The sequence below is a fragment of the Coptis chinensis genome, chromosome 8 (genome assembly GCF_015680905.1).
Source record: "Coptis chinensis isolate HL-2020 chromosome 8, ASM1568090v1, whole genome shotgun sequence".
In the NCBI taxonomy this organism is placed as follows: domain Eukaryota; kingdom Viridiplantae; phylum Streptophyta; class Magnoliopsida; order Ranunculales; family Ranunculaceae; genus Coptis; species Coptis chinensis.
In genome coordinates, this window is record NC_141463.1 from 74342375 (window position 1) to 74414463 (window position 72089).

The 72089-nt window shown below is 39.7% G+C and overlaps 1 protein-coding gene, 1 non-coding gene and 1 pseudogene across 2 annotated transcripts; 1 reads left to right on the forward strand and 2 right to left on the reverse strand.

The window, feature by feature from the left end:
• Positions 1–19770: 19770 nt before the first annotated feature.
• Positions 19771–23472, reverse strand: LOC147482976 (putative UDP-arabinopyranose mutase 5 pseudogene; annotated as a pseudogene).
• A 21720-nt stretch (positions 23473–45192) lies between these two features.
• LOC147482977 (uncharacterized) lies at positions 45193–50075 on the reverse strand. The gene is given in 4 exon segments (XM_086579465.1): positions 45193–45314; positions 46452–46677; positions 46852–48548; positions 48551–50075. Coding segments are annotated over 4 exon segments (3570 nt in total).
• Positions 50076–62240: 12165 nt separating this feature from the next.
• On the forward strand, positions 62241–62344 carry LOC147482978 (small nucleolar RNA R71). Its single transcript, XR_015207077.1, has one exon. It is a non-coding gene; the product is annotated as a small nucleolar RNA R71 (small nucleolar RNA).
• Positions 62345–72089: the final 9745 nt, after the last annotated feature.

Below are 72089 nucleotides of genomic sequence, written 5' to 3' on the forward strand. Positions count from 1 at the left end.
GGTTCTTGCATTAAATCTACCATGATTAAGTCGCTTAGTGTATTAGGTTCAAAATCCAAATAAGTTTATCAGGGGGAAAATTTAGGAAAAGAAATTGGTAAAGAAATTTATCAAGTAACACTAAAAGGGTTGTAGACTTGTAGGAACCAAAGACACGCAAATGAAACACACAGCGTTAGATGTGAAAGGATGCTCACTAGTTTTCAAAGGGAAAACCTACCGATTTAGATACCTTGCATTAGATTGGCCGAATGTAATTAATGCGTATGATCTGTACCGGTAGGTTTATTGAGTAAGGATTTGTAGTTTCATTTTCAAGTGAGGATCTCACTAACCAGTTGTACTTTTTGTGTTGTATACACCCTCCAAGTGTATATTACTTATCCGGAAAAAAAAAAAACAAAGGAACCACAAATTTGCAAGTCCAAAATTATCATAATGAACAATCTGGTAAACGATTTTTTTTTAACATAGCTCTAGCAGGAGCACCTTCTCCCATCTAGAAGAGATATTTGTTTATTGTGTGCTCCTACTGGCCAAGCATCAAATCGAAAATACCAACAACCGGGTAGCTTCTTCTTGTTACCAATTAAATATATGCGGATCCAATCACCATCTTATAATCTTCAAATAAGAATCAATCATTCAGTCCCTTGTCATTTGATTAATTGAGTTTGCATTATAGAGAGAGAAGTATCCAACGTGGATCAGTTCGTGGGATATCTTTGAAACTTCAAGAAGAAGAGAGAGAAAGGAGGATGGATTTTTTTTTTTTTTGCACAAACTTTCCTTTCCATTAACCAAGAGCAAAAAGTTCGTACAGACATGACTGGACATCATAGAACCCAAGTTTCACTGCCGTAGGAACTTGGCTGTTACATACTATCGACCAGATTAGGCGACGGCCGATCTTGCCATAAGATGGGCATGTTTGATAAGCTCTCTAGGACAAAAGACAATTTTACGAAACTGAAACTAGTTTTGAGATGATGTATCTCTTGCAAAATTCCAACGAAGACCAAGAAACATCTGGCGATACTCCATTCAGCTCTTGGGCGATGCTCTTATTATCTAACAACGGGGCGACCACTTTGCTAACACTTAGGCGACGGGCTTGTTCCAATCCGGTTTTATCGCTTGCGGCTCGCCTCTTCTAGCGATCCTGCTGCGGCGGGCTTGCTTCTCATAGCAAATATCGAAATTCCATCTATTCATTGTATAGCCTACACCCGCTTGCAAAGAGATGGGGTCAAAACTGCCATCACAAGCAAGCATAAAAAGCTTCGAAACATGCCCCCGAATCAAATACTTCAAAACTATAGGAGGAGTGTTTGGAATAATACTCCTAAGTGCTTGCTTAAGCATCCGAAAGTATGAGAAATGGCCTTATAATGAGGATCAAAACCATAGAATTTCTATCTAACCAAATCATGTATCACGATAGATGCTAGAATAGATAAATTATGAATAATGCTATCTTTTGAGTGACCATTGGAGATAACTTTTCTAACCACATCGAGAGATGAGAAAAGTTGGGAGGCCAAATTTGGAAACGCATGGCAAGGGGAAGCGAACCAAATCTTATCAAGACTAGGGCACTAAAAATAGCATGCTCTAAACTCTCACACACCGACCGACAACGAGGGCGATGGAAACGTAACATACATGCTTTTCAAATAACAACTTCCTAGTAGGCAAAATACCATTAAGCGGCTTCCACATGAAGAGCTTAATACGATGAGGAGTTTTAGTGTTCCAAACATGACTCCACATAGTTTTAACAGATACCATAGACACGTAAGGCTACAATTCGAGATTGACTCGAAACCAACCCAGAATAGATTTGACAAGAATACCCCATTTTTCTAACGGGCCAAAAAATTTTTCTACGTTCTAAATCCAAAGGAAATAACTTGGTTTGTAAAATCTCATCCACAATAGCTTTAGTGAAAATCGTTATCTAACAAACTAGTATTCCAAGAATGAGAAACATTATCAATCACTTGAAAACATATCTACCAGAGGTCGGGGGTTGGGTTGAGTCCAAAAGGCTTCTTAAAATGAAGAGAAGGGATCCGTTATCATCCCAAATGCTAATATTATTACCATCATTATTCTCCAACAATGAAGGTGAGAGATATCATTTCTTACCTTGATAATGTTCTTCCACCACTTAGAAGCGAACTACTCTTTTTTCGCATGCAAGAAATGAACATGACGATAATATTTAGCCTTAATAAGCTTGACCCGAACAACTCGGGCTCTGTCAAAGAGCTTCCAACATAACTTAGCTATAAGAGCTTTATTTTGAAACCGGAATGCTTGAATCCGACACCACCCAAGCTTTTCTTCGACCAACAAAGCTGTTCCCAATTTAACAGATGTAGCTTATGACTACCATGTTCATTATGCCCCACCAGAAATTAGCATTTATCATGTCTAAAGAATGGCAAAAGCCTTAGAAAACAAAGTGGTTTGCATAGAATAAATAGGGAGAGCAGATACTACACTTTTAATGAGAGTACTACCCCGCCATAGACAAAAACTTGTTATTCCAGGTTGTTGATCACGAGAGAGCACATTTTTCATAATGCGAGAGGTACTAATATGATTAGGTTTCACCCGGGTTAAAGTCTATACCTAAATAAGAATTACTAGTATTAGCTAAAGGTATTTTGAAAATCTTAGAGATAATTTTTTATGCTTATGATGCAAGTTATGACTAAAAATCAATGAAGATTTACTAAAATTGACAGATTGACCGGACATAGCACAATATTGGGTTAAACTATTTAAAAATTGATGTGCTTCTGCAATATTAGCATGAAAATAAAACAATCATCAGTGAACATAAGGTGAGTAAATGAGTCTTCTTGATCGAGAAATATGAATACCATGAATATGCTTCGGTTTAAGAGAGGAAATCTTCCTAGATAAAAACTTCGAACATAAAATGAAGATGAAAGGGGATAAAGGATCCCCTTGTCTAAGACCTCTAGACGCAGTAAATTTACCAAAAGAGGAACCATTAAGGTTGATGGAGAAGGAAGTAGAGGTTAAACAAGTTGTAATCCAACTAATCCATTTTCGACAAAACCCATATTTCTCCAGCATCTTCAAAATGAAAGGCCACTCAAGTTGATCAAACGCTTTATGCATATCTAATTTTAGGGCCATACAACCATGAATACCTTTTTTCTTTTTTAGCTTGTGAAGAATCTCATGCAGGATGATAGTATTATCTGAAATTTGCCTCTGCTTAACAAAAAGACTGCATAGGAGAAATTAGCTTTCCTAGAAAGGGCTTAAGCCTGTTAGCTAGAATTTTAGAGATGATTCTATAAACAATATTACATAGACTAATAGGTCGATAGGAACCCGACTTTATTAGGATGAGGTATCTTAGGGATGAGAGTAATATTTGTGTGGTTAAAAGATTGTAACAAATTATTATTAGTGAAAAAATCATGTATAACATGTAGTAAATCATTTTTAAGCGATCCCAGTTATCTTGATAGAATAATGGAGTAAATCCATCGGGGCGGAGCCTTACACGGGTCCATAGCAAAGAGAGCATCATGTATCTCGGATAATGAGATAGATTAGCGTTAGCAAGTCATTATCTTGATCTGTAATCATACTTTCTATATAGGGGAATATGGTGGGGGATGGATGGAGTAGAGGAGGCAAAAAGCTTTTATAATATTCAACAATATGAACACCAATATCTTGCACATTATTCAACCAAATATCGTTTTCATTTTTTAACAAAAGGATTTTATTTTGATTTCTCCTACCATTGGCTATATTATGAAAACATTTTGTGTTATTATCACCCAAAGAGAGCTTTAAAAACCTGGATTTCTCTCGCCAGTAGGTTTCCTGTTTAAGGTTAATCGCACTGATCTTGTGTTTGATCTCATTTTCTAGAGCAATTGTATTATATGAAGGATTAGATAACTGAATTTGACTTAAAGTTTGTAAAAGATGTTGTATTTCGAAATGACTTTTGTTGAAGTGAAATTTATTCCATTTTAGCAGCCCACTCTTAACATAATTCAGGTTAGTAAGGAAAGTAGAGGCCTGAGTTATAGGAGACCAATTTTGTTGAACAATTTCTTTGTAGGAAGGATCCTGTGTCCAGGCACTTTGAAAATAAAAAGGTTTCCGTGTTTTAGCGCGCTTTGGATATGAGTCAAAAAGGATCATACTATGATCAGAGTGAATGATTGGAAAGGTGAAAAGAGTAGCATTTGGAAAAGATTGAAAAGCAAGTTCATTTAAAAAGGCTTTATCCAGCCGCTCTTTTATTAAACTGAGGAGGTTTTGATTGTTAGACCAAGTGTGAGTGACTCCAGAAAAACCAATGTCCTGGATGTTGGCATCATACACTAAGTTTGCAAACTCATCGGAAGATTTTGAATGGTGATAAGGTTTGCCAAATTTTTCCCATGGCTGTAAAAGTTCATTAAAGTCCCCTATCAAAAGCCAAGCATCCGTCATGAAACATTGTTGATGTCGAAGATGTTGCCAGAAAACAAATCTTTCTTTTGGTTTTGGTGGAGCATAGATGAAAGAGACAAAAAAAATTGAAGGATTTTGAGGAAAAGATATTTTGAGGAGGATGGATTTTGTTCCTGAAGAATCTGCTATTAAAGTTGAGACTATTGAAGTGGATAAGGAGACTATGGATATGCATGCTGCTCTTGGTATGGGTGATTTAGAAGGTGTTAGATCATCTTTAGGATAGCTACCAAAAAAACACTAAAATTTTGAACAAAAAAAACACCAACAACTTTAGGAGCAACATCAAAATTTCACTAAGCAACTACGCGGTTTTGCCAAAACCGCCATATAGCCCACGCGGTTTTGCCAAAACCGCGCCACTAAAGCCCAACTGACAGGCCCAAGCCCACGTGGTTTTCAGAAAACCGCGCGATGTTCAGAACACCGCGTGCTATTTCTATATAAACAGCTCCAAAGCCGTGCAGTTTAGTCACTTTCACCTCTTCTCATAATTATAAAACCCTCTCCTTAGTTAAAAAAAAAACAAAAACCTACCTAAACTCTTAAAATTTGATATAGATCCTTTTGAACCTTTCGACGGTGATGATTGGCAATACACGCATTTGGCGACATTGGCGATGAGGGAGAAGAACCCGAGGAAGTAGAATCTGATGGGAGAAGACGATTGGGGGAGAAGAACCCGAGGATGTCGCGCCGACTGATAGACATCCCTATGTACTGGAGTATCAGATGAACGACTTCGATTGTCAATTTGCACCTGGAGAAGCACTTGATATGGAAGTTGTGTCTTTTACACGTGATACAAAACACGTGTCGAGTGCAGTGGCTAATACTCAAGTAATTAATTAGTTTTGATTAAATATTTTGAATATTAACTAGTTGAGTTGGACAAATTAATTATTTATCTTATACGCATTATTTTTTTTCATAATATCAGCATGTGGAAGGTTATTAAGAGTTTGGATGAGTTTGTACATATTAGAGATAGTATTTTGTCTACACCCTTGGGTCTTTTGGTTCTGTGGATTATGAGAAGGCTGATTGGGTAGTGGTCATAGCTTTAGTAGAAAGATGGTGGAGTAGAACTCATATATTTCATTTTCCTTGTGTAGAGTTAGGATTTACACCACTAGACTTCACTATGATTTATGGGCTGAGTATCGGTATAGGCCAACAGATACCTTTTCATACAAATTATGAGAATATGGATAGTATGCTTATGAGTTTTCCTCATTTGGGTGCGGATGCTTATGATTCTTCTGGTATTAAGCTATCTCATATTAAGACTGCATATATGGACCCCCTCTTAGATCCTGATACACGAGCGGAGTTAGTTTTGACTGTTCTACCTGGTAGTGAGGGTGCTGATGTATATGTTAGGGCTTTTTTGATGTTTTTTATTGGGCATGTTCTGTTTCCCAATGGTCATTCTACGATCTCTGATCTGGTGAGATATTATGCTTATGTATCTGATTTGCATGCTATGAGAGATTATGACCTGGGTAGCTCAGGATATGCCACATTGATAGCGGCGTTAGATAAAACTTCCGCATTTATTTGGAAGTAGAAGTCCTCGATTACTTGAGATTCACAGGACTTTTAGAGATTTGGTTTTATGAGTACTTTCAAACTCTTTGTCCTACCATAGACATGATTGCTGATACTCGCCCTAGATCTGGTAGTTGGTCAGGGCCTCACTTGACTCATAACAGGGGGCAGATTAGAAATAATGTCTGTATGGCTCGTGCTCAGATTGATATTAAATCATTGTCATCTATTGAGTGGAGACCTTGGCATTTGACTACTGCCTTCACTACAACAAAAGGGGTCTGTTGCAACGCACTCTTTCGCCACGCCTAAAATTTGTTGCAACAAGTCATCTTTTACAACACCGTGTGGCGTTGCTAAAGGTCATCCGTCTTAATAGAATTTTGATTTTGGGAAATACCTAGAAGACGCCTTGAGCGTTGCAAAACTGTTCACTTAAATTCATACGAAAAATAAGAAAAATAATTAAATTGAAAATGTTTATTGTTGGCAACGAGTGTGGTGCTGCTATAGATTAAATATCTATTGCAACCCCTTTGCCGTCACTGGTAATTCTGGGATAGACTGTGTATGCCCTTGTTGCGACGTTTTTGGTGTTGCAAATGTGGGCTTTGGTTTGGGCGAAAATAATCCTTTTTTGCAAATATTTTTCGCTCCAAATAGCTCGGTTCGTGTTCCACATTTGAAGTCATAACAAAATTAGGAATACTAAAAAAAAAAAAACATGTTAAAACCCTAGATTGCCGTCTCTCTCCAACTAAATCTAAACTTCTTTCCTCTATCGATCTCTAAAACTCATCCTCTCCACATCTTCAAAGCTTATCTCTCCTCCACCCCTCAACCTCAAGGTGAGAAGAATTGAAAAGTCATTGACAAAATCAAAAGATTTGTTTTTTTGTTCCCTGCCCTAGTTGAAATTTTTTTTTTTTGTCTTGATTGATTGTTTTAACTTTAAAGTGGGGTTTTGGTGTTCTTTGCAGTGATTTGTGGAGCCGGTAGAAGAAAAGCTTTCGAATTGGGGTTTTTCTACAATCGGTAAGATATATTGCTTTGCTTTTGATTTTGGGTATTTTGTTTTTGTTTTGATTTGTGATATAAAGAACAAATCTTTATATTTCAATTTGAAGGAATTTTGGCGTGTATTCTATTTCAATATCAATCTTTCAATAGTTTGGCTCTCATTATAGTATGAGAATTTTTTACCCATGGCTCTCATTATAGTATGAGAATTTTTTAACTTTCGGATGGTAGTGAGCACGAGGTAATTATTATTCTGAGAATGCAAATATGTTTTTATATGTGTTTGGTGTGTTTATGTGTGTGAATAAGGATAAACAAAGCCTGTATATGTATTAATCTGAATTGTGGAGTGTAGGCTTTGAGTTGAAAAAACTGTTGTATTAGTTGAGAGATTATGATTTTCATGATAGTTGGTAAGCTGTGAAGTTGGTATAAAAGGCGGAGTTTAGTTGTTTGTGTTGTATTCCTAGTTGGTGATATCCTCTTGTGTTGCTTTACAATTAAATGGTGATTAACAGAATAAAAAGTAGGACAAATGAATATATATAAAGTTTAACTTTATAGAGGTTTCCTTAAATTGCTCTGGTGCATTGATATGTTCGTTGTTGTAAGACACCATTTCACAGTTTGAAGACTTATAGACTGAAATTCCTAACTGAATATGGCTGGTCCATATATAGGCTAAAGAATATGCCAGTAAGTTGCATGTTTATCTCATTGAGATGAAACAGTATAGACTGAAAAGCAATTCTAGTTGTGCTTATGGAGGGGGCACAATGTTGTGTCTGTTGCATGTTTATCACCTTGCACTTGCAGTGCGTTAAATTACCAAATACTCCAAATTTCTTAATGTTCTTAAGAGTTCTCCGCGCTCAAGAGTGCGCTTAGATCAGTGAATTAAACAAATGATCTGTAATAACTAATAGACTACGACAGTGATACATATTGTGAAGTACATAACACAATTATTTATTGCTAAAAAAATCTAGTAAGGATACTTTACACTTGTTAATACATCATGTACTCTCGACGGAAAATTTTCAGATACTTTATTGAATCAATATGATATTATAAATTTTGAATTGAATCGAAAGAACCGACCCACGGCCTGGTCTGAATTCTGTCTTGCCGCCACATGAGTCATAAGAAATATCTTAACCATTATATCCTCAAACTTGCAGGGAGTTTAGTTGTTTACCCTATTTAATATTCGTATTAACTTGTGTCTTGAACTGGTAGAAGTTTTGTCACTTTGTTGCTTCTTTGTTGTCGCGGATCACTTAAGCTGTCGGTTTGAGCTATGGGTAGCTTATCTTTGCAAGTATTTAGCTTGTCTACTCGAACATCTTCACACTTAGTCGACTCTAGAATCATAACGTCCATGGTTGTAGCCCCCTTTGAAGTATCTTTGGGGCTCGCGGTCTGAGGTTATCTTTTTGAGACCCGATCGATGGAGTTCTATTACGCCCTCCCCTAGCCTGCTTGTTATTGGCAGACTCCTTGGCTTAACTTCCGAATCAATCTCTTTGTCCCCGGCTTATTCCCAAATCAAAGCTACTTGCTACCTATCCCTACAACTACTAAACGCTATGGCCATAAAATCCCAGTAGACCGCTGCTCTCCTCCTTGCCCGCTGCCTCCTTCTTTATCGGTGAATCGCACCTAGAAAAGTAGCAATTATATTAGGATCACCCCAATGGGCATCTCTACTGCTACCCCCTAAAATGGAATTGGTAGGAATGCTTTCGTTCAAATGGAATCGGGCGTGACTCGCTCCAACTTCGGCAATAACCACCCAAAGGTAGGAATGCCGTGAACCCTGGAATTGGCCGAGATGCTGCCGGCGATTGAAGGAGTTTCATGCTTGCTGATAGCCTGACTTTCCGGACTTTCTCTCAGCGGGGGCTAGGAAAAGCCTAGGACTTCAACCGCTTTCAGTGACCTAATTTCTTTCTCAAAACCAGGCTTAGATTCCGCTTGCTTACAATCCATCCAGTGAGGCACTTACTTATGCCTTCGCTTGAAGTTCTTCCTCTTTCCCTTTTTCAATACCTAGTGCGGGGAAAATCGGTACGAAAGGTCACTCTCGGTTCTGAAAATCTTGCTAAATCATTGTGGATAAGAGCGGGCGGGTCTAACGGCCTTTTGAAGAGGCTTTAGTTCGGTTAAAAATATCCCCGACGGGTATATAGGTCAGTCGGGGACAAGGGCAAGGAAAGAACACGGGAAGTTTGAACTTCACTTTGCTCGTTTCTCTGAACAAACCCGAAAAGTACTCTAATTAGTGATTATACCTATTTTAGGTATCATGCCTTAGCTGTAAAGAGAAATGGGCATCATTTACGTGGTCTTTTTTCTTTGCTTTTCCGGCATTTTTTGGTTGTTGTTGTCGGCCTTTGGCGGCCTTGTTTCTGGATCCGATCCTCAAATCTCTGGTGAGTGCAACCAGCCTTTATTAAGTAGGTAAAAGGGGTAAAGGGGCATCTATTCAAATAGGTCTTTCTCACTCATGTTTTAAAGCTTTTGGAAGGCGAAATAATGAGAGCCGTTACCGCGAAAGATTAGCGAGAAATTGATCCACAAGGGAATATCGGACGGATTCGCGGAGAAATCGTGGATGCTTTGAGGCGGGGCATTGCCTAGAATCCTTTTCTCTCTGCGGGCTTAGGAAAGAGAATTCGTTAGCTCGATTCTTCCTTGTCCCTGGGCTGGATTGGATAAAACACCGAGTTCCGTCCGTTAGCACGTCGGATGGGCGACTACTTTGACTTACCTAATGGGGGTAAAAGCATATGGTTCCCCCGACTTTTGGTGGTACTATTTTGGGTGATATTTTTGCGACATAAAACATTCTTAAAGTCCGTCAACTATCTAAGCTAAAAGATCAACTCTACAGATCTCTCGTGTTCATTCACTAGTTGAAGTTCTTGTGCCACTTTCTATTTTGAAGTGATTATCTTTGGTAAACAAGTGGAATAGACTAAGGTAATTACCTCGGACCTATGGATTACTTGGGGATCGATTATCACTACTCTTGAACCTGATATGAGCGATTACCCGGCATATCATGCCCTTTGAACTGAGATATATATTTCATATATTCAATATCGAGGAACGTGTCAAATATCTGAGTAAAAGCCTTCATTAAATTAAATTGCAGAACCAATAAAGAAACAAAAATCCAATACATGCACACAACCACGAAACACATGTTAGATACAAAAGATGGAAAGTATATTGAACACTAGTGAATTAGAGCATACCTTTACACATCTTTAGATTCACTAAAGGTATATATCCTCGTCACCTCGGTTGCTTCCGATCTATATTTGTTATTCTAAATCATCTTGCTAGCATTTTTAGTATTTGTAATTACTGTTATTATGTATCATATTAACTTGATGGATTTTTTTTTTTTTTTTTTTGCTGATGGGAACATCAGCTACAAGCATTCTTTGCTTGTAGGATCATCTGTCCTCTCGGTTTTGTTCTTATAAGAACCTAAGGAGTGAAATTTGAACATAACGTCACTAAATCCCCATTTGCACTTGCACTTGCATCTCCACCATAACAGGCTCTTATTAGGCACTTGGTTTAGTTATATACAATGAGATTTCCTCTACTGTAGTGTATTTAATTTAACTATTTCTATTTTGATTGAAAAAATTGTAAATCTAATAAACTGCCATAACTATTGGAAAAAACTGGTTTCCGTAAACTGCCATAGTTATATACAATGAGCTTATGGGTGAATTATGTGCTTGCTGGTTTCCGTAACGTGTGTGCATGTTTGCTAAGATGACTTATGTATTAGAACCGAGTTACGGTGATGATTCTTTGGCCCTTTTTCTCTGATTTTGGTTACTTTTCAATCTTTCTATCATGTGTATGCATTTTAAGGACAGTAGAAGTCTGGTTGAATGCAATCTTGAATACAAGACCACTTTGTGAAGTTAAATTACACATTGTTTCTGGTAATTGTTCGTATATTCTTATATGCATGCCTAAGTTAATTTCTATCAATAGTGGTGTAGGAAGTTGGATTGTTAATGGACTGTCCTTAATTGGTTAGTTTAAATGTTTGGGTTTTCTTATTTTGTGATGTACAATTATTATCTCGTAGTAGGGAACACGGAAATGGATAAGAGTTGGATGCAATTGCCAAATAGGTTTTGCCCAGTGTATCAAAAAGGAATTAGGGATTAGCTTGAGAAGTAGTCATGAAGAGCTACTATATAAATAAGATATATACATTTTTTATCTTTTATGATTAAATTTGGATCACAGCAAGTCAAATATAAGTTATATTGTGGATCACGACAAGTCAAATTGTCCTTATCTGATAGTTTCAATTATTCATATCAGCTTAAGTATGATAATAGATTGAGTGATTTCGCGATATTTTTTTTCCTCATTTTAATCTAGTAGTGTTGTTTTGTTCTACCATGTGGCGTGTACAAGTATTTTTTTCCTTTGGTAAGATATGTTTCCTTTGCCATATTTATTAAAGGTGCAACATACTTGATTCATGTTTTCTTCTTTGATTACTAGAAATGGATAAGAGTTGGATGCAATCGCCGAATAGGTTTAGGCCTGACTATAAAAAAGGAATTATAGATTTTGTTGAGATTGCTCGTGGTCATACAGACAGAATGGGAAGGACTAGATGTCCATGCAAACAATGCAAAAATAGGAATTACAAGCACATCGACGAGGTAAAAGACGATCTAGACCTTTACGGCATGGACAAGAATTACACCCGTTGGGTTTTCATGGAGAAGACTATGAGGAACAAAGTGGCGATGATGATGATGATGTTGGTGAAGGGGTACAGTTTGATGGACTGGATGACATGTTTGAAGATTTGCGGGCTCCAATACATATTGATAATCTGGTGCCTAATGTGGAACATAGGGAATCGGGGAGGTAATATAGATCCATTTGATGAACTTTTGAGTGAAGCACGTCAACCTTTGTATCCGTATGTAAATCTTCAAAGTTAGATTGTGTCGTGAAGTTGCTTCATTTGAAGATAATTAATCATTGGAGTAACAAATCATTCACTATGATTCTCCGGTTGATTAAAGCAATATTACTGAAGGTGAGAGACACTCCCAAAGTCCCATTACGGCCGAAGGCATTAATCGTAACTTGGGACTTGGTTATATCTCAATCCATGCATGCAAGTATGATTGTGTGTTGTTTTGGAAAGAAAATGAAAATCTTCAAAATTGTCCGAATGTAATGAGCCGAGGTATCAAGTCTTGAAGGCAAGACTAAAAAATACCACGAGAAGGTGTTGCGTTACTTTCCACTTAAACCAAGGCTCAAGAGGCTATTCATGTCGAGGGTTAATCTTTGCAGATATGAGATGGCATAAAGAAAAACTTGAGCATGAGGAGAGCGTGCTTAGACACCCAGTGATTCTAAAGCTTGGGGGTGATTTTGACAAGGAACATGAGTGGTTTGCCAATGATCCTCGCAATGTTAAGCCTTGGTCTCCATGGCGATGGATTTAACCCGTTTGGTAATATGAGCACCAATATAGTATGTGGCGGTAATTGGTTATGCCATATAATTTACCACCGGGAAGTGTATGAAAGAACCATTCACCTTCATGTGCCCTCTTGATCCCGGGCCTACATCGCTTTGGGAATGATATCGATGTCTATTTGACCTTTGATTGATGAACTAAAAGAGTTATGGAATGATGGGGTGGAGGCGTATGATCAAATAGCAAAGGAAACATTTCGGTTTGCATCTTTGCGGTGTTATGGACTATAAATGATTTTCCAAAGACTAGGTAATTTATCCGTTGGAGCCGGGAAGGGGAATTGCTTGCCTAATTGTAACAAGGATCTGATTTCCATGTATTTAAAGAATGGCCAAAAGTTGTGTTATATGGCCAATCGTCGTTTTCTGCAGCCAAAGGCATCCTTGGAGAACTTCGTGGCAAACACTTATTTGATGGAAATAGGGAGAGCGGGTTGCCACCTCTGAGTTGTCTAGGGATGAATTGTTATCCAGGGTGAACTATGTAGAACCTCTTCAGAAATTCGGAAAAGCCGCTTAACTAACAAGAAGAGAAAGCTTGAGATGGAGTTGAATTGGACAAAGAAAAGCATATTTTTGAGTTACCGTGTATTGGGACACTCTTAAGCTCGACACAACTTGGATGTTATGCATGTTGAGAAGAACATCTGTGACAATGTAGTGGGGACATTGTTAGATATAGATAGCAAAACAAAAGATTCAGTAAAAGCTCGATTAGATTTGGCGAAAGTGGGTATAAGAAAAGAGTTGCATCTAATCCCAAGAGGTGATAAGTTTGTAATGCCGCCAAACATGCTACACATTGTCATCTTGAGGAGAAAAAATCTTTTGCGAGTGGTTGAAGTCGGTGAAGTTTCCCCGATGGCTATGCATCTAACATTTCTAGATGTGCAAATGCTAAAGATGGTAAAATAACAGAAATGAAAAGTCATGATCTGTCATGTGCTCTTGCAACAACTTCTCCCAATTGCAATCACGTGGTTTTGTGCCCAATGATGTAGCCATTGCATTGGTTGAGTTAGGAATGTTCTTTAAAGAGTTATGTTGCAAGACTTTAAAATTGGAAGTATTAGAAAAATGGAAAAGGACATTGCGGTGATACTTTGTAAGCTCGAACAAATATTTCCTCCCCGCATTCTTTGATGTAATGGTCCATTTGGCTATCCACTTGCCACGTGAGGCGATACTTGGAGGACCAGTGCAGTATAGGTGGATGTATCCTATTGAAAGGTGAGGTTTACTGTTAGTAATTTATTTAATTTGAAATTAGCATGTTCAAGTTTTTATTTACTATATATATATTACATGTGTGTGTTATATGCAAACAGGTATCTACACACGCTAAAACAATATGTTCGAAATAAAGCTCGCCCCGAAGGTTCATTCTTTGGGCGTGTATGTAGACACCGAATGTCTCACGTTTTGCTCCATGTATCTTCAAGGAGTTGAAACTTCGGTTCAATCGTGAAGAACGAAACTATGATGGTGGTAATGAGAATCAACAGGTTGGATTTAGTGTTTTAAGCACAAAATGTTCGGCCTTTAGGAGCCTATACAAGTTCCATTCTTGATCCAAAAGACTATGCCAAGGCTCATTACTATGTGTTGAATAATTCTGAAGAAATTTCAACATATTTAGAGTAAGTTTTATTGCATTTAGCTTACCGAAGTCTTTTTATCATCATCAACTACTCACGAGTTATTAAGTTTATATATATTTGATATGCATGCAGTCAACACATGACAGAGCTTGAAATGCAAAGCTCACACAACTTACATGAGAAACAAGAAATGTTGTTTCCTAGTTGGTTTCAAAACATGTAAGAGCTCAGATTGCTACTTTTTATACAATGGTTATGAACTTGGATAATATGCTAATTATGTTTTCCTAACTTGGTGTACTAATTTTATGAATAGATGCAAGTATTGCTTGTGAGAACTCCTCTGGCGGCGGATGAATTATATTCATTGGCATGTGGGCCTGATAAACGTGTGAAACGGTATATAGCGGATGCATTGTTAATGGGATTAGGTTTCACACCAAGGATCGAGAAAAAAATCTCCGAACCCAAAATAGTGGTGTTGAAGTAAAGGGGGACACCAAGGAGAAGAGATTGACTTTTATGGTGTGTTAAACTGATGTTTTGAGGTTAGTTATCTATTTGGGAATCGAGTTTATCTTTTCAAATGTGATTGGTATGATGTTGGTAATAATAGGGCGGGGATTCAAGCGGATGGTCACTTTACTAGTATTAATGGCTCCAAGATGTGGTATAAAGAAGACCGGTTTGTCTTAGCCACGCAAGCATGTCAAGTCTTTACGTCGATGATACCAAATTAGGTGTCGGTTGGAAAGTTGTGCAAAAGACAAAGCCTCAAAGCGTGTTTGATGTTCGAGAAAAGAAGAAGCGGTAGTGATGTAGCATATCAACGGGGAAGAGCAAGTTGGGGTGAATATCGACAATGTCCAACTTGATCAAACTCATGAAACAAGCAGCGGCCGGGTTCAAAATGCACCATTCACACCCATACGTCTAGATAGGGAGGATTTGGACCCAAACGAAGTTGATGCTAATGTGGTCGTGGCTGCTATGGAAAGTCATCAAACCGATAACAATTTCATTATTGACGAGGAAGATGATGAAAATAGATGACACATTAATAGAGTATTGTTCTCGAGAGGAGCATGTAGGTATCCATTGATGATGATCTGAGACATTGACTAAATGTTAATGAAAAACTTCATTATCTATTTTGTATGTTGGTAATCTATATATATATATATATATATATATATATATATATGTCATGCATTCACATTAAGCGTTAAAGCATATTCTAGCTAGGGCCGGGTTGTTTGGATTGCATTACATTAAGTGATAGTTTTGTTGTTGGATCTATTTAGGTGCTAAGTCGGGTACATGCTTATATATTAAGAATTGAAACTCTCCATTTTAATGCTATATTAATTTTTTTATATATGACTTTTAATGTGCTTTATTATTGTATTTAGATTATGTGCCATTTGATATCAATTGTTTTTATCAAATTTAAGTTTTCGTGTATATAGCTATGGCCTTGAGTGTGTAACTTCGACGAAAGTGAGAGCACAACCAATGTCAGCGGTTAGCGAAGTGAACACATCAAGTATTGGTAATAAGATTATATTTTGGTTTGTTTAATGCATTGGATAGTTCAATAATAAAAAGACTAGGCATCTTTTTTTTCTTCTTTTTATGAATGTTTTTTGTTAACAGCTCCAACTAAGAAAAAAAGAGGCAAGGCTATGAATAAGAAACTCATTGATTACAAAGCTGCTACTGGTCAAAACCTAGGATAGAGATCCACAAAGATCATGCAAGACACATTGGGAAGGTGGAGTACTCAATTAGTGTGAGGAGATTGGAGTAGTAGCGACAACATGGACCTCTTTACAGGGATGATTGGGATAAAGTGGAAGAGGATGTGAGAGGACCATTCATTGATCGCATTAAGGTAATAAAGTTTTATTTCTAGTTGCATGGCATATCGGAGAATGATTCCTTGTAACTTTGTAATGCATTTCTTGTAGGACAAGTTTGATGTGGATATGCAACTTCCACATGTGAAGTACGTCGTGGACAAGATATTAGGGAGCTTAAGAGGATATAGGTGTCTTCTTCACTTGCACTATAAACGTTTTGGAAATGATCACGTTGTACGGCGAAAATCCTTATAGTGGCGTGGCGCAAGATAAATGGGATGCTTCTTTGTGATTGGTTTTGAAGGGAAGATTTCAAGGTATGATAGTTTACTTATTAGTCTCCTTTAAATGGTTATTGTTGGCTGGTTATTGTTGTGATTGGTTTCATGTGTTTTGAGGAAATTAAGGAAATCTAGAAGAGGATATAATTATATTTTTTTGAGGTTGAAGTGCTAGTCCGGCTATGTTCCAAGGAAATGATTGTTCTAATTTTTTTTTTTTTTTTAAAATTTTGAGACCCTTTGTTTTCCTCTTGACTTGAGATTAGGCAATAATGCAGCTCTTTACATTTATCCCATCTTAGTTCAAAGTTGAGTCCAATGAGCCACTGATTATATGATTATATTATTCAAATACAACTTGTAATACAATATTCATTTTACTTGAGAAAATTAGCGGCGAAATTCAAATAATCGGCAAAAGCTCTCAACAAACCATTGTCTTTGGTTCAAAGTCATTTCTACATTTCTTGAGGGAATCGGTATATTTTTATTTACATAATTTATGTTGCTTTGGAGTTGTGTACTATTATTTAAAATAAATTATCGTTTTCAAATATTTTTCAAATAGCGACTCTGAAACCCAACAAACCGTGGGAAAGATTGAATTCTACCGTCCGAACCCACTTTAGTAGTAAAGGGATGGACTAGTCCTGTAGCTCGGAAAATTATGTAAGTTAAATGACTCTTACTTGCTTTTACCATTGCACTTTAATTTCATATATTTATCCCTAGTTTAAACTTACTGAGCCGGATCGACAACTTAAAAGTTGAGTCCGAGCGTAAGGTGGTGGTGAGCCAAAGGCCGAGGATGAAATTTTTAGTCTGATATTGGGTGTAAGATCTGGATATTGTAAAGGCCTTGGGCATGGTGTCATGCCACCATCAGCTAGAAGGATGAGATCCATTCACTTAGAGGAGGAAGTGCAAAGGAGCGATCTTTGAAGAGGAAGTACAAAGGGCGAGGTCGAGGAAGGCTGAAAACGTAATGACGAGCTCACTGCTGAAATGGTATCCCAAAGAACTAAATTGGAAGAGGTTTTGGCCGTTCAAGCTAGGATGGAGGCTTGGATGCTACAGTTCAGTGGAGGTTCTCAATGGTACGTAGTTTGAAAACTTTAAGCAAGTAAGAAATATTGGTATCTTATCTTCTGTTAATGATGTATTGGGTTTTTTTTTTCTTTTTTCACACAATTAGGGATATATGATTGACAATTAGGTGTACACATCGAGGCATTGATAATTCCTTGAAAGCTTGGTTTGTCTGAACCTTTAAGACGTCAGATAACCAGCACTAATTCCTACACTTGATCGGTCTCATATGTTACCTTAAAAGAGTTGGTTCAACATGCATGGCTTAAACGCTATTCTAGAGCCCAGCCCTTCCCTCGAGCATTTTTGTTGATGGTTGAGCTTCCAACCTTCCCCGATCCTAGCCTATCCATCTCGCCCTTGTTCCTTTCGCGGTAGTGTTTGTTTTTTGAGCTTAGGTTCTTTCCCCGAGCCCCCTATTAAACAGTAGCAAAGGATAGATGGAATAGCCGAAGGATAAAGGTTAGGACAAAGGATAAAAGGTTAAAGTTTTCTGTTTTTAGTGTCATCATTCTTTGCTTCAAAAAAAGCTTGTCTTTGCCTCTGCATCGACCGCCCCCTCTGCTTCCTTTGCGCCTCTTGAAACAGCCATAATCCCACTCTCCACCGACCACAGCCGGTAATAATTTACTTAGAATAAGGATAAAAACATTACAAGTTCAAGGGGATAAGAGCGAGAATCTATGACCCATACATTTATTGGCCTAAACCATACTAGAAAAAAGAAAAAGCAATCTTGTTATAAGTCCTAAAAACTTCTCTTTCACGCGAGTCTATAGTAATTATTACTTGCATGACCGAACATAGATTTGATCTGAGATTGTTTTCTTGGGTTTGAGTTGCTAAGAGAAAAAAAAAATGTCAAGTGGACTTGTTAGGTGGTGGTGGTGGTAATAGCAGTTGTAGTAGTATAGTATGGTTTAGAAGAGATCTTAGAATTGAAGATAACCACACTTCTTTGTGGTGTGTAGAAGCAGGTCTTTGTGTGGTTCTTTGTTTTTATTTGGGCATCACGAAGAGGAAGGTTATTATTATCCGTGGAGAGTTTCTAGGTGGTGGTTGGTGAACAATTCTACATACACAGTCCGTATAATGGCTTTGTGAATTTTCTTATGGTCCCCAAACTGTGTTTCATGTGTACCACCCCTGATTATTTGTCTGGAAGTGCCAACCAAGAATTAGTGTGCAGGGAGAAACTTTAGGCATTTAGACCTATATACTCTAATTCCTGTGGAAACTTGTAGTGATTAAGATATGGTCGCAGTGGTTGGCATTGTCCCTAAGTCCTCTGATACTTGTGTCTTTGTTATAATTGGGAAAATGAATTGACAAAGAAGCACATGGCAAACTACATCATAACTTTTGTGACTTCTAAGTTGATGTTTTCATCAAGTAACTCTAGAATTTGTGATCCTATCAAAATAACTTACTTAAGAAACCCCCAACAATAGGATGCTTGCAAGAAACGTAGAAATGTAGACCTGTAAAACTTTAAGCATTTACATCAACATGTAATTCCTATGTACACATAAAACTTAAGATTTGTGTGCAACGGTTGACATTATTCCTATGTCTTTGTGGACTGGGTATGGTTAAAAGAAAGATTAGCCCATAAAACCTTGCGAGAAGGTTAAGCTGGAAAAACAAAACGATGAATAGGGTCATTTGTGGACTTGGGTATGGTTAAAAGAAAGATTAGCCCATAAAGGTTTCTTCTTGCTTTGATTAAATGAAAATTTGAAGTGAAGTTGGATATGGTTGTTTCAAGGGTGTGTTTAGTTTGGTGGATAATTGTTTGGGCGTGGTGGTTTTGGAGGAGTGAAGAACATTGGTTTTGGATATGTTGAATCAAGTTTTGAGGGGTTGTCCGGAGTTCTGGTTTTTCAACTTCATGTTTGTTTGTTTGATGAGTTGATGAAGATGAGAGGTGGTGGGGTTTAAGAGGGTTTGGGAAATAATTTATATGGGTGGATCTTTGGCGTGTAATAGTAATCTTGTACTTAATCGACTTTCTTTATTAGATTTCACATCGAGATGAAATAAGGAATGAACCTGGTAAATAAATGGCACCACAAATTATCATAGTTGTTTTATAAGTTTGCACACATCGAAGTGTTAAATCATACATCACGTTAGCAATGTTACCCGGACAAATAAAGACAATTTGAAGCAAGAATTTGCACATCTCTCGAACGGAAGAGCACCCGGTGAAAGAATCACTAATGAAACCAAAGGAGGTATGTCTAAAATTATAAAGAATTCAAAGAGGGAAAGTAGGTAGTAATATTCTTATTCTTCTTCCGAAGTTTTATCTACTAACAAAGAAAATATTTCCATAAAAAGAGTAGAATCCATTTTTTTCGCTTTATCTTTGTTGGCTCGGATGCAACAAACACCTTTCCAAAGCTTGATCCACTCCAAAGATGGCATCTGCGGCACAGGCGTGCAAACCGCGCATCGATGGCCCAAGTTGTTCCTTTACCATCTTCGCGAATCTCAATGACCACAGTCTCTGCGGTGATTGCAGACCTTGATAACTTAGCATGCGGAAAAAGGGACCACCTCCTCCATTAGTTTCACCCCTTCCCATTCCTTTTTCAAACCGCCTATCTATTGCGTTACCGTTCTCCTTCCTCCACACGTATGGCAATCCACTTTTACCCCAAGCCCAGGTGGTCGGACACAACCTTAGCACACATTCCAGGAGAAGACGTCTTCTTCAACAGCCTCCCACCTCGGCTTTCCTCCCCCAGATAACCGCAGATCCGGGGAAAAGTGAAGGTCCTATTATCTCTCGATTGAATGCCACATTAATTCCACTTAATGGCATCATTGTCCTTGCGGTGCACTGTTAGGGACCGATCCACATACCGGAATTCCTCATTTCTGCTTCGTTTTGAGTGGGTGCATCTAAGTCGGCCAAATTGAGCCACCGCCCCAAGATAAGATAGAGTACATGTCACCCCACTCGCGAGGCTGAATGGGTATCCCCAACAACAAAGTCTGCACCTGCGCAGCAGTAAGGGTCATAGAGTGTATTGAAGAAGAATGGCGTGGCAGAGTCCTTAGGTTCCAGATGTCTTTTGGGCCACTGCATCCACTATTTGGCCCTTATCATCTCTTTTTGCGGGAACACAATCATCATCAATTGATACAATATACTTTTTGCGGATACCAAATAACCGAAATACCGACCGAATAGCCCGAAAAGAGAATGCTAGTCGTAGCGAGGCCCACACGTTTGTCTATATCAAATTTGGTGTACACCTCATGATTGAAACCATCCGGTATCTTGAGGTCCTCCACAAGATCGGGTCTTTAACGATTATCAAATGAAATCGTGAGAAGATTCTTCTCCATTCCTCCATGAAGGAAGTAAGGTCGAACGCTTGTCGCTTATAATAGCGATGTCGACTTCGCCATCCTTGATAATTGTATGAGAAGACATTTTCTAGAAGATTCTTTCAAAACCCAACTTTTCCTCCACCAAAACCAGCTGCAGTCCAACTATATCCAAAACTCTAAAACTTCTGGGCACCCCTGTATAAACGTATCACGCGTGTAAGAATGTGTCCTCCGGGATGGCCGATAAAAGTAGTGAATTAAATGAATGCTTACATGGGAAGGACGAGGGAGATGATGTCTTTGGGATATTAAGTCGTCAATACAAGACAAAACTTCGTCCTTCCAAAGAGCTATAAACACCTCCCCGAACCTGGAGTCACCCATCCAAAGAACTTTGCAAGCTTGTTCAAAGTCCACATCACCTCTGAGCCTATAGCCCGACTTTCTACTTGGGTCATCAATGAAGATTTGTACCAACATCAATAAGCTGCCGCACTGTGGTTTGATCCAAATACCTTTAATCATATTTGCCCTCGTCCCGCTGCAGCTATGATGATGTCCTGCTCCACGAATAATGCTTTCGAGAATCGATTGGTGCGTGAGTGAACTCCATAAAGAATGGCATCCGCTTTGAGAAGAAGCAACGCCACCGTAGTAGTCCAACTATATTACTTCGACCAACTACCACGCCCTTTTGCTCTTTTACTTATGCCACTGCGTGATAGAAGTTCAAGGCAACCCTTTGGTGTACACGGCTGAAATAATGGATCTCTGCCTTTCATACCAAGTTTGCCAATGTTCAGAGGATGAAAACCATCTACATCCTTTTCAATGCTGATTTCATTTAAGACGTTTTCTTCATTGATATGTGCTTTTTGTAGTTGAGCTTGTTTGCTTGATTTACTTGATGTTTAACCTTACTTATTTTATTGTTTCATTGGTGATAACTTTATGACACGAGGTTTTTTAATGGTTTGGCATTTACATGTACAATTTAGATCAAAATCTATTAGTTTTTTGCTATTTTGTCTTCTTATTTGATCCTGTACCTTCATGAATGTGATCGAAGTTATAACTTTGATAAGTTCTTTCTAAGCTTTTGGCTATGGGCACCAATTTACGATATAGGAGGTGCATAGTTTCACATGCATTGTCAACTTGAGTGTGTATTAGGTTTATTAATGTTTCTAATAAATTTACTTACGTGATTTTTTTTTTTTTGTTATGCAGTTGGTTGATTTAGTCGCCGAAATAGTAGAATCAAGAAGAAGCTCGAGTGGATGCTGCTCAAATTAGCATGTTATAGACATTATTTGTGGAATTTTAGTTTTGAATAATTAGTCCTAATTTAGTTGAACGTTGTTAAGATTATGTGAGACGATGTTTTTTCGCAAAAAATAGTTATGTGAATTCTTTAAGATCTTTTGTATTGATCGAATGGTTTAGTAATGAAATTCATTTTGTTATGATTTGTGGTGAATTGTTATAGGGTTACTGTGTTCTATAAAAATTGTTTTGGGCAAGATTATGTAAATGAAAATGTACAGTATATATATATGAATTGCACCATTTGTAATGCTAAATCGTCCCAAATAAAGTGTGTGCTTTTCTCGAATTTATATCATTATGACAATTTTGGTGTAGCTAAAAGATTTGATTCTACCGTAACGTAGACACTTTTTGCCACACTTGGTGTGTCGCTAAATTTATGGACGTCTGTTGCCACGCCAAATGTATAGCTAAAAATTCAAACTTTCCGCAACGGAAATAGTGTAGCAAAAGGTTGCCTTTTGCGATGCCTAGTTGTGCGGCTAAAGGTATCACTTTTGCACGCCATCCTAGTTGTTACAAGCTCTCTTTTTGCGGCCAAAGCCGCAAATAGTTTGAAATAAATTTGCAATTAATTTAATTTTCATAAATGAAGTAGCAACGGAATTAGTGTATTAGCAATGCCCATAGGCGTCGCAACAAACTAGGAACATTTGCCACGCCACTTTTGGCGTTGCATTTAAAGTATTTGAGACGCTTTTTTTATGCCTTTGCAACGCCATCCGGTGCGTTCGCGACAGATCTTTGCCACGCTCAAAGGCACCTTTAGCGATGGGGTATGGCGCCGCTAAAACATGCTCATTGTTAGTGCTTTGGCGATCCAATTTATGCGGCAAAGATGCTTGTGTGTTGTCACGTCCGCGAGTTATGTTTGCCGCGACGTGACTATATGGTTTGGTCCCGTGGCGGCGATGATGTTGGAGGCGGATGACCGGGGCGTTATGGAGTTCCATGTGCTCCCATGCGGATGTTAGTGATCGCGAAGTCGTGGGGTAGAATTCAAGTTCATGAAGTTCATGTCAGTGGTGGTCCTTGGCAAGATGCGTCTTCTTTTGTTGTTGAGCAGACTGCTGATCAGTATTATAGATGGTGGAAGTGTGTCTCCATGGGTCCGTTATTGCCCCCTGTTGGTCGGGTTAGCAACTTCGAGTTTGTGGGCCTGGAAGGGATGAGACGTGAGCTACGTATTCCTCATCCACCACAGCCTATTTACAACCCACAACCTCTAAATGCATATCATCTAGCTCCTGTGTTTGCCAGTAATCCTCAGATGTTTGCCGTGTGTGGACCTGATGGGGATGCTACTTACATTTCCATTCCTGAGGTGCCTCGTGCTCGTTGCCATGAGTTAGAGCCGCAGATTGATCAGTATACCACGGCGAGTTTAGTTATTTTATTTTTCTTATTAATTATATATATAATATGTACTCACAATGTATTTTTTTGGATTTTCAGGCTGAGATTCGGGAAAGATATGAGAACCAAATTTGTATGTTTGATGGGATGAAAACTGCCGTGTATCATTATAGCCAAGAAAGGGAGGAGGCAAATTCTCAGACATACCAGCAATCCCAACGTGCGTATGGCGAGACTCGAAAAGCATACGAGGATATTCAGCAGGTGTACACGCAACAACATCAGGGATATAAGGAACTTCATGCTGAGGTAGTTAACCTTCGTGCAGATAGAGAAGATCTTGATTCTCAGGTTAGGAACTTAGATGAGCAGCTTAGGAATATCCAAATAGAGAGAGGAGAGAGATCGAGTGGTAAGGGGTTTAGGAAGAGAGCTAAATAAATTTGATATAATATGATAGGTTTTGGATCATTTTTTATATTATATGATTATATCATAATCATAGATTTTAGACTGCATAATCATAATCATAATCATAGGTTTTTAATTTCTTTAATTTTTTCAATTTTGAATCACAATTCTTAATTTTTTAAATTGCACAATTATTAATTTCTTAACTTCTATGCAAAAGTCATAATTTTTCAAGTTCTATGCACCACAGTTCTAATTTTCATAAAAAGCGCACGCGGTTTTGCCAACACTGCGCCCATAGAAGCCCAAGCCCACGCAGTTTTGCCAAAACCGCGCCATAGAAGCCCATTTAGCAGCCCAAGCCCACGCGGTGTTGGGAAAACCACGCGGTTTTGGGAAAACCGCGTGAGTGATTTGATACAGCATCTGGAACCAAATATTGGCCGATTTGGTGTTTGGTTTGGTGTTTTTTTGGTGTTTTCATCAACATGTAGCTCTCCTGAAGTTGAAAAAACACCAAATTGTTGGAAATTTGGTATTTGGTGCTAGGTTGATATCACTCCTAAAGATGCTCTTAGTAGGCAAGCTGAATGTATTATAAAAAATTACAACCTCTAAGATCCCTAGTGTTTATTAGCTTTCACTCCTCTTTCTCTTCTCTCCTTTTCTCCTTTTTTTCTTTTTCTCTAACCTCCTCTCTCCTTTATAACTTCTTTCTCTCTTTTCTAACTCCTCCCTATCTTGTGGTTCGTTGATCCCCCTTTCATCCAACGTTCTCTACCTCTCCACGTGTCACTTCGGTCTCCTTGCGGTTAGGGTTCCGCGGACCTGATATACTGCAGCATGTCTTCCTTTTACTATTCCGCACCCGGCCCACTTGCCACAAATAACCTCCCATGTTACGAATATGACCACTACAGATGCCCTCTCTCGGTCCCATTGATAGTTAGCGGACAAACAATGGGACTGAGAACGAACTTTCCCCATTCCCTTTTTCCTTTCACGGTATATCATTCTTCTTTTACGTTGTCAGCTCCCTTTCTATTTCTTGGCACGTGTTCCGTCTTTATTGACACGTGGGAAAGGCGCACGTGCATATAACATGTCTCTTTGAATTTTGAGGCCCCACGTGTCACATTCCTCCTGGTTCCTTTCTCGATGATTAACCTTTTACCCCTATCACTTCGAATCCCTCTCAAACTTCTCTCTTCCCTCAAAACCCAACACTCTCAGTTCACTTTTCATTTCATCTTCTATCCTCTTCAACTTCCCCTTTGCTATTCTTCACTTTCGTGGGATCCTTCCAACACCGTTCGAGTTCCTTTTTTACTTACTCCATTGCCCTTTGCTACCTTGCACCTTAGGTTTGTCTCTTCCCTTTCTCTTCCCATCGTTTTGTTTTCTTGCTATAATCATTTTGTGGTACTGTTCCACAATCTTGGCCCTTTCGTAGCTTGTACTCTCCACTGTTGCTTCAGCTTCCCAATTTTATTTGAGTTTATCATGTCGGAATCGGAATCGGAATCAGAATCGGTGAATACCTCAGCCGCCAGATCCGATGGATCGGAGTCTTCTACACCCAGATCTAGCAGTCACACCGCTGATAGATCTGAATCCTGGCTTCTGGCTTTGTCAGTCCTGCCGCTGTACCATCTACTTCAGGGGAAGAAGGCTACTCTTCCTCCCCCTCCCTTGTACTATCGTAGACCTAACTTAGATGCAGTTAAAGCCGCTTATGGCATCCCTGGTGACGTGGTCCTAGAGCACGTGCCTGGCATCACCCATTTTCCTCATTTGGTAAAAATGTGGCCAGGTTGTCTCGTCACTACCGTAGGACAGATAGCGGCCAACTTACATTTTCCCTTGACTCTGCTTGATGTCGAGGTATGCAATCATTTCAACATTCCGCCATATCAAGGCATAGGTAATTTCTGGCGTGTCATGTATGCCGCTGACCATTACAACGAAACCCATACTCCTAAAATCCAACTCCGTGACATAATTGCTCGTTATTATATAAAGAAGAGCACCAAATTCGGTAGTGTAGGGTATCAGTCCTTCTGTACTCGTCCGCGGAAGAAGTCTTTTGTCCTCCGCATCACAACTTCTGACAAGGTGTGGCATTACCATCCGTTGTATGTGTTTGGAAGTTTTATTTCCGCGGACCTTCCTTTAGAAGTTTCTCTAAGGCACCTCAGTTTCCTTAAAAGTGGTAAGTACTATACAACCTTTTGATTCACATTGCTTCTGTCTAACCTTGTTTTTAACTTGTCTTTCTTTTTGTGACCTAGGCTGAAAACCTGATTCGCGATCTCAATTTTACACCGGCATCTCCTCAGAAATTTTCCAAGGGCTCCATGATTTGGGGAGTATCCAGTGTGGGGTTCTCGGCATAGACCCCGATAAAGGCAACCCTCTGTTGCTTGACCCTTCCCTAAAAGACGTAGGTCCCCCAAGGTTCCCTCTATCGCCTGCCACCGCTAAAAGAAAGAAAACCAAAACCCTCCCCCCTCAAAAAAGGAAAACGCAAGGCCTACAAGTCATTCAAATACACCACCAAGATCTATCACTCCCAAGCCGTTGCCCAACGAGCCGCCGCCCAATCCCACACTACTACTCCTGACCCCACCCCCTATTCATATTCCTCTTTGGCAGACTGGGAAGATGATTTTGCCAACCCTGCCCCTCCCACTGCCATGGACGTCAACAAACTCAAACTCTGGGACAACGACTCAGATGGTGGTGAACCCATTGAAGTTGTGGCCAAAAGCCCCCCAGCCAAAAAGCCAAGGACCGCGCCTCCTGCCCCCTCTGGAACTCATGTGGAGCCAGCGCGGTCCATGGCCCCATCCATCAAGGCAAGGACTCTATCTCATCCGGCCCCCTTTCCTCTGGTCCAATCGAAGTCTAGCATCCACATTTCAAGGTGAGAGATCACGAGGTAACTACCCGCGATTCAGCCTTGGACAATCCAACTGTAGCTACTTCCTTGTTCTTTAGCTCCCATCTTCCCCGGGATCAAGCATATGGCGACTCTGGCTCGTCCGCCTCCCATAGAGCTTCCATCTACACCGGCTGGGAGAAGGTTCGTTCTCCTTCTCTCTTCTCTTTTCCTTATTCTCTTACAACTCTTAGCTAACCAGTGTTTATATTCAGCTGAGTCTTGACATTGGCTACGTGGTGCTTGGACTGACCAACACGCTAGAGTCCCTGGATGTTGTGAAGCAGGAGATCCACGACCCTGATGGCTAGAAAGCCAAGTATGCAAGGCTGGAAAAGGAACAGGACGATGTTCGCCTTGTGGCCATCAAGGCCCAAAAGGAAGTTCAGCGGCTGAAGACAAACATCGCGACTATGTAGCGGGAGTCGCCTCCAAGCTGGAAAACCAAAAAGTGGCGGAGAAACTAGCCTATCAGGCTGCCGTGGACAATGCTTTGAAGGAAGTCGCAGACCGTTTACGAAGCCTGGTTGTGAAGAAGATTACCCGAGAACTCAAGCAACAACTTGAAGATCTTAGTGCGGCCGGCCATCTACTTCCTGTTCCGCCTCCAGTTCCTGACAATCCTGCTTCAACACCCCAATCTGTCACTCCCGAAGCCGCTTCACCTGTGCTGCCTCTTGTCACTCCAAACGTGGACACCTCTGCCGAGGATCATACCACCGCTGTGGATGTGGATGAGGTTCCCCTTCAGGTGGATGCGGCTGAGGGACAGAAATGAATTTTGTACTTTCATTTCTTTGTATGTTCATACACTTCTGATGTTTGTACTTTTTGTATTTGTGTTGACATCTTTCAGCCTGGATTTCTGGGTGTTCCCAGCAGTTTATTAATTAAGCTCGTTTTTCTCCCTCCAATTTTTTCCTAAATCCCGGCATGTCATAATGTGAGATCTCAATTGTCTTTCATATCAAGTCTTCTTTGTATTGTCACTTGGACATATGTATCAAAGGATTTATAAGATGGTATTATGATATGCATTATTGTCAGTGGCGAAGCTTTGGGGGCAGCTCAATTTGCTCCCAAGTTTGATTCAGAGCTATAGTTTGTGAAGGTTCACTCCCCCCAGTTTGGTCGGTTGTGAAGCCCGACAACTCACTTTGCATGTTTGATTCTGCTTCACCCCGGTTTGTGGGGCAACTCTTCCCCTCCTCTCAAAGCTTTGCCTCCCCAAGTTTGTCACTCTAAAGCGTGGACACCTCTGCCGAGGATCATACCACCCCCTAAGTTTGATGTGGATGAGGATGAGGTTCCCCCACCCAGTGGATGCGACAAGGGACGAAAATGAATTTTGTACTTTCATTTCTTTGTATGTTCATACACTTCTGATGTTTGTACTTTTTGTATTTGTGTTGACATCTTTTGCCCCTAATTTTGATTTGGGTGTTCCCGGTTCCCCCGTTTATTAAAGTTAAGCTCGTTTTCTCCCCCCAATTTTTTTCCTAAATCCCGGCATCATAATGTGAGATCTCAATTGTCTTTCATATCAAGTCTTCTTTGTATTGTCACTTGGACATATGTATCAAAGGATTTATAAGATGGTATTATGATATGCATTATTGTCAGTGGCGAAGCTTTGGGGGCAGCTCAATTTGCTCCCAAGTTTGATTCAGAGCTATAGTCTGTGAAGGGTTCACCCTCTTTGGTCCATTTGTGAAGCTGACAACTCACTTTGCCCCCAAGTTTGATACGGACTTGGAGGTCCGCGAAGGGCTCATCCCCCCACCTTTCTTCTTTCCTCGAATGAGATTCAAATCCCGGTTAATAATTCATTCTCCCTTGGGGGGGTTGTTGACAACTCTTTGCCCCTCCATGTTTGATTTATTAGCAGAGTGGTGTCGTATGATAAAGGAAGAACAATCCCCCCCTCTTTTGGTATCTATGAGCCCATTTCCTTCCTCAATGGGGGGGCAACCCCACTTTGCCCCCAAGTTTGATTCCATTATCTAGGAGTTTCATGAAGGGCTCATCCCCTTCATTGTTCTTCCTTTGGGTAATGGCACCCTCTAAGTTTGGTGGGGGCAACTCATAAATCTTTGCCCCTAAGTTTGATTCGGACATGATGAATGGCCTTGGAAGGGCTCATCCCCCCCGCTGTCTTTGGTTGCCTGTGAAGCCTGGAGGGGCAGCTTAATTTGCCCCAATTTTGATTTGGACAAGAAGTCTACGAAGGGCTCATCCCCTCGCTGTCTTTGGTCAGCTGGGAAGCATGGTGGGGCAACTCACTTTGCCCCCAAATTTGATTCAGACTAGAATCCGCGAATGGCTCATCTCCCCGCTGTCTTTGGTCAGCTGTGAAGCCTGGAGGGGCAGCTCAATTTGCCCCAATTTTGATTTGGACAAAATGTCCGAAGGGCTCATCCCCTCAAGCTATCTTTGATAAGTTGTGGAAACTGGTGGGGGGCAACTCACTTTGCCCCCCAAAGTTTGATTCGACAAAGATCCCGTCAAGGGCTCATCCCCCCCGCTATCTTTGATAAGTTGTGAAGCCTGGTGGGGCAACTCACTTTGCCCCCAAGTTTGATTCAGACAAGCAGTCCGCGAAGGGCTCATCCCCCCACTGCCTTTTTTCAGTCACCATTGAAGCCTAGTTAAATCGCAACTTTTCAGATTTGCACCCAAGTTATTTTCTCTCATATCCATTCTCATGACACAATTGAAAGAAGTGCATTCTTTATTTCATTGACATAACATTTAACACAAATATCATTCCTCGGCTTACATAACACTATCTAAAAGCAAGCCTTCTCTCTCTTAATTAGAAGACTAAACAAAGACTCTATCCATGGAATTTTTTCAACATTCTAATGTTCCATGGTTTCTCAATCTTTTCCCCGGCTGAAGTCTGCAATCAATAAGTTCCAGAAGTACCCTTCTCCATGACGACATATGGTCCCTCCCAGTTGGGACCCAATTTACCTTCATTCTCCTTCTTGGTGATTGATGATTGGGGATGATTTGGTCGTCGTCGCACGAAGTCACCAACCTTGAATGTATCTTGCGGCTTCAATTTTCTTTTTATTATCTGCCTGATGTATGTAGCTTCGATGGTACTCTTTTCCAACCTAATCTAGTTTTGCTATTTCTCTTCTTTCCTCAATGAGATTCAAATCCGCGGCTAATATCCCCTCATTCATTCTCCCTTCCACAGCTGTGGTTCTGGTTGTTGACACTATCATCTCCATGGGTATGACGGCCTCAACTCCATAAGCCATTGCAAATGGTGATTCATTAGTGGATGTTCGTGGTGTCGTGCGATAAGCCCATAACACGTGATTTAGTTCATCCGCCCACGCTTATTTCTGCTCCTCCAATTTTCTCTTTAGATTATCCATAATGATTTTGTTTGATGACTCTGCTTGCCCATTTTCTTCAAGATCGTAGGGGGCTGAGAACCCCTGCTTCACCCTAAACACTTGAAGAAACTACTCTCACACCTTTCCCCCTGTAAACTAAGTTCCATTATCCATGATGACAGTATGTGGCAGCCCGAACTTACATATGATATTCTCCCACAGGAACTTCTTCACGTGTTCTTCCTTAACTTGTTGTAATGCCACACCCTCTACCCACTTGGTAAAATAATCAGTAGCGGCCAACATAAATCTCTTTTTGCCGCTCGCCATGGGAAGAGGCCCCATAATATCCAGTGCCCACATGATGAATGGCCAATGGCTGAACACATTATGCAACGGCTCAGTTGGTGAATGTATGAATGGTGCAAATCTCTGGCATTTCTCACACCTCTTTGCATACTCCATGGCATCTCTCTTCATATGGGGCCAAAATACCCATGTGATATTAACCTGAGGGTTGTCATTCGCCAGGCAGAATGACTTCCGCAATCACCTTCATGTACCTCAGCCAAAATTTCTTGAGCCTGCTGTGGCCCTATGCACTTTAACATTGGTCCGTTGAAATTTCTCCTATATAGGTCCCCCTCTAGTAATGTGTACCTTAGACTCACCTGATCCATCTTTTGCCTCTCCTGCTTGTTTTCTATTTCTATTCCCATCAGGAAAGTCTTTATGGGTTCCATCCAACCTGGCTCGCTCCCAGTGGTGAGCCAAACACCTTCCTCCTCTGAGGTACTTGGCTTGCTCAACACCCTCACTTCAATAGATCGACCCTCTGTCCCAAGAAGCACCACAGCCATATAAGCCAATGCATCGGCTTGTCTATTCTCTCAGCGGTCTAAGTGGGAAAACTTGATCTTACTGAACTTGCTTGCCTTTTGTTGTAGGACCTCAAGGTATCTCACCATCCTTGGGCAATGAGCCACAAACCCTCCATTCACCTGACAAATTACCAAATTAGAATCGGAGTAAACAGACAATTTGCTCACCCCCAAATCTTTTGCCAAATCCAATCCTGCTATCACTGCTTCATATTCAGACTCATTATTAGAAGCCGCAAATCCCAGTTTCATCGATAGCTCTAGACGAGTGTTCTCAGGAGTCACCAAAACGACACCAATTTCGTTCCCTGTATCGGTAGCGGAACCATCTACGAAAACTCTCCACCCGTTCCGAACATCCCAAGGACAAGGATCCAAGGGGTCGCGACTAACCTCCCCTTCCTGTTCCATGACCATTTCCTCTCCCCAAGTTGGGTCCTAGGTCGGAAATTTGGCCAAAAACTCCGCTATAGCTTGCGCCTTTTCTGCTGTTTTGATCTGGTATTGAATCTCATAAGAACTGAGCATTACTGCCCATTTAAGCATTCTGCCTGACTTCTCTACCTTCAATGCTTGCTTGAGGGGCAGATTCGTTACTACCACCACTGAATGAGACTCGAAGTAAGGCTTCAACTTTAGAGCTAAAAATTTCAAAGCGAAAGCATACTTTTCAATCCTACTGTACCTGGTCTCTGCATCCAGCAGGGTTTTAAAACTAGCTTTTCTACTTTATTAACAACTCGTACAAGCACTGAGCTTACCGCGTATTTAGTGACTCCCAGATACAAATACAACTTCTCCCCTGTTCCGGTCGTGACAGTAAAGGTGCCTTTCCTAAATAACTCTTCAACTCCTAGAAGGCCCCCTCACATTCCCCAGTCCATTGGAAATCAGGTGTTTTTCTCAGCAAACAATACAAAGGTCGGCATTTGTCCGACGACTTGGAAATGAATCTATTGAGTGCCACGACCATTCCGGCCAACCGTTGTATTTCTTTCACATTATGAGGGGATGACATTTCTATCAGTGATCGAATCTGCTCGAGATTCACCTATATTCCGCGGTGAGTGACTATGTAACCCAAGAACTTTCCTGAAGTTACCCCAAACGTGTATTTCTCGGGATTGAGTTTCAGCTTATGCCTTCGCAGTATGCCAAAAGTCTCCTGGAGACCTTCTAAGTGTTCCTCTTCCAACATGCTTTTTTCCACCATGTCGTCGATATATATTTCAATCCTTTTCCGAATCTTGCTTTCGAACATCTTTTCTCCTAACCGTTGAAATGTGGCCCTAACATTTTTTAAACCAAAAGGCATCCTTGTGTAACAATATGTACCACCTTCCACTACGAATGTTGTCTTCTCCTAATCTGGACCGAACATCACGACCTGATTGTATCCCATGGACGCATCCATGAAAGAAAAGACTTTGAAACCAGCCGTTCTGTCTACTAACTCGTCCACCCGAGGCATAGGGTAACAATCTTTTGGACACTCTTTGTTTATGCCTATAAAGTCGACACACATCCTGACTTTGCCGCTCTTCTTTGAACTGCTGTGATCACATTGGACATCCATTCTGTGAACTTTACATCCCTTAATGTAGATCTTACTGGCGGAAACTTCAGTTTAATTGAATCTACACTTTAATTGAAACATAATTAAAAGACGACTTAAAAATCACTCTTTTATTGAATCTCTCAATCACAAATCACACACATAAACACAACTACTGAAACCCTAACTACAAGCCCGTTATTTAAAGTAAACCTAGAAAGCATAAACCAATAGGAACACGACATGTGTCACAACTAACTAATGGATTCGAACCATGGGCTTGGACTCAACTAAGGCGCTCACGCCTATAACATGTAGAGGGAACATAGGCACACACCTATGACACTGATAGACTCGACTAATGTTCTACATCACTCTCCCCAATCGAAAAAAATTCGAAATCGAATTTCTAATCAACAAAAACTTCAGGTAAAGAGAACCACGTCCACAAGCTTTAGGAAATCAGCCAATACCCAAGCTGAAAGGAATCCGACCATGAATTTTTCCTCTATAGCAGCTTCCCTGGCTTAAAATCAATAACCCACAACATGCTCTTGCACACAGATTATGAAAACAATAACCAGAAGATGCACCAAAAAATTTCGGTACCAATGGCTCGTCTTGAAAGCTTGTAACTTCACCAACATATGTTACTTTCTTTAAGAAAATCCAAATCTGCAATCATGCTTTTTTGAAAAACAAATCACTTCGTTTGTCAAAGTGAGTCACAAAATTTTCCCAAATCGGATCTTCATACTTATCAAAAAGAGGCTCATCTTCATACTTATCAAAGATAGGTGGAGCGCCCAATGGGGAGGCTTCAACACCTATCGGTAGCCGAGCGGCGCCATCATTGAGGGGTACACCCTCACGTTCCTCATTGAGAGGAGGTTCCCTGTTGGTGTTATCTTTCATGCCAACTCTGTTCTCTCCGTTGTTTCTGGATCTGTAGGCGCAAAAGGGTTCAAAAGAGGGATTAAACCATCAACCTGAGATGCATCGTTAGTACTAGCCACTAAACCATTATTCTGTGGTGGTGGAGGCGGTTGTTACACCTCTTTTTGGACTAGAAACTTTGCTTCCATCAGGTTCTGGAACATTTGTATCATGTTCTTCATGCTTTCTTCTAAACGAGACATGCGAGTATCCATGGATGGAGGACGATCCCGAGTTGCTTTGTTATTCACCATAATAACACAAATTTTTTTTTTGACTTTTCAAGAAAAGAAAAAAAAAATCGCGAACAAAGAAACGATAACAACAGGTGAGCGGTTGTGCGATGAATAGTGCCCGATGAAACGGTGTTTTAGCGAACAATGTTTTCGGTGAACAGTACCGTAAATAGTAAACCCTAAAATTAATCTGCTCTGATACCAAATAATATAGATCTTACTGGCGGAAGCTTCAGTTTAATTGAATATACACTTTAATTGAAATACAATTAAAAGACGACTTTAAAATCACTCTTTTATTGAATCTCTCACAAATCACACACATAAACACAACTACTGAAACCCTAACTACAAGCCCGTTATTTAAAGTAAACCTAGAAAACATAAACCAATAGGAACACGACATGTGTCATAACTAACTAATAGACTCGAACCATGGGCTTGGACTCAACTAAGGCGCTCACGCCCATAACATGTAGAGGGAACATAGGCACACACACACCTATGACACTGATAGACTCGACTAATGTTCTACATCACTTAAATAATGTAGATCTTACATACTGGCGGAAGCTTCAATTTAATTGAATCTACACTTTAATTGAAACACAATTAAAAGACGACCTAAAAATCACTCTTTTATTGAATCTCTCAATCACAAATCACACACATAAACACAACTACTGAAACCCTAACTACAAGCCCGTTATTTAAAGTAAACCTAGAAAGCCTAAACCAATAGGAACATGACATGTGTCTAACTAACTAATGGACTCGAACCATGGGCTTGGACTCCACTAAGGGGCTCATGCCCATGGTTCAAGTCCATTAGTTAGTTGGACACATGTCATGTTCCTATTGGTTTATGCTTTCTAGGTTTACTTTAAATAACGGGCTTGTAGTTAGGGTTTCAATAGTTGTGTTTATGTGTGTGATTTGTGATTGAGAGATTTAATAAAAGAGTGATTTTTAGGTCGCCTTTTAATTGCGTTTCAATTAAAGTGTAGATTCAATTAAACTGAAGCTTCCGCCGGTAAGATCTACATTATTTAGTATCGGAGCAGATTAATTCCAGGGGTTACTATTCACCGAAAACACTGTTCGTAAAACACTGTTCATCGGGTACTATTCACTATGTCACTGTTCACCCAGGTTACTTATTATCCTGACACCTTTCAACCTTATAACCTCTTCGCGAATCTCCTCAGTGTACTTTGGTCTCACGCTTCTTATTTTCTGCCTTATCGGCTTTGCATCTGCGTTCATATGTAAGTGATGATAGGCAAACTCTTGGTCTAACCCTGTGATATCCTTGATTACCCATGCAAATATGTCCTTATTCTCTGCCAAAAACTGCACCAGCTTGCTCTTCCATTCATCTGGCAAGTCAGACCCTATCGATGTAAATTTCTCCTCATCTCCCACTCCTACGTTCACTATCTCAATCTCATCTAAAGTTTTTGGCCCCATCGGCGGCTCGTGTACTGCCGCCATGGACGCCTCCTGTAATTGCTATGTTGATCCTTGTTCGCGAGCCAAACTTTCCCCTTTTGTTCCTCTGACCATACTCTTCATGGTCACCTGATGGATGTTCTGCGCGGCAACTTGATCCCCTATTATTTCATACATTTCCCCCTTCGTGGGGAAGCAGATCACCTGGTAATACGTCGATGGGATTGCCTTCATCTCATGAATCCAACTTCTCCCCAGGATTGCATTATACTGTGAATTAGTATCCACCATCGTAAATCTTGTGATTACAATTGTAGGGGAAATTCTGAGTATCCCCTGATCTTCCTCTGTGCCTTGTGATCTTGAAGCCTCTACTGAATAGAGAAGGGATGAGATGATGGTGAGTTCAGGGTTGAACCGTCTAACAGCAGCCTACGTATCTCCTTTGTTCTTAAGGAGAATCAAACCCTATTTTGCATAGTTTCTAAGAGCGAATCCGTATGATTTATATAAGAATGGCTACGATAGTCCTAGGGTTAAGGCTGTCCTCACCGCTTGTGAGTTCCCTTCCATCTTTGGACTCTGCCTTCCTATTAGGATTCCTCTTCTTATGGAAGTCTGAATCTAGACCATATCTTATGAGAGGCAAGTTTCCTTGTTGATCATAATGTCCCATCATTTATGGAAAGATTATATATAAAAGGTAACTCCTAAGATATGTCATCACGATTCTTTCATTATCATCAAAGATCGCCATCTTCAGTTTCTTTCTGTACAGGAACTGTCTATATTAGTTCCTAACAATTGGGGTAACTGTTATGTTTGAAGGCGGTCAGTCATGTGCCTGGCATATGTCCACTAAATACTCGTGCTAAGCACGAGATCACTTATTCACAAAACTGATTTGATAGTCCTCGTCTCATTCTGGACATCTAGTCTTAGGTTATTTCCTATACACATGTCATCTGTTCAGTGACGGGAAATCCCCCTACAGATTCCCCCTCTCGTGCCATCTAGCACGTGGGAACTTGAAGTGACACTGCTTTTGGCGCGAGAATCTTTTTCCAAAACTGTTACTAGAACTGCTGACGTATCCAACTAATTAAGGATATGAAAAGACGGCTCGAACAGACACGCCGTTTTCCGAAAAAGGTAATGATAGCAGTTCCATCCCGAAAAGACGCACCACTTGGGCTCATCCTAACCGTCCATCTTATCTGTATATAAAGGATCTGGTGAAAGAACTTTCATTGTCTCTTATGCTATATTTTTCTGCATACTGAATCTTGATATCCCGTTAGGGTTTAACCAAAACCTGAAACTTGTCCTCTTTTTCGACCATGAATCCCAATTGGTCACTTATAAACTTCAGAGATCTATCCTCCTTGGAACTGATCCACAAGAAATTTCACATCCCTGAAGATATCGGCCTGGAGTGGGGGAGGTTATCTGATGAATTGGCCTACAAGGAGGTGGCGCTCATCACCATTGGTCAAATGACTCACTCTCCCCCTCCACCCATTGCTAAGAGTGTGTCTGATTCACTTCAATCTTGCTCTTGGTTAGGCAGCACCCCCTGTTTTACAAAACTGTCATGTATTCTGCCCTTCTTGCCAAGAGACATGGATTTGCTCTAAACCATTGGGTGTTTGGTTACTTTTATGAGGTCCGGCGTATTTGCGACCAATCATACTATTACCTCATGACCAGAGACAAGAATTCTCCGATTGTCTTTTTTGAGGGGAAGCAGAGTGACGAAGGTTGGGCTGATCACCACCTTTGTGTGTTGGGTGATGCGTGGGACGTTCGTCCCTCCGATGCTGATGGTGAGCCAATGGGAATTCCTGTTCCCAGAAAATACACCCATGCTCCAACCAGTAAGTCTTCCTACTCATGTACTTTATATCTTGATATAAGAGTCTTTTGCCTAAATATCTTTGCTATTATTCCTTAGATGACTCTTCCCCTTGGAATCAACTAACTGCAACTGATGTTGCTAGGGTGAACTTCATCAAGAAGATCGCCAAGGAACAGATGATGCCTTGGGTGATAGTTCCTGATCCCACCCATCTTTTTGAGTATTTCAACATGTCTACTGAAGAATTGCTGCAACTTGCCCCAGGTTTTTCCCCTTTTGGGATAAGTACTGTCAATTCTGGGGGCACAACACTTCCTCCTCCTGTAGATCAGGATGCGGGACTTTTTCCTCCTCCAGTTCAGGACGAATCCTTCTTGATTACTAGAAGGAGAGGAAATTGTAAGGAGAAGAGTTTTACGGTCACCTCTAGTGATGCTGCGACATCGAGCCTAGTTCAGGAGCCTACTGTTAGTGATGATTGTGTGATCACTGGCGGGAGGGGCCCTGAACTGCCTCATGAACTGGCGGCAAATAATTTTAAAAGGGAAGCGAGTGCGTCCAACCATCATAAACTGAAGAGAACTAATCCTTCTTCTGCTTCTGATGTTGCCCCCTCTGGTAAGAAAACAAAGTTTTGCCTTCTCTCTGTTAGTGAAGACATACTTTTTAAGGTTCCTGTGACTATTCTCCATTCTAGTTATGAGAAAGTAGCTATATTTTACCAATTCCAGATCCTCCTACAGGTTTCGAATGAACTGGTGACAATGCCCCTCTAACTGTTGACCCTTCCCTCCCTGACAATCGCAAGGGGAAGGGTATTGCTGAAACAACTGCTGTAACTATTGCTCTCCCTCCTCCTCGATTCAGTGACAGGAGGGGGGGAGAGTGATGACATTCCTTTCTCGCCAAGATCTCTAGATTCCTCTGAAAGGGAGATGATTGTGGAGATGAGGCGTTGGGGATGAACTGATGAACTACCTGTTACCAACAAGCATTCTGTTAATGATGTTGACATCACGTTTGGAGTTCTAGAAGCTGCGCAACTTCCTATTGACAAGACTAAGGCCAGCATGGCTGGGAGCTTGGATCTGTCCTTTCATCGATCTGCTGTTCATCTTGCTAAGGTAAAATTTTCCCTTTTTGTTCAATGTTCTGTTTCTCTCACTGCGTCACTTACGCACTATGTATCCTTTTCAAATTAGTGAATGATTTCTTAGCCATGAAAGAGCCTATCTTTGAGGCCTCAGCTAGTACAGCCACTGATGATATGGCTACTGGCGAGTTGATCTGTGCGAAAGAGGCTGTTGAGAAAAGAGCTGAGGAGCTATAGATCCAGGTTGAACATCTCTTGGTCAGAGAGAGGAAATCTGATATTGGTTTCAAAAACATGAGAGATATGATCTCCGACCTTCGGGGCTCTCTGGAAAAAGCCCAGAAAGGAGCTACTGATGCTGCTACTTAGAAGGTGAAGTTCTTGGAATTGCACTCCCATTTCACCACCCTGCAAGCAAAACATGACCAGGTCCAAGGGGAGCTTTACCGTAGGAACACCGACATGAAGACAAGCCATTGCCCATGCAAATGAGGTCATGTCAGGCTATAAGAGAGCTCTAAAAGAGAAACATCTTCATTCTGATAAGAAGGATGATGACCTCTTGGCTGAGACCTCCGAGTTCTATTCGAAGGTAGTGTAGGAGGTGAAGAAGAGATCAGCTGAAAATGACCTTCATTTTGCTCTGTGAGTATTGGATGTTTCTGAAGAGTCCTTCAACGCGGCCAGACAGGTTAAGTTCGAGGAGACTATTGAGGCTACTGGGTACGTGTCTAAGTTGGATGATCAAGGGCGGGTAACCAACCCTTTTGTCTTGTTTCCTGACTTGGACACCAGTATCTCTGCTATTCAAACTGAACTTATGCCTGATGACTCCTCATCTTTTGAAGAAGACACCGATGATGACATGCCTCCCATTCAATTTCCTTTTATGCTAGTTCCAATTTTAGGTGAGTGTTCTGTTCAGTCTTCAACCGTTCCAGCTAATCCAACCACACAGTCTGTTATTGAGAGTGAAACAAAGAGTTCCTGACGATGGTGCAGCAGCTAGCACGGATGGTGAACCAAAGTTTGATTCTACTCCTGCTTCATAACTCTTTTAGTTGATGATTCACATAAACAATTATTTTTAGACAATTACTCTATGGGTTCGTAATATTGAGCTATGTAGCTCACATACAATTTACTTATTGAGCTCTACAGCTCCTCTATTTTATGCATGCTATTTACTTAATGAGCTCTGTAGCTCTTCTAGTTTATTGATAATCGTAAAATGAATAGTTTTACTAATGAATAAAGCGATGAAACTCTAAACGAAAGTAAAACTAAAACTGCTTTGTTACTAGATTTATCAAATATATTTTTACTCTCAATCCTATTGAGATATAGGGGAGTAAATGATTCGTTCCACTCCTAGTTCTTTAGCATCGCGTGGTTTAGTGTGTCAACTAATCAGTCAAAGTCTAATGAGATTTTACGAGGGGAATTCTATACTACGAGGTGAATTCAATTAACAAGTTACGAATAACGAAATGATAGAATGCTAAGGGTTTGAATCTAGATAAAGAATTAAAGGGAATTGAATCCACCTTAACTCGACTTAATCAACTAACAAAGACTTGTCGTGATCCAAATTAAATGCTTCGCATATCAAAATAGTAATTCTAATCCCTAATTATACATGACATCTCTACCAATCAATAACTAGCATGTGAGGTCATCCACCCATTCTCATGGCGAATCAACGACCTTCTAGAGTGGAATAAACTCTCACGACGATTTCTAAGTTAACAAGGATGAAGCTTCATCAAGGCTTCTTCAACCCCCTCTAATGAAGGTTTAGCCTTGAGTCATACTACTATCATTTTCCATTAAATTAAAACTAGACATCATATAAAACTTCTATCTTATGCAATTTTACTAAACAATAATTGAAATCTCAGGTAATAAATAGAAAATGAATAACAAGTAAATAAGGAATTTAGATCTAAACAATTGTAAATGACAAAAATCAAAATGAACAAGAATCTACTATTTTATTTATCTAATCAAGCAATAACAATTTTTCAAGGTTTAATCTAAAATAAGGAATGAAATGAAACTAAACTTAATTAAAAACAATTAAAACTAGATCTAGAATTATCTATATTTTAGGTCTAATTAGCTACCCTTTACAAAGAGCTAAACTTTTGTTTTTATATGCTTCAGATCCAAAAATCGTGTATGGGCTTGGAGCCATGTTTTGGGCGGAAAATCGGGCCCAAAACCCAATTCTTTCAGTCCGAAAAGGGCTCTTCAGCTTGGATTTGGCTTCAACAAACTTTTCGTCTACTTTTGCTTCTCTAATTTAGCCAATGCTTGGACCATTAGAAAGCTCTTTCTGAGCTGGTCGTTTTGGCATAAGATAGGCCCAATTCCGAGGTCTGAGTCAAAAGATATGGTCTTTGGAAGTTCTGCCGACTTGTGCACTGTTTCTGCCCGTGTTGACTTTTCAGCTTTTGACCGGGCTTTACGAAGGCTTTGTCTCATTGAATCTTGGCTTTTATCACAGAACTTCTTAGCAACCAATCCTTGCTCCTTTATCTCCCCAAAGTAGCACATTTAATACATAATTGACTTTCTTGCACTGAATACATAAAACACGTGTCGGTGTTAACTCTTATTTATTACTCACATAATTGGTTTAAAAGTATGATTGTTAAGGGGTTAAAACTATAGTTTTGGGCTCTTATCATTTATGTATACATTAGAAGTATTTTATGTTATATAACGTATGTTACTATGCATACTCTACCCCTGATGCCCCCTGATAGGAAATTAGTCAGTCTAATTAAATAGACTAATCTAACCTTAATTAAACCGCAAGCGCACAGCTATCGTTGAAAATAGTTGTGGCAAACGAGTCGATCCCACAGGGATTGCTACTTCGGACAAACGAGTACTAAAATATTACCTAACCTAATTCAATAATGTTGTTTTATAGAAATTTGGAATTATTATTAACTAAAATTAACTAATTACTACGAAAGCAATAAATTAAATGGATTAACTATTACCGAAGAAAACACTAAGGCATTCGAATCCACCCTAGACCATTGTAGATTATCTTAGTTTAATTAATTTTAAAGTTATCTTTTTAATACGAGTAGCATGAGGGAAAGGCAACCCTTGCTTGCTCGAAGATGTGAGCGTGTAATTCTTAAACAATTCTAACAAATCGTTATTAATTGAATTTCAAAGAAACGGATATAAACCCCTAGCAAAATTGTCTTTTTACAAATTACAACTTCTCACAGGTTTAAATAAACTTTAGAACCGATGCTTCGATATCAACAGAAACTTAATCCAACAATTGACTAGTCTAGACATGGATTAAACATGCAGGATATAATCAATGATAGAATTTCTACAGAAATCAGAGAATTCAATTAATTATTTACTTTAAAACTTAAGTCAGAGAACAATAACCCAATTAAACTTAGAAAACCTACGCAAGTCTAGGGCTTCATCTAAGCCCTAGCTTGGAATTTAGCTAGACATGATAATTTGCAATACAAAAATATAAGAATCATCGACAAAACCGTAATCCTGCTTTGATATCTTCTTCTCCACTTCATCTGCTGCTCTCCAAAGATCTGGTGTTCTGTTTTTCGTATTCTGGAGCCCCCCCTCTACTGTTTCTCTCTTCTATATATAATGGATTGGTTCGGGCAGTGTTTGATTTCGATTAGAAGTATCTAATTCGGTCGAGTTGCGTGAACTTCGAAACCGAATTGGAAACCAAAAGATCGACCTGCTCACGTCTCTCCTTATGAATTGGATATTGTTTTTCTACAAAAAAGGGAATTAGAAATAATTGTTTAAGCCCATGGGTGATTAGAAGGCGCGGCTCGGTCGGTTGGGATTTTTGATTGGTTCGGGTGCTGATTTGGATCGCCGAAATTAGAGGGATCGGTTTCTGGTTTCTTCTGTTCGTGCGAATTGAATTTGGAGAAGGAAACTGTTTGATTCGGTGGTCCAAGGTGCAACATAGTTAGAATATGGCTTGGTGGGTTATATGTTTGTATGGGCTTGGAAGTGTGGGCTTTGATGTTTAGTTATGGGTTGGTCTAATTAGTTGTACATGGGTGCACATGGTCCGGTCTTCAGGACCTCCTTTAGTCATGTGAGTTTAGACTTTTAGATGTTGGCACATAGCTCACAAGCTTGTACGGTTCACGTGCTACTCAATATCCTTGAGCCAATATATTCAAGACCCCATATCCGCCAGTTCCCATAGATTAAGCCCTCGACTGATCTCGCACCATATACGTTCCATGCCAGTCCAACTAGAACCATTGTACTAACTCAATCAACGCCTACTCCCTGGAATGTACTGCTGACAAAACAGTAGTTATGCATTAATATTTCCACGTTAACTCCAATTCCTGCAAAGTCACTAGAAACACACTAATTAAATCAAACAAATAAAATAACTGGACTAACTAATATAAAATTGAGCGTAAATATATAGCATTTACGTGCTTATCAAATCCCCCAAACTTACATTTTGCTAGTCCTCGAGCAAAACTAAAACTAAACTAATGACAAAAACAAAAATCCTAACTCACTTTTGTAGGAATCACGATTACACTTAGCATGTGTAACAAGCCTTTTAAACCCCTAGGTTACCCCTAGTGGATGAGTTTAGTCTCAAGGAGGTTTTCTTTAAACGGTACCCACAAACATTAACATAGCATAACCAATGGTGATATAATTTTCTCATAGATACAAATAAACTTTTTCTCCCACTGATAAACAAATTCAAAAATCAGCAATTACCACAGTTTACATCATCATCACCAAGACACATCACTACTTCCAAAGATAGAAATCATTGATTACTGTGCCAAACCAAAGCGTGTGTGTGTGTTTAGCCAAACTAATACAATCTCATATTCAAGTAACATAATTCCTAACTTGCTATCCAAAGAATATATCAACTTCAATCCTCACCATTCATACACTCACAAGAAAGTATCTCTCTTAGATAAGTTTCAATTTTACCTCTGTATGCAGGGAAATGAGTTAGATAATAGAACATCCCACATATTTAGCCAGAAAGACGGACTTATAAAATTTCAAAAACAAATTAGTCTCATGGAAAGAACATCAATCACATGTGAAGTGTCGGGTCCTTCACTTTAGCATCCTCTCACCTATTCTACACTTCATATCATACTTTTGTGATAAGTCTGGGTATTAAGACGGGGCTTATGATAGGTTGACAAGAAAATGGTAAAAGGGATTCAAAAATTTCTGAGAATAAACTAAAGACTTTTCTTGCACTTGACCTTCATGGAAAATTTCTTCACTTTGTAGATCACATTACTTGACTTTCTCACTACTTCTACTCAATGATTTTTTTTTTTTATATATATATATATATATATATATATATATATATATATATATATATATATATATATTTTTTTTTTATTTATTTTTTTTCTTTCTTTTCTATTGAATCACTTTGAGCAAAAGGAATGATTTTCTTCATTTGATTTTGGTAAATTTTCCTTCCGAATCTTCTTTCTTCTAGCTTTCTCCTTAGTCTTTTAGAAATTCTCAGAAATATGGGTAAGGCCAATAATATGGGTTTACACTCGTTATCTGGAGTTGGGTTAAGTATAGTTGGTTTGAGAAGAAAAGGCTTAATATATAAGGCTCAAAAGGGTTAACATGAAAATCCTACTAGGTGGTATAGATAAAGGCTAATTGGCTTACTACTTGACTTATCAGTATGATATTCCGCTTCGAATAGACCACAAGACCTAATGGCTATCTCCCCAGTTGATGTTACTTCGTGATCGACCAAAATAAGAAAAAAAATGAGACTATACAACGAATTTAAGCACAGAAGAATGAATGAGTCAACTTGGACTCTGAATTTACGTAAAGACTCTCCAAGAAATTCAAAGGCTCAAGTCTCACGGGTTAAGTCTCTATATTCCTCTTCTAGTTCACTAGGAGATTAAATTACTCTTCAATTTGACATGTATCAGGTGGCTAATAGTGCATATTCCACTTTGGCTTAGACTTCATCAACAAAATCTATTTCTAGAGGTAGAAAATAGTCTAAAAGCAACAATAACTTCAAAAGTGACTCTTAACTTCATAGATTCCTTGAAAATCAGTGGCTTTATAAATCTTTTTTTTTTTTTTTAATTTTTTAATTTTTTAATTTTTAATTTTTTTATTTTTTAAGTTTCTCATCATAGGAAATCACCATTAATCATACCATGTTGGACATATTTATTTTTCGGTAAACAAACATTTTGTTCCCACCCCCAAACTTCTTATAGACATTGTCCTCAATGTTAACATAGATGCGTAATTTAAAAGATAACAACATGGACAAGTAAAATTATATAAGGAAAGAGGTTACCAAGAGCTTCCAAAAACGAAAAATAATATCTTTGAGTCACATGTAGAAATTAGTACCTCACAAAAGATATAACAATGATAATATAAAAGAGGACCAAGTTACTACAATGACTAAAATGTGTCACGTGTCTCATCCTATAGAGTTACACGTCTCTAAAAAGGCGGAGAAAAGGTGCTAGAGTGGAATGCATGATACACGTGCACAAAAGACTCAACAAAAATAAAAACATGGGTTGCCTCCCATAAAAGCCTTCTGATTAACGCCTCTAGCGGATGAATGCTTCAAGACACCCAATTCTTAGATTAGCATTTTGTCTACCAACTAGACACAAAATGAATGCCCCAAAATTGAAAAAAATTTCGACAGAGTCTCCTTTGTATTTTCGACATTTCATAAATAAAAACCTGTCATAACCTGAAAATCACAATAATATGTTTCTCATTGGTTGACCCAAATGGAGACTAGGAGCTGGAATGAAATATTTGGGAACAATACGAAGCGACTCTTACAAAAGAAAAACAAAACCCTAAACAACGAAAAAACAAACCCTAAACTACTAAAATACAACAAGCATACTCCTTTAGTCATGATAAACAGGATCAATAAGATCCACTTCTTCCACATCCTTATTAGCAAAACCATCAAGATATGGTTTCAAGCGTTCACCATTAACCTTAAACATACGACCATCCGTAGGATCCTCTAACTCAACAGCTCCATAAGGAAAAACAGTTTTAACAATGAAAGGACCAGTCCACCTAGAACGTAACTTACTAGGAAAAAGACGCAAACAAGAATTATATAGCAAAACTTTTTGATTAGGTTCAAAGGACTTGCGAAGAATAGATTTATCATGAAAAATCTTAGTCCGCTCTTTGTAAATCTTGGCATTCTCATATGCCTCATTCCTTAACTTAGCTAACTTATTCAATTGGAGCTTACATTATGAACCTGCCCTACGCATGTCAAAGTTAAAAGTTTTAATGGCCCAAAAAGCACGATGTTCTAATTCCACAGGCAAATGACATGCCTTCCCAAACACAAGCCTATAAGGAGACATACCAATGGGAGTCTTATAAGCAGTCCTATAAGCCCAAAGGGAATCATTAAGACGTTGAGACCAATCCTTACGGTCAGGTCGTACCGTCTTTTCTAAAATCCGTTTAATTTCCCTATTAGATACTTCAACTTGGCCACTAGTTTGGGGATGGTAAGGGGTAGCAAGTTTATGAGTAATAGAGTACTTTTTCATTAAGGATTCAAACGCACGATGTGTAAAATAAGTACCATTATCACTTATAATTGCATGAGGAGTACCAAAACGAGAAAATATATTATATTTCAAAAATTTAACTACAACCTTGTGATCATTTGTTTTACATGGCACCGCCTCAACCCACTTAGAAACATAATCTACCGCGATGAGGATATAAAGATAACCAAAAGAAGGAGGAAAAGGACCCATGAAGTCTATACCCCACATCAAAAAGCTCAACAACCAAAATAGGGGAAAGAGGCATCATGTTCCTATGGGAAATATTACCCGTACGCTGGCATCGATCACATCCTAAACAAAACTCATGTGCATCTCTAAAGAGAGTAGGCCAATAAAAACCACACTGCAAAACCTTAGCAGCCGTCTTCTTAGGACCAAAGTGACCACCACATGCATGGTCATGGCAAAAGGAGAGAATACTATGAAACTCACTCTCCGGAACAGATCTCCTAATAATCTGATAAGGGCATGACTTAAACAAGTATGGGTCATCCTTTAAAAATACTTAACCTCAGCAAGAAACTTAGATTTATCTTGTTTTCTCCAATGAGAAGGAAACTGACCTATAACAAGATAATTAACAATATCTGCATACCAAGGCAACTGGGAGACACCAAAAAGTTGCTCATCAGGGAAGGACTCATTCAAAGGCAAAAGACTAGTAGAAGACTCTACTATAAGCCTAGACAAGTGGTCAGCGACCACGTTCTCTGTACCCTTTTTATCCCTAATCTCAATGTCAAACTCTTGTAATAAGAGGACCCAATGAATAAGACGCGCTTTAGCATCCTTTTTAGAAAGAAGATACTTCAAAGCCGAATGATCAGTAAACACGACAACCTTAGACCCTATGAGATAAGACCTAAACTTGTCTAAAGCAAACACAACAGCTAACAACTCCTTCTCGGTTGTAGTGTAATTCATTTGGGTATCATTAAGAGTTCGACTTGCATAATAAATTACATGGGGCAATTTATCAAACCGTAGACCTAAAACAGCCCCAATAGCATAGTCTGACGCATCACACATTAACTCAAAAGGCACACTCCAATTAGGTGGTTGTATGATAAGAGCGGTAGTCAATAAATGTTTAAGCTTCTCAAAAGCTTTCAAACAATCATCATCAAAGACAAAATCGACGTCCTTACCAAGTAAATTGCATAAGGGACGAGAAATCTTGCTAAAGTCCTTAATGAATCGCCTATAAAATCCAGCATGACCTAAAAAAGACCTAATATCTCTCACAGTCTTAGGTGGTGGAAGACTAGAAATGACATCAATTTTAGCTTTATCGACCTCAATTCCTTTAGTAGAAATAATATGACCAAGAACAATACCCTGTTGAACCATAAAATGACACTTCTTCCAATTCAACACCAGATTCTTCTCCTTGCACCTAATTAACACTAATTCCAAATGGTGCAAACCCTCATCAAAAGAATCACCAAATACAGAGAAGTCATCCATAAACACCTCAAGAAACCTCTCTACCATGTTAGAAAAAATGCTAAGCATGCATCTCTGGAAGGTACCAGGTGCATTACATAACCCAAATGGCATACGACGGTAGGCAAAAGTTCCAAAAGGACAAGTAAATGTAGTCTTTTCTTGATCCTCAGGTGTAATACATATTTGGTAATAACCGGAATAACCATCGAGAAAACAATAATACTTATGACCGGCTAACCGTTCAAGCATTTGGTCAATAAAAGGAAGAGGAAAGTGATCTTTCCTAGTGGCTAGATTCAACTTATGATATTCAATGCAAAAACGCCACCCAGTAGTCATACGGGTAGGAACTAACTCGCCATTCGCATTCTTAACTACCGTAATACCAGACTTCTTAGGGACAACCTGAACCGGACTCACCCATTGACTATCGGAGATGGGATAAATGATACCCGCATCTAACAACTTAAGAACCTCGGCTCTCACTACCTCTCTCATGTTAGGATTAAGCCGTCTTTGGAACTCACGGGTTGGTTTAGCATTCTCCTCTAGATGAATATGATGCATACAATCAGTGGGGCTGATCCCATGAATATCAGCAATAGTCCACCCTAAAGCTGTTTTATGGTCTCTAAGAACCCTAAGCAATTTACTCTCTTGTTCACTATCAAGATTAGAAGCAATAATAATAGGCAAGGTCTCATCAGGCCCCAAAAAGGCATACTTAAGAGCATCTGGTAATGGTTTCAACTCAAGCTTAGGAGGACTATCTATGGAAGAAACTGGTTTAGACTCAGAAGGAGAAAGAGGTTCTACCTTGGTTTTCCACTTATTAGTATCTAAGATCGGGGTAGGATCAAGCAAAGCATTAACTTCACAAATAGAACTATCCACATCAAAATCACCGCCAAAATGAGCTAAACAAGACTCAAGAGGGTCATCGGAATAACTCTCTAAGAAAGTCTTATGGACCACAGACTCAATAAGATTAACTTCCCAAAAATCATCAGGCTCAGGGAGTTGTTGACCCACATTAAACACGTTAAGCTCGATAGTCATATTACCAAAAGAAAGCTTCAACACTCCATTACGGCAGTTAATGATAGCATTAGATGTGGCCAAGAATGGATGACCTAAGATAACAGGAATGTGGTGCTTAGGGTCCCTGAACAGTGTATGTGTATCTAGAACAATAAAATCAACAGGAAATAAAACTTGTCAACCTGAATCAAAACATCCTCAATAATACCCCGTGGAACTCTCACAGACCTATCCGCCAATTGAAGAGTAATGGTGGTGGGTTTTAACTTACCAAGACCAAGCTGTAAATAAACCGAATAGGGCAACAAATTAACACTAGCCCCTAAATCTAGCAATGCCTTCTCAATCATATGATCACCAATTACGCAAGAAATAGTAGGGCATCCAGGATCTCTAAACTTAGGCGGGGTTTGGTTTTGGATAATGGAGCTCACTTGCTCGGTAAGGAAGGCTTTCTTGTGCACATTCAACTTACGTTTCCGTGTGCACAAATCCTTAAGAAACTTGGCATAAGAAGGAACTTGTTTTATGGCATCAAGTAATGGAATGTTGATTTGAACTTGTTTAAACAGCTCCATCATCTCACTCAAATTAGAACTTTTCTTAGCCTGATCTAACCGTTGGGGAAAAGGAGATTTTGATATATAAGAAGGTATAGGACTAGTTTGCACAGGAGTAGGAGGTTCTAAGCTCTCCTTGGAAGTATTACGACTAGTAGTCCCACTTACGTCATTCTCCTCCCCTTCAATCTCTATAGGATCAGATCCGACCTCACCATCCTTAGGTACCTCAACCCTATTATCAACCTGTTTACCACTCCTAAGAATAGTAATAGACTTGACTTGCTCCTGGTGGTTCCCTTGGTTCAAGTTAGAACCTATTTCAAATTGTCCCCTAGGATTAGCTACTGGTTGGCTAGGAAACTTACCCTTGTCCCTCTCATTCAAAGTATTAGCAATTTGACCAATTTGAACTTCCAACTTCCTAAGGGCTTGAGCATTCTCCTGAGTAGCCATTTGACTGGTTTGCATAAACCGATCGGTCGTTTCCTGAAGTTTCATGGTGGTCTGTGCTAATTGAGCCATAGTTTCCTCTAAAGGTGACAACTTAGGTGGTTGGGTTGTATATTGTTGCACCGGGTTTGTATTACTAACTGGACCACCCTGATGTATACCCTTGGACCAAGATAGGTTGGGGTGGTTACGCCACCCAGGGTTATACGTATTAGAAAACGGATTATTGCCTAGCTTTTGGTATGAATTAAAAGCATTAACTTGCGCAGTAACGCCAGGGCAATTATCAATCACGTGATCAAGACTATCACACAACAAACAACCAGGAGCTGGAGATTTTGTCTCCTTTTCTACCTCAAGAGCCTCAACTCTTCTAACTAAGGCAGCTATTTTGGCATTTGAGTCAAAATCTTTATCAACGTGAAACATAACATTCTTTGTAGTATTACTAGCCACCTTTTTAGGCTCACGACTAGTTTCCCATTGTTGGACCTTTTCAGCAACATCTTCTAAAAACGACCATGCATCATCCACAGTCTTATCACAGAAATCTCCAGTACTGATCATGGTCTCAATCATAGCCTTAGAGCTAAAATCAAGACCCTCATAGAGAATCTGTATTAGCCTACCCTTCTCTAGGCCATGGTTAGGACACTGCAAGAGCAGGTCCTTGAACCTCTCCATACACTTTGATAAACATAAAATGAGTAGTTTACCTACGAAATGAACTATGAATTCAAAACGTAAGTAAACTAAAACTTTACTTTTACAAGTCTCTATTATCAAAGCTTCTACTCTCAATGCGAATTGCACTAAGTGGAGTAGGAAGTTCGTTCCACTCCTAGTTCTCTAGCACGGATTGTTCTCTAAGTCTAAGAAATCAGTCTTAAGTCAATGAGAGTTTTCACGGGGTGATTATACTCACGATGCAATATGAAAAGCAATATGTTGAATGTCACTACTGAACTATATGGAAATACTAATGTTCTTGAATCTAGATAAAAGAATTAGAGGGAATTGAATCCACCTCGAATCCAACTTAACAACCTAGTATAGATTGTGGTATCTCTCGATTCTTACGTTTTCCGCGGCAAGAATTTCGAGTCTAATCCCTAGTGTTCATGGCATTTCTACCGGGATACTAACTAGCATGTGAGGTCGTCCACCCATTCTCATGGCTAAACCACGACCTTCTAGAGTGGAATAGATTCTACAACCAATTCTATACTAGCCACTAAGTTTTCATCAAGGCTTCATCAACCCCTCTAATGGAGGTTTTAGCCTTGATTCATCAAACTAACATTTCCCATTGAATCTAAACTAAACATAATGTTAGAATTTGAGGTTTACTTACTTAAACAATAATGAATCTAATTTAATGACCGGAATGAATTAAGGACAAGAATTTAAATTAGATCTAGAATGGAAATGACAAAATTTGAAATGGACAACTAACTATTTTATTTATCTAATCAATCAAGAACAATGATTCAAAGATTTAATCTAAAACAAGAATTGAAATAGAACTAAAACTTAATTTAATTAATAAAACTAGATCTAGAATTCTATATATTAATTTAGGTCTAACTAGCTACCATTAACAAAGAGCTAAGCTTTTGTTTTTATACATCCAGATCTAAAAATCGTGCATGGGCTTGGAGCCATGTTTTGGGCAAGAGAATCAGGCCCAAAACCCAATTCTTTCGGTCCAAAAAGGCCTCTTCAGTTGCAGTTCGCTTCAACAGACTTTTCGTCCACTTCTGCTCCTCTGATTGGGTCAAGGCTCGGACCATTGGAAAGCTCTTTCCGAGCCGGTCGTTTTGACATAAGGTAGGCCCAATTCTGAGGTCTGAGTCCAACGATATGGCATTCGGAAGTTCAGCTGACTGTTGCTCCTTTATCTCGCTAAAAGTGGCGCGATTACGCATAATGGACTTTGAAGCCCGAAATGCATAAAAACACGTAATCGGTATTAACTTTTACTTATTATTCACATAATTGGTCTAACAAGATGATTATTAAGGGGTTAAAACTACAGTTTTGGGCACTTATCAAACCACCCCCAAACGACATTTTGCTTGTCCTCAAGCAAAGATGAGAAATTAGAATAAGTGACCAAAGATGGAGTTCTAACTACTCTCATTTAAGCTGAGTCGCGATTGCATTGACCATATGCAACAAGGCCTTAAACCACTAGGAATTCCCTAGTGGGCGAGTTATAACCTCGTGAGAGTTTTCCGATGAAGGTACTTTCACAAACTTCATCTATATCTTCTGACGACTAAGAAATAAAACTATTGTTTTCTCATTCATGTCTCAACTATCTATACATCTCACTAGCAAATACATAAGAATAACCCGAAGAACCCTAAGCTAATATATGCATAATAATCAATCATCTAAAATAAACATATAACAATGAGTAATCTTATGAAATGTAATAGCGGTCCGTTTAAAACTTCGGATTATCGATCCTTAAGTAGGTCCTCACATAAATGTCAAGACAAAAACTACTCTGATTTTTCCACTCAAGTTTAAGCTACTCCAGTGTGCGGTGGGCACACTTTACCTTAATCTCAATGACAACAAGGAAGCGGAGTCGATCAAACACATCGCCACTTACTATCACACTAACCTATTCCTAATTGAGCTAGAGGTCTTTATTAGGTGTTCGCATGGGATTAGGAGATGGTTTAAGAAAGAAGGAAGTGGATATTCAAAAAGGACAAGTCTGAGATAATAGAGTCTTCATATTATGTAACTAGAGAAACCTTGTTATTTACTTTTGCTTCTACACTTTGTTTCCATCCTTAGCCATATTTTTTTTTTTCTTTTTTTTTTGGCTTTTTTTTCTCCTTTTTATTCTATTTTTTGGAGTTTTGATTTATTTCTATTATTATTATTTTTTTTTTTCTTTTTCTTTGGATGGAAACTTCTTTTCTTTATTTCCGGAAGCAACTAACTAATTGTTGTTTACACAGGTTTTTCTCTTCTTCTTTCTTCATCATTCTATTCTCAGACTTATTCTAAATTGGGTAGGTTGATTTATTCTTTTTTTTTTTTTAATTTTGTTTTTGTTTTGTAACAGGGTAAAGGAATTGTGGTTTATGGAAGGCTAAAGAAAGGCTCGGAGAGGCTAACTAGCGGAAAATAATCCATAGGTTTGAATTTACGGCTATATCGATCCAAAGAGGGCCTAAATTCTCGCTTAGGATATGGTTTAGTGATCAAGCAAGTGGGCGTGTGATTTCTCTATCCGGATTTTACTTCTCCCTTGTGTCATTTCTCAAATGTTTCACTCATATAAAGGCTTTAGGCTATATTCTCCACAGGATTTGTAGAATAAGTACTCTAGCCTAGATTTGAAACTTCTTGCCAAACAATCATAGATACTCATGTAATATATTTATAGATAGATGCAAAGATTATTACCTACATATTAACCTAAGTTTCTAACTATTATTCTGATGCAAAAGCTACGTGAGACTTCTAGATTGTTAAGAGCATAGAGAAAGAAAACAATACCAATATTCCTAAGTGTATAACATACTTTTTTTTTTTTTTTTTATTTATATTTTTGAATTTTTGAAATTTTAACTAGAAAACAAGTGCATATTATACCTATCTATATCCTAACAGATGTCTTAATTACACGTGTTTCTATGCCCCCCCACAAGAAGCATGCTTTGTCCTCAAAGCATTTAAATAAAGAGGGTAGGAAAAATACCATTGAAACGCGTGAAATTCAGGAACATCTGCAAAACAAAGTTAAAACATACAAATATAGTAATAAAAAAATTGGCCTTGACTCTATAAGAGTTCCACCCATTATGGGGTTAACGAATTAAATTGCTTGGGACATAAGCGGACACTAACTTAACTAAAACTTACCCCACCCAAAGATCTACTCGTCATCCTCCTCTTCTATATGAGGTTCTTTCATCATCCCCATGCCATAACAACTTGCCGCCTTCCGTCATGTATATCATCAACTAGTGCTAACCTTTCTAGTGTTATTTGGTGCGATGGGGTGTAAGGGGCAACCAAATGTGGTTGCACCTGCCATCCCGACCAAGTCATGGCTCGGAATGATCTTACCACGATTGGTGGGTCTCATGATTTCGACCCTTTCCCAATCGGTAATGCGTACGTATCTGAGAATCTGGGTAGGCAAAGCCGCGTAAAGGCGGACAAACCAAGGCAGGCATAAGAAGGTACTTATGCCTCAAGGTATGGCCTCGCCAGAGTAGCAACTAAAACTTCGGGGAATGTCATACCGGCGGCGTCCCTCGGCTAAAGCAAGGAAAACGTCACCAAATGATATTATTGGCGAAGTAAAAACTGCGTTCCCTAGAATGTTCATCATGATGAACAACATGGTTGTGCCTACATTCAGCGATAGGCTACTTCGGGCGATGTTATATTGGTCTTGGTCCATGATCTGAAACACCCCTCCCCATAATACTCATGGAAATAGGCATATTCATATAGGTATGAGTTATCATCATATATCCCCGTGTGCATAGGGTCGGTAATGGCAATCCGAAACCAAAGCTATCAAGTGCTTCTTGAATTCCATAGTCGTGCCATCAAAAGCAAGGGAAAATTTTTGTTCTCCTTCTTGGGTACAAAAGAAAGTAATATTATTATAGAAGAATTCAGTTAGCTTTGGTGAAAAACAATCGTCATCACTTACCCGGAAGATGCATGCATCCTAGCTGCCGCGATCCATCCGGCGCGAATGATGCTCCATAGGTATCGGTTCCCATCAAGTCCTCAAATGACTGTTCAGGGAATCACTATAGGAGGTGTCATCTCAAAACTACTCTGTGGGGACGACTCGCGAAAACACTGGAAGAAACCTCGGAAAAATTTGAATTTCACATGCTTACGGGGAGGAGGCGGGCCGCCTCGTAGGTTTTTGAAATTACGATGTTTGGCGCGAATTCGCTTGCTTGCTTGCGCGGCGCTCTGGGATTTTCAGATTTACAGTGTTTTAGGGCGAAGTCGCTCTACTTGAAGCGTGGCGCTCTTAACAAAATTTAGACAAAAGTGTTGTAAAAGCGGCTCCTGCGAAGCTGAAAGCCGGCTTTCGTGAAAATCTTAAACCGAGTTGACAAGAGAAACAAGAAGAAAAAGCTTGGAGTAAAAGTGAGAGATGATTGTGGGGTGTAGTGTGGGTTGTGAGTGTAGAAAGATGGAAGTTTAAATAGGTTCGGGTTTCCAAAACGAATCGGCAAGTTGCCAAATTGTTTTAAAGGCAATTTCGGGAAATAGAAATCTGCCAAACCAAAACGGAAACTAACCATAGTTTTGATTTCCTAACAACCCCGGTATCTTTTAAACTTGGTTTAGAATAGGTGCTTCTAAACTCTCCTACATATCATGGTACCACTACAAAAATCATAGATATGCCGATGTCGGCCTAATTTTCAACTTTGACTCCAAGACAACCTTACGAAAAATGATCAAAATAATTTATATTAAAATAATATGAAATCCAAGCAATCTAAAACAAACAACTTAATATTTAAATCTAAATCTGAAATAAAATTCCACTAACAAAACAATAAAAACAATGAAATAACGGAGGACCTGGTGATGGTGAACACCTAGGCGTGTGAAGAAGATGGTCCACGAGATGGAGATCGGCTCTGTGGTGAAGAATGGCTTGAGCCATCGGCCTGCGGCGGCGGCGGCTCATGCCTCTCGGACTTCGGTGAGACGGACTCATCCACGAGTGGCATCGTCGTAGCATCTCTATCTGAACAAAGCGTGTGCTTCCATCTCGATCTTGAAGTCGCGCATCTTGGGCTTGGTGATTCTTGTGGATAATCTCCAAGTTAGACAAGATATCTTCGACCCCTTTCGAGCATTTCAACTCTCGTCGAAAGTTTGTTTGCTTATTTGAATTACAATTTGTCTATGTCGGGATATCTTCACGAATCGATAACTGCATCGCGAACCCGGTTCGCGGCATTATCATTAGTTCTAAATTAGAAGTATGACTATCGAAATTATCCTCAACCAACCATGTCATATCTTTCCTTCATTATCCGACTCAAACTTCCTTCTCTGCGGACAACGGCCAAGTCTTTTGGATGCATTCCTTATAAATACTTGCATTAGAATGCAATTTGATCTTAATAGGAGCAGATTTAGCGGCGGCTCTAAATGAGAGCATAACCTTAGTGATCAATACGGGAAGAGGCCGGGCTCTTTCCCCACCCTCTAATCACATTCAAAATTAAATCAAGGATGCAGAAATTACACTCATTCGTTTGCAAAATCCGGAGAACGTCACGGAACAATTGAAGTCCGATGTCGGTGACTTTGTCTTTCCCGGGGCGTTCTTACCAATCCACCGAAGCTGACCCGGTGATGATTGGTTCTCGTCGTCAGGAAGCCTTGAATGAGATATCGTATTGTATTCACCCTCTATGGCCATATCTTTCATCAAAACAGGAACTGCGGTATCTTTGGGGTTCTGAATGGTCAAATATCTAGGTTGGTTCTGGTGATTCCTAATAGCTCGACCAACAAGCGTCTCCGTAACTTCCCTCCAGCGTTCCTTCGCTATCCTAATGAAAATCCTATTTCCCTCGATTCTCGTTTCTTATAAAACTGTTCTACCAAATCATAGTGATAGAAATCCTCTGTCGAATACCACGATCCGTTCCAATGTCTCTTAAACATCTGGCGTCATAAAATGGCCTTGGCTATCGAGAACAAACGCGTTTTCGGCGGGGAATTCTCGTCGTAAGCGCCATTGAAGTTTGGACTGATTTGGGGTTTGTAGATGGTGGTGGATCACGAGTTTGATGAAAACTAACTAAACACAACGGTGGTGGTTATGGTAGGTATGCGGCGGCAGGTTTGAAAAACTTGGATTGGTGTCGCGTTTTCTTGGTGGAAACGGTTGGAGGTTGTGTTGGTGTTTCACAATGGGGTTGGGTGGTCTTTCTATTTTGATGTATTCTATTTTTAATTTTATTTTTATTTTTTTTTTATTTGGGTTGCTAGGGTTTGAATTTCAAAGTGTGTCAAGCGGTTGGAGAAGATGAAGTCGCGATTTGTTTTTGGAAAGGGGGGCGCGGGCGCGCTGTAGGTGAGCGCGAGTTCGGCCCAAGCCCAATTTGATTTTTCGACTTTCGTCGATTTTTAGCGCAACTTCAAACTAAATTTCCCGCTTCGTTATCAGTCCGATTTTTGCGAATGAGATATGGAAATGATCAGGAGAGAATTTCCAATCCAATGGTCCATACAACATTCGATTCCAACCATGGGTGACGTATGAGAGGGTGGAAGGACGCCTCGAAGTGCGTGTGTGACGTAAGTTATGCGAACGAATGAACACTAAATTAGATGACGTCAAACCCAATGAACTATACTAATGGACCTAAGCAACGCAAAAGGAAGTTTCGAGCAATCCGGATGCAAGGATCGACTGCCCACCCCCAAACAAATTTTTAAACACAAAATTTGTTTACATCGTGGGTCGTTTAAAGTCAGATTCCCAAGACTTGTTGGATTGCTATGTCTATGATTTTTAAGAATTTTAATTTTATTTTTATTTGTTAAGAAACACGAAAAACAATAAATACATAATTCACTCCATAGAGGAACATGACTCAAAAATCGAGAAAACATCGAAAGTGGAAAACGTGAATTATGTGAGCTGTGGACTTAGGATCCGGTGCTTACAGACCACACACTCCATAGGGAGGGCCGGTTACCTAAATGGTGCACTTACCATTAAATGGAAGTGAAAGGAAGTACACCAATGACAAGGGTCATTCCTCATATATATAGGTCCCTGTAAAAAGGACTTCCTCTATATCGAGGGCGGTTCATGAAAATGTTTTAACCGTTGACCGTTAACTTGAAAGATACTGTTGTCCTTGGGATTTACCAAGGTAATTGCCCGTAAGGGTGACTTGATAACGAGAAAGGACCCGGACCAGCGGGTTTTAGTTTCCACAGGAAAATATGTAGGCGGGAGTTGTAAAGCAAAACCTTTTGTCCGACCACAAACTCTTTCGCGAAGATATGCTTATCATGAACACGTTTCATGTTAGCTTTATAATCCTTCGGCGAGATCGTAAGAATAAGATCACGGTTTCTTCAAGCTCATTTAATTGTAACTTGCATTTGACACCGCCTCATCAATATTGTAGTTAAGGCTTTTTATAGCCCACGAGCCGCGGTGCTCTAATTCAACGGGCAAATGACATGGTTTCCCAAATACAAGTCTAAAGGGAGACATACCTATAGGGGTTTTGAAAGCAGTTCTATATGCCCATAAGGCATCCGATAGGCAACCTTGACCCGATCTTTCCTATCGGGGTTTCTTGTTGTTTCTAAAATCTTTTTGATTTCCCTATTAGAAACTTCTACTTGTCCGCTAGTTTGTGGATGATAAGGAGTTGCTACTTTGTGTGTAACTCCATACTTTTTCACTAGGGATGCAACAACTCTGTTGCAAAAATGTGTTCCCCATCACTAATGATGGCTTTAGGAATGCCAAACCTCGAGAAAATGTATTCTTTAATAAAAAATACCCGCGGTCTTATGGTCATTGCTTTCGGCAAGCTAGGGCCTCTATCCATTTAGACCGTAGTCCACGGCAACTAGAATATAAATATAACCGTGGGGAAACAGGGGAAAGGGCCCATGAAATCAATACCCCAAACATCAAAAATTTCTACTATCAAGATTGGATTTAATGGCATCATATTACGCCGTGATTAAGCCCCAAGTTGTTGGCAACGCGAATACCGTCTTGCAATGCACTTGGGCATCCTTAAAAAGGGTAGGCCAATAAAATCCACATTGAAGAACTTTAGCGGCTGTTTTCATTCCGCTTAAAGTGGCCCACCACTCTTTGTCATGGCGAGCGATAGAACTTCATTATATTCCCAATTGGGAATGCAACGACGAATAATCTGATCCATCCACAATACTTAAAAAGGTAGGGCTCATCCCGGTAGTATAACTTGACTCGGCCAAGAACTTCTTACGTTCATTTCTTGTCCAATTATAAGGCATAACATCAGCCGCTAAATAGTTTCACGATGTCCGCGATACCATGGTGATGAAAAAATAGCATCTGGATGCTCATCGGGAAAAGAGTCCGGTATGGACTCGGAATCACTACTATCGTCATTTGTAAGTCTAGATAAGTGGTGTGCGGCAACTTCGTTTTCGACCCTCTTTTGTCCTTTATTTCTAATGTGAACTCTTTGCGGGAAGAATCCATCGGATTAATCTGCCTTAGCATCCTTCTTTGCAAGAAGGTACCTAAAACCTGCATGGTCCGTGTAAACTAAAGTTTTAGAACCAACCAAATAAGGGCCGAAACTTATCTAAAGCATAAATGACAGCTAAAATTCTTTTTCAGTAGTTGAATAATTCCGTTGAGCATCGTTTAATGTTTTACTAGCATAATAAATAACAGTGGACTTATTATCTAGTTTCGTCCCAAGACGGCACCAAGCCAAGCTGCATAGTCACTAGCATCACACATGAGTTGAAGGTTTAGACCAATCGGGGAGGCTGTATAATAGGTGCAATGGGTTAGGGTGGCTTTTAAGGTTTCAAAAGCCTGTTTACGATTAAAATTAAAATCAAAGATTGCATCCTTCAAAAGCGAGGTTAGTTAAAGGCCTAGCTATTTTTTCGAAAAATCTTTAATGAAAGCCTATAAAACCTCATGGCCTAGAAAGGCTCTAATCTCACCGGACAAATCCGTGGTTTAGGTAGGGTAAGCTATCTTATCTAGTTTGGCTTTATCTACTTGATGCCATCACTAGATACAATATGACCCTAGCACTATGCCCTTTTGACCATGAAATGACACTTTTCCCAATTTAAAACGAGGCTCTTTTCTTCACACCGTGTCAAGACCTTAGACGGGTTAGACAAACGTCTGTAAAGGGAGTCTCTATAGATAGAAAAATCATCCATGAACACTTCCATAAAGCTCTACCATGTCACTAAATATATGAAGCATACATCATTTGGAAGGTACCGGGGGCATTACAAAGGCCAAAAGGCATTAGTTTATAGGCATATGTTCGAAGGGACATGTGAAGGTTATCTTTTCTTGGTCATCAATATCAATAATAATCTGAAAATAGCGAGTAGCCATCGAGGAAAACAATAAAAGGCATGACCGACTAGGCGTTCTAGCATCGATCTATAAATGGTAAGGAAAGTGATCCTTTTCGTGTCATAGCATTTAAACGCGTCATAATCAATCTGATTCTCCATTTCATAGGACCTTGGTGACAACATAGTCACCCTTCCCGTTATGTACCATGGTAACTCCCGATTTCTTAGGAACTACATGAATGGGACTTACCCATTCGCTATCGGAGATTGGGTATATAATACCGCGTCGAGTAATCGCAAGACTTCTTCCCTAACCACCTCTTTCATGGCGGGGTTCAAGCGGCGAGGTTCGAGAAGTCTTCGCGTTATCCTCAAATGGATCTGATGAGTGCAAACATTGGGGTCAATTCCCTTAATATCGGCTAGGGACCAACCAATCGCAGACCGATGTTCCCTAATCACCCTTATTAAACATGTCTCTTCATCCTTAGTTAACGGAGAAGATATAATTATCGGGTGACTACCATCGGATCAAGTTGAATATATATTTTAACTCGGGAAGAGGTTTAAGCTTAGCGTGTGTGGGCCGGAATGTCCATTGATGTTTCATAAGTGTCCTTATCTTGCGTAATGAAGACTTGCTTAGGTAGCAAGTCTTCATAATCGATATATATGGAGCAACCGGCGGTCTACAATTGGTGTGGACTCTAGGATGGTGTTGACTTCCTCTAAGTAGGAGTCATTTACAAAATCGAAGGTCCAAAAGAAAGGAATTTGTACATATTGTTTTGGGAAGCGTGTTGTTAAAATAATCTTGAGCTAAACTCTCGATCATGCTAACCTCCCCATCTACGAGGCGAATCACGGTAACCTGTTTCATCATTTTAAAACATTTACCTCGGCGGAATTGATGGCCAAAAGATAAGGACATCTTTCCATCGCGACAATTTATAAAGCGCGTTGGCGGTTGCCAAGAAGGGGCGCCCTAAAATGATCGATGCAGAGTCATTAGCGACTTACGTATCGAGGATAACAAAATCAGCGGGATAGTAGAAATCACGAACCTTAACAAAGCACGTTTTCCACTACACCTTTAGGATACTTAATTGACACGTCCGCTAATTGCAGCGTTATTTTTGTAGGTTGCATTTCCTGTAACCTATTTGTTTATACAAGTAATCACGGGAGTAAGTTAACACTTCGCCCCGTGTCTAATAAAGGCGGTAGTCGTGTGGGAATCTCTAAGGTGCATTTTACGATGGGGCGACCGGGGTCCTTGTACTTAACAATTCCATTATTTTCGGATAAAGTTGGGAACTGCTCGATTAAAAAGCGTCTTTAGGTATATTGGTCTTCGCCTAGTAGTGCACAACTCTTTAAGAAACTTAAGCGTGGTTAGGTAGCTTTTAATAGCTTCGAAAAGGAAGGTTTATCGTTAGATTCTTGAAAACGTTCCTAATTTCCTCAAAGTTTGTATCCACAGTTAGCATGGCTAATTTTTGAGGAGCGGTGGTTTAAAACTCTATATTTAGTGTATGGCTCGACTTAAATTGTAACCTTGGCTTTCTGTTTCTTAGGTTGTGGTTTAAGCTGGGACCTCTACGGTGGTAGGTTCTTGAGTTTCTATTTGGCATCTAGTTCGATATCCGGTGTAGAGAATCTTGATGGGGTAACTATAGGCATAGCTACTTTGTTATCAACCACTCTTCCGAGGCGGAGAGTGGTGATGGCATTTAGGTCACCTACGATTGTAGTTTCCGTTACTAGAATTACCGTTTACCTCAAAGGCTGTGTTTCTTTGTTTTAGGGTTTGGTATTGCTTGTCCCGGAAACACGCCTTTTGGTTGGGCTTTTAAACTTGGGCTAACTGTTGTATGCCCCGATTTATGGATTGTAAAATCTGTTGGTTTGATTGAGTCATTATGCGGAAAAGTTGTTGGGTAACTTGTATAAAAGGCATCGATCACGATCCGTTGTGTAGGTGTAGTAGTCACGGGTGGTGTGGACCGGAACTATCTCTCGTTGATTATTTATGGGTGGGTTGTGATAGTTATTATTATTAACCTAACGATACCTCTATTGGTATTATAATTATTATAATTATTCGACCTTGTGCTTGACCTTGTCGTGGTTTAAGCTTGGTTGTTATAATTATTATAATTCCCTTGACCTTGTCCTTGTCTAGGTGGAGCTTGGTTAAAATTGTTTGTTTGCCTAACGTTTTGATTATTGTACCACGGAGGTATTACTTGTTGATTATTTCTCAACCTGAAGTTGGGGTGTTGTCTCAAGGAGCGTTAGGAATAGGATAGTTATTAATAGAGTAAACATTATCTTGTTACGGTGGTTGTTGTTCATAAGCTAGAGGACAATAATCGTCGGGTGCTCTGGACTCAAACAGAAATTACATGGGTTGGAGTTTACATTCATGATGGGGGATAGGCTTTTGTTGAGCGTAAATAGCCTCTACTTTTTAGTTAGAGATTGATTAGATTTTTAAGTTACGGATCGGTTTTCTTCTCAAACATACCGGCCTTTCTTGTTGAAGAAGAACTAGGCTGGCGGGGGATATCATCACTACCCCCAATTATTATTCCGTTTAGTTTGGTCTTCTAAAATTTGTAAGCCTCAGGGGCTCCTTTACTTAGGAAACTACCCCATTCATTATGTCAAGGACTTCTTTATGGTGGTGTAGAAGACCTTTGAAAAAGCAATTTAACTAACGTGTCTTTAGCTAAGTTATGATGTGGACACTCTATAAGGAGATCGGTGAAACGATTCCATGCCTCAGAAAATGATTCATGAGGATTCTGTCGGAAAAAATGAATCTTTGAAAGCATCTCATCCGTCTTTAGGGGTGGGTAAAAATGTTCCATAAACAGCTAAACAAGTTTAGCCCACGAGTCCACAGAATTAGGCGCTTGGGCAGTTAACCAACGCGCCGCCTTATCGGCTAGGGTGAAAGGGAATACCCTCAGTTTAATTTGCTCCGCACCAACCGTAGGATGGTGGAATGTCGTAAGGACTTGTTCAATCCTACGCATGTGCTGATAAGGTTTTTCATGGTCTAACCCATGAAAAACGGGTAACAAATTAAATATGTTTGGGGGGATTCGAAAATCCCCATTTGGTCTGCTAGAACGATGCGATTTAGGGCTATCGCTCGAGGCTTTGTAAAAGTCGGAGAGAGGAGTCTCTCTTTCTTGACCATTATGTCGGGTATGGTGTGTGTGATAGTAGTTAGAGGTGTAGGGTGGGTGGTGTACTAGATAGACTTGTTTGTTGCCGTGTAATTACGTTTGTTGTTTTGTTCGACCCGACCTTAATCTCATGCAAGACTAAGTTGAGCTTAACTAAACATGCAACACTCCAAACAATTACGATGTACTAGTAGAAAACCTCTAACCGGAAATCACGAGGTATGGAAGAAAGGAATACGATAAGCGTCCTTGCTTCGCTTATGAATAGCGTCTTGTGTATGCGCTGTGTTCAATTAATATATAAGAGATTAGAACACTGAAAAATATGAAAGATCAAAGTTTGAATCAAAGCCGTGGAAATCCGGAAATTTTAACACCAACGTGGTCGGTCGCTCGCATAGAAGCGCCAGCTCGGAAGTAATTTTCAGTTTACTGATGTTTTTTAGATGGTCACGCTCCAAATGGGGTAGTCGCTCGATTGAAAGTCGAGTTCCAGTGTTTGAGCTTGGTCGCTTTGGTATGCAGCGCCTTCGGGGTAAACAAAATTCCGATTAACTTAAGCTGGTCGCGCTCTCCTTGAAGCGGGCTCTCAGGTATATTTTTCGCGGAATTTGTCAACGCTGAACCGGGGAACCACAAAGATGAAACAAACAAGGGTGGGTGGGTTTTAATGGGACTTAAAATGACTACTTCTACTATGAAAACAATGCTAAAGTGTAACTAAGATGGCAGCGGCGCCATTTGATAAACATAAAATGAGTAGTTTACCTACGAAATGAACTATGAATTCAAAACGTAAGTAAACTAAAACTTTACTTTTACAAGTCTCTATTATCAAAGCTTCTACTCTCAATCGGATTGCACTAAGTGGAGTAGGAAGTTCGTTCCACTCCTAGTTCTCTAGCACGGATTGTTCTCTTAGTCTAAGAAATCAGTCCTAAGTCAATGAGAGTTTTTACGAGGGGTGATTATACTACGATGCAATATGAAAAGCAATATGTTGAATGTCACTTCACTTAACTATATGGAAATACTAATGTTCTTGAATCTAGATAAAGAATTAGAGGGAATTGAATCCACCTCGAATCCAACTTAACAACCTAGTATAGATTGTCGATATCTCGATTCTTACGTTTTTCCGCAAGAATTTCGAGTCTAATCCCTAGTGTTCATGGCATTTCTACCGGATACTAACTAGCATGTGAGGTTTGTCCACCCATTCTCATGGCGAAACACGACCTTCTAGAGTGGAATAGATTCTACAACCAATTCTATACTAACCACTAAGTTTTCATCAAGGCTTCATCAACCCCTCTAATGGAGGTTTTAGCCTTGATTCATCAAACTAACATTTCCCATTGAATCTAAACTAAACATAATGTTAGAATTTGAGGTTTACTTACTTAAACAATAATGAATCTAATTTAATGACTGGAATGAATTAAGGACAAGAATTTAAATTAGATCTAGAATGGAAATGACAAAATTTGAAATGGACAACTAACTATTTTATTTATCTAATCAATCAAGAACAATGATTCAAAGATTTAATCTAAAACAAGAATTGAAATAGAACTAAAACTTAATTTAATTAATAAAACTAGATCTAGAATTCTATATATTAATTTAGGTCTAACTAGCTACCATTAACAAAGAGCTAAGCTTTTGTTTTATACATCCAGATCTAAAAATCGTGCATGGGCTTGGAGCCATGTTTTGGGCGAGAATCGGGCCCAAAACCCAATCTTTCGGTAAAAAGGCCTCTTCAGCTGCAGTTCGCTTCAACAGACTTTTCGTCCACTTTTGCTCCTCTGATTGGGTCAAGGCTCGGACCATTGGAAAGCTCTTTCCGAGCCGGTCGTTTTGACATAAGGTAGGCCCAATTCGAAGTCTGAGTCCAAAGATATGGCATTCGAAGTTTAGGCATTTGTTGCTCCTTTATCTCGCTAAAAGTGGCCTCATTACGCACATAATGGACTTTGAAGCCTGAAATGCATAAAACACGTAATCGTATTAACTCTTACTTATTATTCACATAATTGGTCTAACAAGATGATTATTAAGGGGTTAAAACTACAGTTTTGGGCTCTTATCACACTTCCATAATGACTCTCCATCAGTTTGGCAAAAAGATGATAAATTTTTTTTCTAAAAGCGGTTGCCTTATGATTAGGGAAAAAATTCTTTAAGAACACAATGCATAATCTTTCCCATGTAGTTATGGAATTAGATGGAAGAGTGTGAAACCAACTTTTAAAACTTTCTCCTTAAGGGAAAAAGGAATAACTTCACTTTTATAGCCTCATCGCTAAAAGCTGTTGAAGTTTCACGATCCCACAAATATCTTCAAACTCCCTTACATGAAGATATGGGTCTTCCTCATCCGTACCCCTAAACTTAGGAAGTAACCCAAGTAGATTGGGCTTTAACTCGAAATTATTAGCATTGGTCGGTGGAGGAACGATGCAAGATGGTCGAGTTGTCCTAGTAGGATATATGAATTCCTTAATAGACCTAGGTACTTGGGCAACAATGTCATTATTATTGTCAGCCATGTCAGCAAAAATTGGTGTATTACCGACAAAGGTTATAGGTCCGTTCTATGGAGTGTCCGTTCAATTTCTGAATCAAACAGTGCTAACTCTGGATTATTGGATCGAGTCTCAATCATAAACCACATCTAAAACCTAAGACTCTAATAAATTATGCAAACGATGCTCACACAAACAATATAAAACAAATATTTCAACCCAGATTGAATTTTTAAATATTGTTTAATATATTTGCTCCTAAACCCAAATAACACGATTCCCAGTTCTTGTGCAAAAGCACCGTCACTCGATCCACGTGTCAAAAGGGCTTTCCTAGTGAGCGGGCTAAAACCTGTCCTAATGCAAGATGCCTAAGGCTGGTCAATGTGATTTAACCTTCCTAAATGCAAGAAACAATAAAACAAACAAAACACACGAAACAAACAAAATTCAACCCCACAAAGGAAAGAGACGTACCTCCGGCGTGAGCCTTCGAGGGCTACTTGCGACGTCGGGTGACAACAGCAAGCAACTTCACAAAGTCCACAACAAATCACGACTATCAACCTTGTAAAGAGAAATCTTTGCTTAACTATCTGCAAAAATAACTAAAATTAAACACGTAAACTACAAATTAATATAACTACGACTAAACTTAAACTACAAATCACGATAAATAAGACTTTAAAACTCAATTGTGCCACTACAATCCCCGGCAGCGGCACCAAAAACTTGATAGGAAATTAGTCAGTCTAATTAAATAGATTAATCTAACCTTAATTAAACTGCAAGCGCACAGCTATCGTTGAAAATAGTTGCGGCAAACGGGTTGATCCCACAGGGATTGCTACTTCGAACAAACGAGTACTAAAATATTACCTAACCTAATTCGACAATGTTGTTTTATAGAAATCTGGAATTATTATTAACTAAAATTAACTAATTACTACAAAAGCAATAAATTAAATGGATTAACTATTACCGAAGAAAACATTAAGGCATTCGAATCCACCCTAGACCGTTGTAGATTATCTTAGTTTAATTAATTTTAAAGTTATCTTTTTAATACGAGTAGCATGAGGGAAAGGCAACCCTTGCTTGCTCGAAGATGTGAGCGTGTAATTCTTAAACAATTCTAACAAATTGTATTAATTGAATTTCAGCAAACAGATATAAACCCCTAGCAAAAATTGTCTTTTTACAGTACAACTTCTCACAGGTTTAAATAAACTTTAGAACCGATGCTTCGATATCAAAAGAAACTTAATCCAACAATTGACTAGTCTAGACATGGATTAAACATGTAGGATATAATCAATGATAGAATTTCTACAGAAATCAGAGAATTCAATTAATTATTTACTTTAAAACTTAAGTCAGAGAACAATAACCCAATTAAACTTAGAAAACCTACGCAAGTCTAGGGCTTCATCTAAGCCCTAGCTTGGAATTTAGCTAGACATGATAATTTGCAATACAAAAATATAAGAAGAATAAATCATCGACAAAACCGTAATTCCGCTTTGATATCTTCTTCTCCACTTCGTCTGCTGCTCTCCAAAGATCTGGTGTTCTATTTTTCCGTATTCTGGAGCGCCCCCCTCTACTGTTTCTCTCTTCTATATATAATGGATTGGTTCGGGCAGTGTTTGATTTCGATTAGAAGTATCTAATTCGGTCGAGTTATGTGGACTTCAAAACCGAATTGGAAACCAAAAGATCGACCTGCTCACGTCTCTCCTTATGAATTGGATACTGTTTTTCTACAAAAAAGGGAATTAGAAATAATTGTTTAAGCCCATGGGTGATTAGAAGGCGCGGCTCGGTCGGTTGGGATTTTTGATTGGTTCGGGTGCTGATTTGGATCGCCGAAATTAGAGGGATCGGTTTCTGGTTTCTTCTGTTCGTGCGAATTGAATTTGGAGAAGGAAACTGTTTGATTCGGTGGTCCAAGGTGCAACATAGTTAGAATATGGCTTGGTGGGTTATATGTTTATATGGGCTTGGAAGTGTGGGGTTTGATGTTTAGTTATGGGTTGGTCTAATTAGTTGTACATGGGTGCACATGGTCTGGTCTTCAGCACCTCCTTTAGTCATGTGAGTTTAGACTTTTAGATGTTGGCACATAGCTCACAAGCTTGTACTGTTCACGTGCTACTCAATATCCTTGAGCCAATATATTCAAGGCCCCATATCCGCCAGTTCCCATAGATTAAGCCCTCGACTGATCTCGCACCATATACGTTCCATGCCAATCCAACTAGAACCATTGTACTAACTCAATCAACGCCTACTCCCTGGAATGTACTGTTGACAAAACAGTAGTTATGCATTAATATTTCCACGCTAACTCCAATTCCTGCAAAGTCACTAGAAACACACTAATTAAATCAAACAAATAAAATAACTGGACTAACTAATATAAAATTGAGCGTAAATATATAGCATTTACGTGCTTATCACCCCCAAAGTTCATTTAGAACAACAATAGGTGACCCTAGTAGGTTAAACAGATTAAAATAAGGCATGACCAGAATCTGATCAGGATATCATGGAAGCCATTCAAGTTAACTGTAAGTAGGAGTTCAATCACAATAGAGTCATGTCTCTGCGAAAGTAACTTGGTGCCATGAGCATATATGACACTATGTTTAATAACGATATGTTCTATTTATTTAAAAAATAAATAGGGTATTGTCAGAACAGCAGTGGGGGAGTCTTCCTCAACACCATCATGCCGATACAGTTCCAGGTCTATGATTTGCGTGCTAGGATCTAGATCCAACCCAGATCTTCCTAACAACTCCTATGTTGATGTTTTGATAGCGTCAAGAACTGACATACAATTTAGGCTCTCAAGAACACTATTTCTTGCCCCAAGTCAAAGTGGCATACAATTTATTGGACAGTTAGTGTGGTTTGTTTCCTAAAGGCTTAACCCATCAAGGATAATCGCAGTTTGAAAGAACTGGCGTACAGTTTTAGCTGTGTGGGAATGGGAAAGGATCTGACATACAGTTGAACTTTCCCATACTCAGTATCACTGGTTCTAAAGCAAATTGGCATATAATATTCTTGAACAGACAGTGAGAAGATAATTCCCTAAAGGCTTAGTCCATTGTGGATCATAAATAAAAAACTAATATATGCAAGGAATAAATTCGATGACAATGTGGAGAACTTTATTGATGACTTGGAGAGGAGTAAACAATGCGTAGAAAAGCATAGAATAACAATTTACTGATAGTACTTGCGAAGGTGCTGCGCGTTCCATGGTTTAACAAGAACGTCCCCTTCAACAGTGTGTAGATAATAAAAACCAGTTTGACCAACCTTGTCGATGATGTATAGTCCTTCCCAGTTGGGCCCAAGCTTGCCGTTGGGCTCTGGAATCTCACGCAAAACTAGATCTCTAGATTTGAAAGATCGAATCCGGACTCTCTTGTCGTATGATCTCTTCAGAATCTGTTGGTTAGCAGCTAAGCGAAGTGCGGCACCTTCTCTCTTTTCATCTAGGAGATCCATTTCTCTACATAACAACTTTTCATTGTCCAGAGTGTGCATAACATCTGACTTCTGAGTGGGAGCTACCAGTTCTGGAGGTATGACAGCTTCAGCTCCGTAGGTCAGTGAAAATGGGGACTCACTAGTTGACCGCCTGGGTGTAGTTCGGTATGCCCATAGGACCTTAGGTAGTTCCTCGACCCATAAACCTTTCGTGTCATCTAATTTACACTTCGTGTTATCCAAGATGACCCTGTTAGAGGCTTCAGCCTGGCCATTGCCTTGTGGGTATCTTGGAGTGGAGAACAGATGGGTAATGTGAAACTCTTTACAAAGTTCAGTGACCAATCCTCCAACGAACTATTGCCCATTATCTGAGATAATAACTTTAGGTATGCCAAACTTACAGACAAAGTTGTTCCAAATGAACTTTCTGATGTCCTGTTCTCGAATTAAGACAAGAGGAACTGCTTCTATCCACTTGGTGAAGTAATCCGTCGCAATTAGTAAGAATCAGACATTGCTAGGAGCAGGTGGTAGAGGTCCTACAATGTCAGTTCTCCACTATGCAAATGGCCATGGGCTGGCTAACGGGTGCAGTTCTGTTGCTGGAGCATGGATTAGCGGAGCATATCGTTGACATTTTTCACATTTGCGGGCAAATACCTGTGCATCATTTTGCATATAAGGCCAAAAGTACCCTTGCCTTAGGATCTTGAGAGCTAGTGTTCTGCCCCCAGTATGGTTGCCACAAATTCCTTCATGAACTTCTCGCATAACATGTTCAGCGAGGTGTGGGGAGAGACATCTGAGATGAGGTCCCAGAAAGGACTTCTTGTACATATCGTCTCTAACGAGGGTGAATCTTTGTATCTTTACAATCAGACGCCTTGCTACATTCTTATCCTCATGTAGCGTCCCGTCTTTGAGGTAGTACTTATATGGATCTATCCAACTTGGAGTAATGGCTGGAACAACACAAGCTGTTGTAACTGGGATCTGAATGCTAGATTTCTCCTGGAACTCTATAGGGATGGAACGTGACTCACTATTGCCCAACATCGAGGTAACATATACCAAAGTATTTGCGTGTCAATTTTTGGATTGAGGCAACTGATACAACTGAATGTTCTCAAACTTTCCTTGAAGACCCCTCACCAGTTCCAGGTATTTGACTATTCGTTCGTCCCTGGCCTTATACCCTCCATCAACTTGGAACACACCTAGTTGTGAGTCACTAAAAACTGTGAAGTGTGTTAGGCCTAAGTCGAGGGCCATTGTGAGGCCAGTAAGTGTCGCCTCATACTCTGCCTCATTGTTAGAGGCATTCCAACCTAATCGGATGGATTTCTCCAGCCACATATTGTCAGGAGTAACTAACACAGCTCCAACTCCTACGCCTCTGTCATTTGAAGATCCATCCACAAACAGTCACCATCTAGAGCTCGACTCCCATGGGTCTAGACGGGTGTTTGAAGATTTAGGCAGGATGCCATCATCAGAACTGGGGGTGGTTGAGTCGTACCCCGTGTAGGTCATTAGGAAATCTCCCAAGAATTCTGGTAGTGCCTGAACCTTCTCTGAAATTCTAGGGACGTAAATAATATCATATACTGATAGTTGCACAGACCATTTAGCTAGCCTTCCTGACTTGTTCGGTCATTCCAGAACTGATCACAATTGGTACTCTATGATCACTTTGATGGTGTGGGACTAGAAGTACGGTTGTAATTTCTCTATGGTAAAAACAAGTGCTAAAGCGACTCTTTTGAGTTTAGGGTACCTTGTTTCTGTTGGTAGGAGCATACGGCTCAAGAAATAGACAAGTTTTTCAACTTTCTTTTCATCCACGCGTATTGGTACATAACTGATACCGTAGTCAGATGAACAGAGATAAAGACCCAGGACTTCTCCCTCAACAGGCTTTGAAATAAGGATTGGTGGTGCCCCCAGGTATGTTTTGAGTTGATCGAACACCTTTTGGCATTCTTCCATCCATGTTAAGGAGGTGTTCTTTCATAGTAACTGAAAGAGGGGTTTGCACTTATCTGAACTCTTGGAGATGAACCTGTTCAGAGCTGCTAACATGCCTGTAACTTTTTGAACATCTTTCATGTTTTTAGGTGAGGTCATTTCTATGAGCTCTCGGTTATGATCTGGGTTCACCTCAATCCCTCTTTTAGTAACTAGATACCCTAAAAACTTTCCTGATGATACAACAAAACACATTTCACAGGGTTGAGCTTTAAGCGATATTCTCGAAGAACGTCAAATGCACGAACGTTGCAAGTGGGAGAGATGATCTCCTCATTTTAGACTCTTGATCAAGAGATCGTCTACATACACCTCCACAATGTCACCTATCAATCTTTCAAACATTTTGTTCACCAAAAGCTGGTACGTGGCCCCTGTATTTTTTAGTCCAAACGGCATGACCTTATAACAGTACAGGCCATCCTTTGTTGTTAAACTTGCATGCTTGTGGTCTTCCTCATGCAATGGGATCTGGTTGTATCCAGATGATCCATCTATGAAAGATAACAGTTCATGTCCAGCCGTCGCATCCACCAACTTGTCAATTTGTGGCATAGGGTAGCTGTCTTTCGGACATGCACAGTTCAGATCCGTGAAGTCAATACAGATTCTCCATGATCCATCCTTCTTTCTTAATGGGACAATATTAGAAATCCAGGTGGGGAAATTGATTTCCCTGACGAAATTTGCTGCCTTTAGTTTTTCAACTTCAGCTTTTACCGCTTTGGATCTGTCAGCACCTATCATTCTCGGTTTCTGCTTGACTACTACTGCATCACTATAGACATTGAGTTGGTGGCATGCCACGTGGGATTCCTGGCATTTTTAAATGACCAAGCAAACACATCTCTGCGGCTCTCGGAGAGGAATCAGATCGAGGTCTCTTCAGAACTTAACAAGGTGCCGATGAAAGTGGTTTTTGGCAAGATACCTCCTACAATTTCCACTTCCTTTAACGGTTCTAGAGAGGGGGGATCCTCTCTCTCTCTCGTAGGACTAGGTCCGGGAGAGGTGGATCCAATTGTAATTGCTATTTGGCGGGTTGTCCCACCTCCATTGGTGTAAAAGGGAGTGGGGACTGCTTCGTTGCCAACGCATAGCATGCTTTGGCAGCCACCTGATCCGCTCTGATCATCTCAATTGTCCTATTATGTGGGAACTTTAGACATTGGTGATAGGTGCTAGGAACAGCTCAGAGTCTGTGCAACCAGGTCCTGCCCAAGATCATATGATAGGGTGTGCTAGCTTTTACCACTACAAAGTTTATGATGAGAGTTACCGGACCATGCAATAGCTACGGGTAGTTGGATCTCCCC